This window comes from Agelaius phoeniceus, chromosome 19 (assembly GCF_051311805.1).
Source record: "Agelaius phoeniceus isolate bAgePho1 chromosome 19, bAgePho1.hap1, whole genome shotgun sequence".
Classification (NCBI taxonomy): Eukaryota; Metazoa; Chordata; class Aves; order Passeriformes; family Icteridae; genus Agelaius; species Agelaius phoeniceus.
This window is the reverse complement of record NC_135283.1, coordinates 495,035-562,401: the sequence shown is the minus strand read 5'-3', so window position 1 is coordinate 562,401 and position 67,367 is coordinate 495,035. Positions and strand designations below refer to the sequence as shown.

Genomic DNA, 67,367 nt, shown 5'->3' with positions numbered 1-67,367 from the left:
CGTGCTCCATGTCGGGCGAGGGCATGGAGCTGTAGTTGGCGTTGTGGTTCACGTGCAGGGGGCTGCCGTAGTTGCCCGTCACGTTGAACTCGATCTCTGGGGGCACAGAGGGTGGTGGGAGGGGTGCGCTCCGGGAGGGGAGGGACTGGGGGCGTTGGCGCTGCAGGGATGGGCTCAGTGCCGTGCTGAGCCTGGCCAGAGCCCTCCCTGAGCTGCAGCAGCAGGGGGGGCTGGCAAAAGCAAACCCGGGAGCTCTGAGACCCTCCCCAGGAGGTGCCAGCAAGGCCAGCTGTCCCCAGGCACGCCCTACCTCCCGGGAAGAACCAGTCTGCGTGCTGGATGAGCGGCTCGATGATGCCCACGATCTGCAGCGACAGCGTCGTCATCATCTCCGTCATGTTCCTGCAGGGGGCCGGCAGCTCAGCAACCCCCCAGGACAGCAGGGGCCCAGCAGGGTCCCAGCAGGGTCCCAGCAGTGTTCCCAGTGGGATTCCATCAGGATTCCCATCAGGATTCCCAGCACTGTTCCCAGCACTGTTCCCAGCAGTGTTCCCAGCAGGATTCCCAGCAGGGTTCCCAGCAGGATTCCCAGCAGTGTTCCCAGCAGTGTTCCCAGCAGTGTTCCCAGCAGGATTCCCAGCATTGTTCCCAGCAGGATCTGCCCCTCAGCCCCCACCCAGCACTCACCCCTCGGCCTGTGGCCACAGCAGGTTGGGGCCCAGCACGATGGCCACGTTGCTTGGGGTCATTTTGTTGATATCCTGGTACTCGGTCAGCTTGGCCAGGAATTTAATCACGTACCTGGAGAGTAGATCCCAAAGGGGTCAGGGCATGGGCCACACCCTCTGTGTCCCATGCCCGTGTCCTGCTGGCCCAGGCTCACCTGATGTTGTTGTAGTTGGCTTTGGGCAGCTTCTCGCAGGCGTTCCAGAGAGCCTGCAGCCGTTTCTCCTGATCTGGGATGCTGCAGGGGAGGGGAGAAGGTGTTAACCCCCATCCCCACCCTGCCCTGGGGCTGAGGACCCTGCCAGCCCCACCCCTGGGGACCCTGTGAGACCCCCAGGCTGCCACCAACATTATGGAAGTAAATTAAGTCCCAAAACCTGTCCCAAGGAGAAGGAAACCCTTTGGATTTCCTTTCAGCACTCCATGGCTCTCAGAGCCCAGAGGAAAGATCCCAAATGCTGTGAACCATGCCAGAAAAAGCCCAAAGCATCCCTGGGAACCCAGGCTGTCCCCACCCGTGCCACAGAGGAATGGGGGGACGTCCCAGACTCACTTGGAGGCCTGGATCCACTCCTCGTACAGCTCGAAGGTCATCAGGGGCTCGGGCAGCTCCCGCAGGTAGGACTTGAGGGCTCCTGTGGCACACAGGGGACACGGGCATTGGCACTGCAGGTGGCACTGGCTGCTGGGCACCGAGCTGTTCTGCTCCTGGGCACCTGGACCCACATCCCCCCAGCCTTCCCCCAGCCACGCCCTAAGCACCCGACCTGGAGCAGCCTGGGGCACCCCAAACCCAGCGCCCACCCGTGCCACCCCGCAGCCCCTCCAGCACCTTCCCTCTGCATGGCAGCGCCTCTCTGGGGCAGCCACTGTCCCAGTGTGTGTCACCTGCCCCCCCACTGAGGGGACACCCTGCCCCATTAGCCAGGCCATTAATTAATGACAAAATCAATTGAACAAAATCAGACCCAGCATCAACCCCCGGACTGCACCGCTGGCTCCTGGTCTCCAGCTGGACTTGGTGCCACTGATTCCCCTCTGGGTGCCCTTGGGGGCGCCTGGAGGGGCCGCCCCGCCCCGAGGAGCCCCACCTGCGATGGCATGGGGGTCAGCTGAGTACTCCTGCACGTCCACCACGCAGCAGTCCAGGGCAGCCTTGAGCTTCTTCAGCTTGGAGGCCGAGGGAGCCACTCGGAAGAGACCCTGGGCAGAGGACGGTGTTGGACAGGGCTTGGGGCTGGGCACGTCCCTGGAGCCCCCCAGGTCCTCACCCTGGTCCTGGGGACACCTGTGACCCCTTCCATCGTGCCCAGCAAGGGTTGGACATGGGACCAATTCCTCCTGTATGCCCCATCCCAGCAGGACCCACCTCCTCCTGCATCCCCAAATCCAGCAGGGACACACCTCATCCTATATCCCCAAATCCAGCAGGACCCACCTCCTCCTGCATTCCCAAATCCAGCAGGACCCACCTCCTCCTGCATCCCCAAATCCAGCAGGACCCACCTCCTCCTGCATCCCCAAATCCAGCAGGGACCCACCTCCTCCTGCATTCCCAAATCCAGCAGGACCCACCTCCTCCTGCATCCCCAAATCCAGCAGGGACACACCTCCTCCTGCATCCCCCATCCCAGCAGGACCCACCTCCTCCTGCATCCCCAAATCCAGCAGGACCCACCTCCTCCTGCATCCCCATCCCAGCAGGACCCACCTCCTCCTGCATCCCCCATCCCAGCAGGACCCACCTCATCCTGTATCCCCATCCCAGCAGGACCCACCTCCTCCTGCATCCCCATCCCAGCAGGACCCACCTCCTCCTGCATCCCCCATCCCAGCAGGACCCACCTCCTCCTGCATCCCCCAATCCAGCAGGACCCACCTCCTCCTGCATCCCCAAATCCAGCAGGGACCCACCTCCTCCTGCATCCCCCATCCCAGCAGGACCCACCTCCTCCTGCATGCCACATTCCAGCAGCATGGTGACACAGGCCTCCACGGGAAAGGCGATCTCCCTCCCGCTGACTGCCAGGTGCTCCTCCAGGGGCTTCCCAAAGGAGGGTTTCTCCATCCAGGCCTCTGTGATGGGCAGAGGGGGCAGAGGAGAAGGAGGGTGGTGCCAGATCCAGCAGCCCCTCCCCAAAAGGCCCTTGGGTGACATTTTGGCAGCAAATACTCTGCATGGGTGTTGTTAGGAGAACAGGACCCTGCAGCTCTGGCCTTTTCCAGCCATCACAGGATTTCAAAGGAGTTGGATAACATTTTCCACAGGGGTAACAACAGGCAAACATTTGCAATATTCTGCCCTCCTTCCATCATGGGATGGGATGGGATGGGATGGGATGGGATGGGATGGGATGGGATGGGATGGGATGGGATGGGATGGGGATGGGATGGGATAGATGGGGATGGGATGGAGATGGGATGGGATGGGATTGGGATGGGATGGGATAGATGGGGATGGGATGGAGATGGGATGGGATGGGATGGGATTGGGATGGGATGGGATGGGGATGGGATGGGATGGGATGGGGATGGGATGGGATGGGATGGGGATGGGATGGGATGGGATGGGATGGGATGGGGATGGGATGGGATGGGGATGGGATGGGATGGGATGGGATGGGATGGGATGGGATGGGATGGGATGGGATGGGGATGGGGATGGGATGGGATGGGATGGGGATGGGATGGGATGGGATGGGATCCACTGCCAGCTCTGGGACAGGCAGGATGCAGGCAGGACAAGCAAAGGGAGGGTGCTCAGCTGTCCCTGCAGGGTCACAGCGCCCGTCACAGCCCCTGGGTGCCACAGGCAGGGACAGACCTGCGGGCACTCACCTTGCTGGGCTTTGATCTGTGGCAGGAAGTTCTGCAGGAGCGCCAGGGACTTGCGGTGGTACTCGGCCTGCACCTCGATCAGCTGCGGGGACACAGCACCGGGGTCACTGCACTGCTGGGACGGGGACAAGGACAGCCCGGGGGGGTGGCACTCACAGTTTGAAAATAGTTTGCATAGTCGACTTCTTTGGCCACAAAATTGTACATGTCAGCCGAGAGCTGGTCCTGCGGGGACAGAGGTTATGTCACTGTCCCTGCCTGCTGCCCTGGGGCCACCAGCACGGCCCTTCCCCAGCCACCAGCAGGGAGCAGCTCAGTCCAACAGGAGCCAGGGTGGCACAGGGTTGAGGTTGGTGTCTCAGGGCACGTCTCTGCCAGTGCCAGGGCTGGATGTACCCAGGGCTGAGCTCTGCCAGGCTGGATGAACCCAGTGCTGAGCTCTGCCAGGGCTGGATGTACCCAGAGCTGAGCTCTGCCAGGGCTGGGTGAACACAGGGCTGGATGTACCCAGGGCTGAGCTCTGCCAGGAGGGTACCCAGGGAGTGGGAGCCCCTCCAGCTCCAGGGATGTGGAGGATGAGGATGGAGCAGCTGGGGATGTCCTGCCTGGCTGGGGAGCATCACCCCCAGCCCCTGAGCCGTGTTTGGGGCCCAGCCAGAGGAGGGGCAGCACAGGCAGGGGAAGGAGGGTGCAGAGTGGGCTGCAAGGAGAGGCTGCAGCCTTCCCCAGGGTCTGGGAGCCCCCAGACCCCTCGTCCAGGGGCAGCCCCCTACCCTGCAGATCTCCACTCTGTTGGCCGCCTCCTCCATCTCCTCCCTGAGAGCGTCGGCTTTGGCTCCCGAGGGCTGCAGGTTGCTGGCCAGACCCGAGGACTTCACCGACTGCTGCCACCTGCGGGAGGGACGGGGACAGTCGGGACCTGACCGCATCCCAGGGCCCTGCAGGGCCACCGCGGCCCCCAGGGCTGAGCAGCTCGAAGGTGATCGAGTCCAGCTGGGACTGAGCCCCACTCCCAACCCCAGCCCCACAGCGCTGCACGGAGCAGGGAAGGAATTCTGTTCAGCGGGATAAGGAGCTACATCCAGGTGGGAAGAGAGGGGAAGGGGATGGGAGAGCCTGGACATGATGCTGGGGACTGTGGACACCTGTCAGACCCCTCCCAGGACACTCTGGAGTGGGGGCTTGGATCACTCGGGAGTGCCATGGGACAATCCTGAGTCACCCCTGTTCCCCTCAGTGCCACTGCAGGGACAGCAGCACCCAGCTCTGCATCAGAACTCACCAAGACAGGGAAAAAAGCACAAAATAACCCTTTCTGACAGAAAAAAATACACTTCTGCTGCAGAGGACAGACAAGGAAAAGGAATCCATGGGTTCTGCAGACAGGAGCAGAAATGGTGGCTCATTGCAGAGCTGGACTCAAGCCCCCAGAGGCACAGCCAGGGCTCCCTGTCCCAGGGGAACTGCGGTCCCAGGGCCCAGGAGCTGCTCTCCTGGAGCCCCCCATGCCTTGGGAATGTTTGTTTCTTATAAAACCCTCGAAGGCACTTCCTACCTCGTCCTGGAGGAGTCCATGTCCAGCACGAGCTTGGCCAAGTGCTTCCTCTGCTTTTGGATATTTGGGATTTCCACCTGCGGCAGCACAGGGAACAGGAGGCGGTGACAGCCCTGGAGAGGTGTCCAGGGACACCCACACCCCGGGGCTTGGGGCTGGGTGGGCGAGGATGCAGCTCCCAGGGTGATCCCAGGGTGACAGGGCCCAGCTGATCCCTCTGTGTGTCCCACCTGGAATGAGCCCAGCTCAGCCCCAGCTCCAGAGGCCCAGAGGAGCAGCCCTGGGGCACCCAAACCTCCTGGGGAATGGGGAGGGCAGGAAGGGCTCTGGGCATGAAGGGCACCCTGGGGACCCCAGGCTCACCTCAGCCAGCAGGAAGGCACCCCGGGGACCCACAGCTCACCTCAGCCAGCACAAAGGGACCCCAGGGACCCCAGGCTCACCTCAGCCAGCACAAAGGGACCCCAGGGACCCCAGGCTCACCCCAGCCAGCCCAAAGGGGACCCTGGGGACCCATAGCTCACCTCAGCCAGCCCAAAGGGACCCCAGGGACCCCAGGCTCACCTCAGCCAGCACAAAGGGACCCCAGGGACCCCAGGCTCACCTCAGCCAGCACAAAGGGCACCCCAGGCTCACCTCAGCCAGCACAAAGGGACCCCAGGGACCCCAGGCTCACCTCAGCCAGCACGAAGGGACCCCAGGGACCCACGGCTCACCTCAGCCAGCACACAGGGCACCCCAGGCTCACCTCAGCCAGCACAAAGGACACCCCAGGGACCCCAGGCTCACCTCAGCCAGCACAAAGGGACCCCAGGGACCCATGGCTCACCTCAGCCACCACAAAGGGACCCCAGGGACCCCAGGCTCACCTCAGCCAGCACAAAGAGTGGCTCGATGACGTCCCGCTCCACCTGCAGCTCGAAGTGGATCAGCTCCTGTGCCAGCTTGTCCTCGGCCTCCCCGCACAGCCGCAGCATCTTCCTGCAGGGACAGGCACGGCTGGGGACAGCGGGGACTGCCCTGCACTGGGGGGACAGGGCAGCCACCCCCAGGACTCCAGGAGTGCCACAGGACAGCCCCTCCTGGGCACGGGGTAGAGGGGGGCAGCCAGGGAACCTGGGCATCCCGGGTGCCAGGAAAGCTCATTCCTCCAGTATTGCACTTATAATGGTATAATAGTAATTAAAGTGTTCTATTATTATATTATGACATATTTAGCTATGTTATTATGCTATATATTAGTGTTGTGTTGTATATTATCATATATTACATATAACATATAACATATAATATGATATATGATATATGATATATAACATATAATATATAATATACAATATACAATATATTATATATTATATATTATATATTATATATTATATATTATATATATTGTATTATATATATTGTATTATATACAATATATTATATATTATATACTAATTATTATTATTGTTGTTAGGCCAGTCTGAAATTGTATGGACTTTTAATATCTATATAAATAAATATAAATCTAAAATATATAAATAATAAATCACATATAAATATATGAATATGCATAAAATATGTAACTATATATATTATAGTACAGAAATATATAAAATGTACAAATATAAATATATGAATACTGATAAATTACGTATAAGTATATAAATAGTAGTAACTAAAATATAAATATATAACATACATTAAAATTGATATAAAAATAAATATAAATGTCTATATATGCAGATTAGATTGTATGATCACAGGAGCCCAGCCCATACAAGGAGGAGAGGAATTAATTACCATGATCCCCCCAGCCCCTCTGGCGTCAGAGGCAAGGAACAGCAGCATTCCCCATTCCCAGCACATTCCCAGACCATTCCCAGCACATTCCCAGCACACTCCCTGCACACTCCCAACACATCCCAGGGCAGTGCAGGACCCATTGCAGCCCCAGCCGCCTTACCCCAGCAGGGAGTCGTCCCCCAGCACCGCCGATCCCTCCATCAGACACTGCGCCAGCGTGGTCAGCGGCAGCTTCTTCTGCAGAGAGAGAGGGGGCTGCACTCCAGATCCCCAGATCCCCGCATCCCTCTGGATTCCCGGGTCCCCCAGACCCCCCAGCTCCCTGCATCCCCCTGGATTCCTGGGTCCCCCCAGATCCCCGCATCCCCCTGGATTCCCGGGTCCCCCAGACCCCCCAGACCCCTGGATCCCCCTGGATTCCCGGGTCCCCCAGACCCCTGGATCCCGGAGCCTCACCGAGCGCTTGTCGGCGTCCAGCCCCTGCTGGCCCTGCAGACAGGCTGTCAGCTTCTTGTGGGTGCTGTGGGACACCTGCTTCACCAGCTCCAGCCGCTTCTCCACCTGTGGGAGTGGCAGAGCCTATCACTGGGGATCCCAACACCCATCACTGGGGATCCCAACACCCATCACTGGGGATCCCAACACCCAGGGATCACCATCCCCCAGGGATTCCATCATCCAGGATCCCATCACCAGAGTATCCCATCACTCATCACTGGGGATCCCAACACCCAGGGATCCCATCACCCATCACTGGGGATCCCAACACCCATCACTGGGGATCCCAACACACATCACTGGGGATCCCAACACCCAGGGATCCCATCACCCATCACTGGGGATCCCAACACCCATCACTGGGGATCCCAACACCCATCACCGGGGATCCCAACACCCAGGGATCCCATCACCCATCACTGGGGATCTCATCACCGGGGATCCCAACACCCAGGGATCCCATCACCCACCACTGGGGATCCCATCACCCATCACTGGGGATCCCAACACCCAGCGATCCCATTACCCATCACTGGGGATCCCATAACCCCAGGATCCCATCACCTGGGATCCCATCCCTGGAGTGGCTGGGACGCTGTGGCACCACCAGGGAGCTGCTGAGGGCTTGCAGCCCCCCAGGAGGTGCCCAGGCACCCACGGGCACCCCGGGATGGCTCCGAGGGGCCTCACCTGCAGCAGATCCTCGCTCAACACCTCGGTCTTCTCGGCCCTGCAGGACAAGAGAGGAGAGGAGCCATTGGTGAGGGGTGTGGGACACGCAGCAGCACCCCCTGCACACCACGGAGCCCGGGATGTGCTTTTCCTTTGGATGCAGGGGGCATTTAGGGCTCTCTGCTCCCACCAGCCGTGCCTCATCCCCTGAGGAAGGAACTGATGGAGCATCTCCACGGTCACTGCCGGGCACCACGCCGGTCCAGGGCCTGCCTCCCATCTCTGCCTTGTTTTCCCGTTATTGCCAGGGAAGCAGGGATCCAGATTCCCGGAAGGAAGCGGGCAGCGCTCCGAGAGAGGCGCCGTGGCCGCGGCTCCGCAGCTCCGCTCCCCGCCGAGCCCGAGCGCACACGGCTGAGCCTCCTCACACGGGCCAGCCCCGGATGGGAGGCGGCAGCTGCTGCCCGGGGCCTCGCCAGAGCCCTTTGCTGCTCACTGCAGACGGACTGACCGCTCCGAGCCCGCGGCAGCCGCTGCCTTCCCGAGGGAGGAGCGCCGGGATGCAGGAGACACAAACCCGCAGCAACCAGAGCCCGGGCCCTGCACCACAGCTGCTCATTGAAACCATCACATCCGGATCATTTCTTCTTTTTCCCAGGGTTTTTAACAACTTCGGTGCATCCTTTCACTTGGAAAAACGAGCTCGGTCAGTTTGAGCTGGGGCAGAGCTGTCACTCAGCCAATCGGACCCCAAAGGTTCCTCAGGGACAGAGAGAGCTCGGTGCTGCCATCCTGCAAACAACACCTTAATTTCCTGAGCCTGGTCCCTTCCTGCCCTCTGAGCTGGATTCTCAGCTTGGAGACGGGGGGGGAAGTGTTGGAGCAGTGGAAATAAGGAGCAAACACAGAGAAGGCTCAGACAAGGAGCTGCTCATACACAAATCCATCTCACCCAAAGCCTTGCAGAAAGTGCAAATCACAGAATCACAGAAGGGTTTGGGTTGAAGGGACCTCAAAGCCCCTCCAGTGCCACCCCTGCCATGGCAGGGACACCTCCCACTGTCCCAGGGACACCTCCCACTGCCCCAGGTGCTCCAGCCCCAGTGTCCAGCCTGGCCTTGGGCACTGCCAGGGATCCAGGGGCAGCCCCAGCTGCTCTGGGCACCTGTGCCAGGGTCTGCCCAAACCAACTGCATTAAACCTGCTTTGGGCATGAAAGATGTCCCAGCACCCGATTTAAGGTGGTTTAAAAATAAATTAAATTAAATTGAATCCTGTTTATGTTAATTTTAAAAATGAGTTATTGAAATGAACAGATTAGATCCCCTCTAAGGAGCACTGCCCACCTGGGAGCAAGAGCTGAGCAGCATTCCTCCTCTGGGAATCACCTTCACTCTCATTTAGACAGGATTGGAAGTGACACAGAATTAGCACAAACAGGGAAAAAAGCAGCAGATATCCACAGGCACAGCCACACGGTCCGTCCCCAGCTCGGGATATTTTTAGCCTCCTGAAGGAGTGGGAGGTGGCAGGGAGTGAGGCACCGCTGGCACATCCCTGCTGCTCACTCCCCAGGAATCACTTCCTCACTCGAGCAGGGATTTTTTCCCGTGTTTTCTCCTCTCCCAGGCAGGAGGTGGGTGGGATCTGCACAGCCCGGGTCCCACGGGCAGCTCTGTCTCCCAGCAGCCACATCCCAACCCGTGCCATGCCCTCAGGCGTGTTTGGGCAGCAGAAAACAACATTTCAAAGAGAATAACAAAAACCTGGCCTTGATGTGTTGTAAAGCACATCCTGAGTGTGAGAAACCCCCGTGTTTTCACGGGAGAGCATCCCCTGGGCCAGCCCTGCACAGCCCCGCTCCCTGCCAGGGAGGAACTGGGCTTTGAGGAGAGGCAACAACCAGGCTGCAGCGTTTTATGGGTTGGGATAGCAAAGGGGCTCCAACCAATCCCACTTAAGGACGAGTGATGATCCCAAGCGAGGGGGACAGGGACCCCCCAGTTTCCCTGTCTGGTCCCTAATTCCCCAAAACTTCATTGCATGTGAGTTACACGCATCCCGAGGGAGCACCCCTTGGGGACACAGCCAGCATTCCCAGCTCCAACACTTTTCCTCTTTCCTTTTGGCAAATAAAATCCTGCTCCTCCCTCCAGCTTTCCACCCAAGCCATTTTTCCCAGCACAAACCCGGGCCCTGTCCCTGCAGGCAGCTGGGGAAAGGGACAGTGACCATGGGGAGCCAAAGCCAGCGGGTGGGGACACAGCCACAGCGTGCTCGGGCATTGCTGCTGCACAAGTTCACTGCTGCCAGCAGAAATCAACACCAATCAAGCAAATTATGTTGATTCCCAAATAAATACACGAGTTTCCAAAGCCTTGGCCCGGGGAGGTGCAGCAGAGCCAGTGCTTCCCTGGAGCATCTCCTGGTGCCAGCCACCTCTCCTGGCTGGAGCACCCAGCCCTGTCCCCTGCCACCGTCCCCTCTGGTGCCCCAGCCACCCACGACAGGGAGCTGCCAGCCTTGGATGTGACCCTGAGCTGCAAAACTCTGAGCACGGTGAGGATTTCATGGCAATCAATCCCTGAATGGGAAAGCATTGCACCAGTGTGGGGACAGCAGGAGCAGGGATGAATCTGAGCAGGAGCAGGGATGAACCATCTCCATTGCCAGAGCACGTCCATGGTGCCCCACACAGCCCCTCCTGCTCCATCTCTGCTCAAACACCCCTTGCCCCCAGCCCCAGCCACCCCTCGCTGCAGCCTGCCCAGAAATATTTAATCACTACTTAATTACCAATGCTGATTCCCTGATTTCTCCTTGCTCTAGCCTAAAAATAGCTCCACCGGTGGAGAGGAGGCACAAACACCCAGCCGAGGCCGTGCCGTGCTGATTCCTGGGGCCGGGTCTGTCCCACATCCCGCCCGGACACGGGGACAGGCCCAGCCCCATCCCCGGCTCCATCCCCGGCTCCATCCCCTCCTGCCCCACATCCCGGACACGGGGACAGGCCCGACCCCATCCCCGGCTCCATCCCCGGCCCCATCCCCTCCTGCCCCACATCCCGGACATGGGGACAGGCCCAGCTCCATCCCCGGCCCCATCCCCGGCTCCATCCCCTCCTGCCCCACATCCCGGACACGGGGACAGGCCCGGCCCCATCCCCGGCTCCATCCCCGGCCCCATCCCCGGCCCCATCCCCGGCTCCATCCCCGGCTCCATCCCCTCCTGCCCCACATCCCGGACATGGGGACAGGCCCGGCTCCATCCCCTCCTGCCCCATCTCCCTCCAGTGCCTGTGAGAAAATTCCAGGCGCTGGAGTCCCCAAAGCCCAGAGAGGAGTCTGGGAGTGAGGTTCATCCACAGCCCCTGGGGAAAGCACGGGGCACCCTCTGCGTTTGCCAGAGGGAGGAGGGAGCCCCTCGGTGTCAGCCCCAGCCCTGGAAGCGCCAGGCTCCTCATCCCGGCTGGATTCTGCCCCCACCTTCCGCCGCCACCTGAGCTCTTGCGGCCACCGCCTCCCGGGGACACCGATCCCGGCTCAAGCCGGCACCCGCCCAGCCCCAGCGGAGCCACGGGTTTTTCCCGGTGCCTTTTCAGCAGGCAAGAAGCAAAACATCAAATATTGATATCCTCAAATCGCTGCTCAGCTCCCGCGGGAAACGGCTCCGACTGCAACATTCAGCGCGACGCGGGGACACGGCCCCGCCGGCGCCTCCCGGCCGCGGTGACACGGTGCGACAGCCTGGGGACACAGCCTGGGGGGCACAGCCCGGGGACACGGTGCGACAGCCCTGGGACACAGCCTGGGGGGCACAGCCAAGGGGGACACAGCCCTGGGACACAGCCCTGGGACACGGTGCGACAGCCTGGGGACACAGCCCGGGGACACAGCCCGGGGGCACAGCCCGGGGAGCGCTGCCCACCCGGGGCCAGGGCCGGGCTCTGCCAGGCTGCAGCAGCAGGAGCAGCAGGCAGGGAGGGCTGCAGCCGCTTCCCTCCATCCTGCCCACAGCTGGGCAAAGCGAGGCAAGCAAAGCAAAATGGGAGACAGATTCTGCAAGGCAGACTCCTGTTCTCATCTCCCGCTGCCTGCCCGGCCAGCTCGGTGCTGGCATCGCTTTGGCACGGAATGCTCGGGGCTCTCTGCTCCCGGCGCTTCCCTCCCCGGGGTCGCATCCCCAGCTCGCTTCCATCCCGATTTAGCAGCCCTGGAGAAGCCCCTGCAGGGCGCAGAGCCCCGAGGCAGCTGGAGCAGGGACAGAACCCTCAGCCCGCTCGCTCCATGAATATTCCAGGCTGCCAGCGCTGTCTCTTTGCGAGGAGGATAAAAATATCCCCGGGGCTGCCGGGATCCGCCGGCTCCGGAGCAGAAACCCCGGGGGGCTGTGCTGGCAGCAGTCACCGGCACCCCGAGGTGCAGATGGGGAGCCCGGCTATTTACAGGGTGCTGTTCCCTCCTGCAAACCCCGCTGGGAAAATCCCAGGCGCTGCTTTTATTCCCTCTGCCCTTATTCCGTGCAAGCAGAAAATGTCCTTCCTTCTTGCCGGGCGTTCCTGCAGCACCAGGAATAAACCCGCGGTGTTTAAAGGCTTTGTCTGGAGGAGCGGCCGTCCTGGGGCTTGGAGAAGCATCTCCCTGCGAGCCAGCGAGGTGACATCCAGCCCCAAAGGCCACCACTGCCCCCGGGATGGGGGACACAGCGTGGGATGCTCAGAAAGGTCGAGGAGGAAAAACCCAACCCCGCCGAGCTTCCGCCACCATTCCCGGCGAGCTGCATCCCCTCGGTGCCGCTGGGGAGCCCAGCGCGCCACTGTGCAGCTGCTGATTTAATCCCCATGGGAAAAAATCCCCACGGAGCCCGTCCTGGGAAATTCCCAGGGCTGTTGGAGTGACTGAGGTGACATCCTGGAGCCACGGTCCCGACGGGACAGACAAACACAAATAGCGATAAAAGCACTTTGCAGGAAACATCCTCAGAACGCTCTACAGACACTCTTTGGCTTCTCTTCCCTTTTCCACCTCACAGAGATAAATATCCCTGCCCCTCACAGACTGGCACAGGAATTCCTCCCAAGGCTGGGCACCAGGTGTGGGGCTGGGCTGGGCTGAGCATCCCCAGTTCTTTCTATCAAGTGAAATGGCAAGGAAACACCAAACCCCAAGTAAATAAAATAAATAAACGCAAAGCAAACCAAAATACAATAAAATAAACGCCATGCTCAAGGCCCAGCAGAGGTTCCAGTCTCCCCCTCCAGCTCCTGTGGAGCTGCTGCTCTCCCCAGTGGGAGCACGGGCTCCGTGCTGGCTCCCAGCATCCAAGCGGAGCCAGGACACGGAACAGCCACCGGCGGCACTGCCGGGCTCCCGGTGCGCCTGCACCATGGTCCCAGTGCACGATCGCAGTGCCACGATCCCAGTGCCATGGTCCCAGTGCCACGATCCCAGTACCACGATCCCAGTGCCACGATCCCAGTGCCACGATCCCAGTGCACGATCCCTGTGCCATGGTCCCAGTGCACGATCGCAGTGCCACGATCCCAGTGCCATGATCCCAGTGCCACGATCCCAGTGCCACGATCCCAGTGCCACGATCCCAGTGCCATAGTCCCAGTGCCATGTCCCCTGTGCCACGATCCCAGTGCCATGCTCCCACTGCACGACCCCAGTGCCACGATCCCAGTGCCACGATCCCAGTGCCACAATCCCTGTGCCACGATCCCTGTGCCACGATCCCTGTGGCACATTCCCAGTGCCACGATCCCAGTGCCGCGATCCCAGTGCCACGATCCCTGTGCCATGTCCCCTGTGCCATGATCCCAGTGCCACGATCCCAGTGCCACGATCCCAGTGCCATGTCCCCTGTGCCATGATCCCAGTGCCACGATCCCAGTGCTATGATCCCAGTGCCATGATCCCAGTGCCACGATCCCAGTGCACGATCCCAGTGCCACGATCCCAGTGCCATGTCCCCTGTGCCATGTCCCCTGTGCCACGATCCCAGTGCCACGATCCCAGTGCTATGATCCCAGTGCCATGATCCCAGTGCCACGATCCCAGTGCCATGTCCCCTGTGCCATGATCCCTGTGCCACATTCCCAGTGCCACGATCCCAGTGCCACCTTCCCTGTGCCACCTTCCCTGTGCCACGCTCCTACAGCACCCTGGCACACACACCCTCCATGCTCACAGTCCTCATTCCCACTGCACATTCCCGCTCCACATTCCCACACTGTGCACCTGCCCGGCATTCCACACCACTCCCGTGCCGGATTCCCGCACCAAGCCCCGGAGCTCCCGAGCCGCACTCCCTGCCCGGCACTCCCGCACCTGCCCGGCACTTCCTGCCCGGCATTCTCGCACCTGCCCGGCGCTCCTGTCCCTGCCCGGCACTCCCGTACCTGCCCTCACTCCCGCACCTGCCCACATTCCCGCACCTCCCGTCATTCCCGCACCTCCCGGCGCTCCCACAGCCCCGGGCCGGAGCCGCTGCCAGCCGGGCCCGTGCCCGCTCCAGGCCGCGGGGCAGCGCCGCCGGTGCTGCGGGGCACACGGGGGCACGGGCGGTGCCAGGCGGGGCCCTGGCGATGCCGAGGGGCACACGGGGGCACGGGCGGTGCCAGGCGGGGCCCTGGCGATGCCGAGGGGATGCGGAGCCGCCGCTCCAGCTGTGCCACTGCCCCAGTGCCGCCACGGGAAGGGAGATAAATAAATCCTCTTCCCGCCCCCGCCCTCCGGTACAAAATCTCCAGGAATTACACAACAGCCACCGCCAAACCCAGGCCCGGCCGTGCATGGCACATACGGCATTCCCGAGGGCATCCCGGGGGCATTCCCGGGGGCATTCCCGGGGGCATTCCCGGGGTAATTCCCCCCCGCACGGCTCCGGCTCCAGAGCCCCACAGTGCCCCCAGCCCCACGGCCAGCAGGGCCGCCCTGGGGTGCTGGGGGGGCAGGGCAGTGGGACACCCCACAGCATCAGGGCCGTGTCCCCACAGCCCTAGGACAGAGGGGACGGCAGGACGGGGGGACAGGCAGGGAGCTGTGGGTAAAGGGGACACGGAGTGGGGCAGGGCAGGTGTAGGCGGGCAGGCAAGGGTTAACTGGCAGGGGGCAGGCAGGGAATGGGCAAGAAGGACGTAAGGGGTGGGTACGGGGGCAGTGGGGCAGGCAGAGAACGGGAGTGGGACAGACAGAGGGACAGGGAGCAGGGCCAGGGGTAGGGAGTGGGGCACAGTGAGGACAGAGGGTGCCAGACAGGGAGCAGGGCAAGGGGCACAAAGGGGGCAGGAAGGCCGTGGGGTAGGCAGGGAGCAGGCAGGGAGTGGGATTGGGGCCAGTGGGGCAAGCAGGGCTCAGGCACGGAGCAGCGGGGCAGGCAGTGTGGCAGTGGCACAGCTGCAGCATCAGGGCACTGGGGCAGGAAGGAAGGAGGGGCGGAGGGGCAGGCAGGGAGCGGGATGAGTGCGGGATGAGGACAGTGAGGCTGCCAGAGTGCGGGCAGGGAGCAGGAACAGTGGGGCCGGCAGGGAGGGGGCAGAATCAGGGCACTGGGGCAGGCAGGACACAGGGGATCAGGGTGGTGGGGCCGGCAGGGAGCGGGCAGGGAGCTGGGAACGGGCAGGTGCGGGTGCGGCGGGGCGGGCGGGAGCAGGCAGGGCGCGGGATGGGGCTGTGGGCAGGGCTGGGCTGGGTCCGTCCCCATCCCATCCCATCCCATCCATCCCATCCATCCCATCCCGTCCCGTCCCATCCCATCCATCCCGTCCCGTCCCGTCCCGTCCCGTCCCTACCTGCCCACGGTCTGGTTGGCGAGCTGGCGCATGCGGTTGAATTGCTTCTTCATGGTGGCGGCGGTGCGGGCGGTGCGGGCGGGCAGCGGGGCCGGGGGCAGGGGGCCGCCCCTCCCGCATCCCCGCCCGGCGCCGAGCCGGGCCGGGCCGAGCCGAGCCGAGCCGGGCCGAGCGGGCCCCGCCGCCCCTGCGCCTCTCCGCGCCTCCGCCTGCGCTCCGCGCCCCCCGCGCCGCCCCGCACCGCCCCCGGCCGCGGCGGACATGGGAAATGTAGTCCGGGGCCGCCCGCCCCGGCGGGCTCTCCCGGCCGGGGGGTGGTCTCGGAGCGAGCCTGGAGCCGGGCATCCCCCCCGGCGTCCCCCGACTTCCCCCCGGCATCCCTGGGCGTGGCCCCGCATCCCCCCGGCTTCCCTCAGCCTCCCTCGACATGGCCTCGGCCTCACCTGGCGTGGCCCCGGCATCCCCCTGGCACGCCCAGCGTCACCTGGCATCCCCTCGGGTCCCGTGACCCGGCCCCAGCGCCGCTCCAGCATCCCCGGCATCCGCCCGACATCGCCCCGGCATCCCTCGGCACGGCCCCGCATGCCCCGGCACCTCCCGGGCAGCTCCCCGAGCTCCCGCGGCCCCAGCCCCGCTCCCGCGGCCCTTGCGGCCCCCGGAATCTCCGGGCATCCCCGGGCAGCCCTTGCGGCCCCCGCTCCCACCCGGGCATCCCCATCCCCGCTGTCCCAGCCCCGCAGCCTCGGCGCTGGGGCGGGTTTGGGGAGCCCGGGGCAGAGCAGCCCAGGAGCCCCGGGCAGGAGAGCAGGGGCCCGTCACAGCCGGGGGACCCCTCTGCAGAGGGAGCGATGGGGCTGGGGGGCCCGGGCTCCTGCTGCAGGAACCCAAAGCCTCTGCTGATGCCCAGTGTGGGCCCTTCCCTCCCCGGGATGCTGCTGCCCCGCACGCCTCTCTCAGGATCTGGGGATGGTTTAGAGCCAGGCAGCTCCTGGCATCTCCCCTGGCAGCAGCTGCTGCAGGCTCATCACTTCCTCTCCCCGATTTTCCACTCTAAATTGCACCATGACTGCGGGATGGGAAAGGCAGATATTTCATGGTGTCCGGGGGTGGGAAGGGAGTTCTGGCTGCTTTGAAGAGGGACGGGGAGCAGCGCGGCTCGGAGCCGCGGTTCCCAGCACGGTGCCACCGAGTTGTTCCTTCCACGGGCACAGGGAGGGTGACGCTCACGGACAGCACCGAGCAAATAAATCCCTGTAGGACGCAGTAACGCTGCCCAGATGCCCCTGGCCCAGAGGCAGCTCCAAATCCCCGTCAGGGCGGATCCTCCCCGCCCTCAGCAGCGCCGAGCTGCCAATAAGGTCAGTCCGAGCGCCTCTGGCTCCAGCCCTCCCTCCCGCACACGGTGACAGGGCTGTCCCCTCCCGTCCATCCCAGCGTCTCGGGGCCGCTGAACCTCCGAGATGCGATCGCGGCGGCCCAGATGGGTCAAAGCCAATTAACGTCAGGGCAGCGAATTTCAGCGCAAAGCGTGTGACAGAGCAGCGCCGGCAGGAGCGGCGCTGGCCCCAGCGGCGGGGGCAGCACAGGCTCCTCCTGCCCTGCCCGCACCGTCCCTGCTGCCCCTCCTGCTCCCGGACACGCCACCAGCAGCTGTCCCAGCCCACCGGCCTCTCCTGGGGCCCTGCCGGGCACCGGGGGTGCGGGCAGCAGGAGCCACAGCCCGGCCGTGCTGCTGACACCCCGGCAGCCCAGGGCTGCTCTCCCGGCACAAGGGAGCTCATGGCCTTCCCACAGGCTGATAAGCTCCCTGAGAGAGGCTTTAATCACATTTCCCTGTTTGCTGCTCCAGGAGACAGAGATAATGAAGGGTGGGATGGAAGTGGTGTCTGTGCAATCCCTGCAGCAGGAAAACAGGGAAAGGGAGGAGGGGAGCAGGGGGAACAGCCCGGGAGCTGCTCCTACCCCTTATCCCTGGGCTGGTGGGGACAAGAGACCACCACCAAACCCCTGCTCTGTCCTGGCTGAGCTGTGCTGGAGTATGAGCCTTCAACCTCTGCAGGATCCCCATCCCCATCCCATCCCCATCCCCATCCCCATCCCCATCCCATCCCCATCCCCATCCCCATCCCATCCCATCCCATCCCATCCCATCCCATCCCATCCCATCCCATCCCATCCCATCCCATCCCATCCCATCCCATCCCATGGATCCCAGCCCAGGAGGCACCAGGCTGTGTGCTCCGTGTTTCAGTCCCTGTGCACTGTGAGTTACCCTGCCCCGGGCAGGAGTGCATTCCGGGCAGCAGGGCTCTCTGCCCGAGCCTGCAGCATCCCCGTGCTCGCCTCTCCCGGCTGGATCTGCCCGCTGTGCCTGGCTCGGGCTGTGCCTGGCTCGGGCCGTGCCTGGCTCGGGCTGTGCCTGGCTCGGGCTGTGCCTGGCTCGGGCTGTGCCGCCCGCAGGAGCAGCCCCGCTCCTCCCGCTCCTCCCGCTCCTCCTGCCATCTGCCACCTGGCCCGGCCGTGCCCGTGGCACCAGTGACAGATGGCACCGGAGCTGCCCCGCTCGGCCGGGGCTGTGCCCGCTCCTGCCCTGCCCCAGGGCTCCATCCTCCGGGAGGGCGGGCCTGGCCCGTGAGAGGAGCGGCAGAGCCGGCGGAGCCTCCCGTCCCCCGAAGTCCTGCGGGTGGTTTGTGGGGCCGCACAGGGCGCATCGAGCCCCGCCCTGCCCGCCGGGGCTCCCGGCCCAGCCCCCGGAGCTGGCACCGGGCACGGAGATGCGGAGGAAGGTTCTGGCACTTCCCGGCCCTGGAGCAGCTCCCGGTGCCACCGGCAGGGACGCGGGGCCGTGCCCGGTGCCAGCCCGGCTGCCCCGAGCATCACCCCCTGTGGGAGTGCTGATTTCTCTCCATTGAATGAACGCATTTCAATGAGGTTTGTGGATGTGATAAATACACAAACGGGGAGCAGAGGAGCCTCGCGGCCCGGGTGAGGACCTGGGGTGGTGGCCAGGCAGCAGAGGGGAAGGGGGGATTTCTCCTCTCTGTAATTATTGCAGGAAGGTGAGCAGCAGGACGGGAAGGTTTCAGGGCAGTGCAGCTGCTCTAAGGAATCCCCTGTATTCCATCCACACCCTGGGGTGATTTCCCCAGCAGCTCCCTGGCATCTGGCTGGGATCCATCTCACCACCAGGGACACGGGAGCGTGGCAAGGCTCGGCTCATTTTCCACGAGCACAGGGCAAGATTTGCCCTCTCCAAACATGGTTTAGGAATAGAGCCATGTTTATGGAGAAGTGGGAGCAGGCCCCGGGTCCTGTGAGGAGCGAGGGCTCAGGGAGAGCTGCAGGCTCCTTTCCTGGAATTGCACCCATGATCCAGACCCACCAAAGGCCCCTGCTGCAGCCAGCCTCACTCTCCGGGGAATTACAGCAGGGATAAATGGATGGATGCTGGCTAATTAAGCAATTAATTCCTGCAGGCTCTATGGGCAGTGCCTGGTGCAGCTGCAAACCTCCCAGAGCCGCCCTTCCGTCCTCACACCTGTCACCCCTCGGATGGGCAGCAGGGGAAGCGGGCGGGGATCGGAAATTAAAATGCTATTGGAAAGTTTAATTATCTCTTCATCCTTTGTCATCCCGGGCACGGTGACGGGGATGGATCCAGCTGCCCGGGCTGTGCCACGGGCACGACCCGCTCCAGCGGGGCATTCCCTGATGGGAGGGCATCCCTGGCATCCACCGGCCACACACGGGCTCAGCGACCCCGGGCATCCTGCCTTGATGGGCTTGGCTCTGCAGGGGAGGGATCCTGCAGGCACTGGGGTGGGATCCTACAGGAACTGGGGTGGGATCCCGCAGGCACTGGGATGGGATCCTGCAGGCACTGGGGAGGGATCCTGCAGGCACTGGGGTGGGATCCTGCAGGAACTGGGGTGGGATCCCGCAGGCACTGGGGAGGGATCCTGCAGGAACCAGGGAGGGATCCCGCAGGCACTGGGATGGGATCCTACAGGAACTGGGGTGGGATCCCGCAGGCACTGGGGTGGGATCCTGCAGGCACTGGGATGGGATCCCACGGGAACTGGGGTGGGATCCCGCAGGCACTGGGATGGGATCCCACAGGCACTGGGATGGGATCCCACAGGCACTGGGGAGGGATCCTGCAGGCACTGGGGTGGGGAGGGATCCCACAGGCACTGGGATGGGATCCCGCAGGCACTGGGGTGGGATCCTGCAGGCACTGGGGAGGGATCCTGCAGGCACTGGGATGGGATCCTACAGGAACCGGGGAGGGATCCCGCAGGCACTGGGGTGGGATCCCACGGGAACTGGGGAGGGATCCCGCAGGAACGGGGGAGGGATCCTGCAGGAACTGGGATGGGATCCTGCAGGCACTGGGGAGGGATCCTGCAGGCACTGGGATGGGATCCCACAGGCACTGGGATGGGATCCTGCAGGCACTGGGGAGGGATCCCACAGGCACTGGGGAGGGATCCTGCAGGCACTGGGGAGGGATCCTGCAGGCACTGGGATGGGATCCTGCAGGCACTGGGATGGGATCCCACAGGCACTGGGGAGGGATCCTGCAGGAACTGGGGTAGGGAGAGATCCCACGGGAACTGGGGAGGGATCCTGCAGACACTGTGCACAGAGTGGCTCCTCTGCCCCTGTGCAGACCCTGATCAGGCAGAGCCTCTCGCTCTCATGTTTCAAACCACGGCAGGATCCAAGTGAAGGCTGCCTGTCCCTGATTAACCATTACCCTTCCCACGCCTGTTCCCAATGCTAGGACTGTGCTCTGCTGTGCTGTGCCACCCCTGTACACATCACTGCTGCTGCTGCTCCATCACAATTGAAACCAGCAGCAGGTGTTTGATGATATTTATTGAGGGAAAGTGAGGATTGCTTCATCTTCCTCTTGAATGATGTCTTCCTGCTTGGGAAGGGCAGACACAGAACCACCTGGCTGCCTCACACCCACAGCAGGGCCCAGCCCTGGTGTCCCACAGGGCTCCCAGAGACCTTTGAGATGTTTCATGAACCAGGAGAACTGTGCTGCTTTAGCTGAGCGTGGAGATGGAGGAGGGAAGGGACAGTGCTGCTGTGCTGAGCCCCCAGAGGGTGCAGGGCTGGACCTGCAGGTACCAGAGCCCTGCTCAGTGCCCAGGGCTGTCACCAGAGCTGGGACAGCAAGAGGATGACAGCCCCAGGGCTGTGACACGCTGGCATCACCCTGGCAGCCAGCAGGGCGACACTGATGACAAATGACACTGGCCCTGTAATTACAGCCAGGCTCTGCTCAGCCAGTGCTGCTGCATTATTGAGAGCAGCCAGAAATACTCCCAGCTCAGTCATTAAGGGGTCTGTGCCTCATGGTGAGCGGCTGCCAGGGCTGCCTCAGCCTGGGCTGGCAGAGGGCACAGCCTGGAATGTGCTGCAGAGGCGTTCACAGATCCTGCACCCCACAGGGGTGAGGCCCGGGGGAGCAGAGCACCCCAGAGGGTTTGGGATGCCCCTGGGAAAGTGGCACAACATCCCTTGCCTTGGTGTCAGTGCCACCGCTGAGCCTGGCTGCTCCAGGGCAGTGCAGCAGCTCTGGCTCCACTCTGCCAGCACCACAGAACTCCCCCTGCTGAGGGCTCCTTCCATGGATCTGAACCTCCTCCATCCTCTCCTGGGAGCTGCCTGTGCCCAGCCCGCTCAGCCCAGAGGTGTGGGATGTGCCAGATGTGCTCATGTGCAGCCAGATGTGCAGGTGCTCAGAGCAAGATGCACATTGCAGGAGCAATGCACAGGGAGGAGTTAACCCACGCCTCCGACAACCACACCACCTTGGGCTGATGCTCCTCCAAAGCTCAAGAGGAGCCCCAAGAGATATCAGAAAAAAGAGTTTTTTCTATTTTCTGATCCATTTTGCACCAGGAAGGAGTCTGGTGGAACATTGTAACCCCACAGGCACAGTGACCCTTCTGCCACTCTGTTTACCAGAAGGGCCTCTCCTGGGTCATTGCCCCAGTGAGCAGGGCAGTGACCCACGGGGCAGCCGCTGCGGGGACATGAAAAGCTCGGCCAGGACAGTGACAGTGACATCTTCTCGTGCCGCGTGCCGCAACACGGGAGCACCGAGCAGAGGTGACTCAGCAGCACGGGCAGGGACAGCCGCTGCCTCCCCGCGGGGTCAGGGAGCTGCCGGGACGGCTCCGAGCCTCTGTCGCAGCCCGGCGGGGACAGAGCAGCGCCTGGGTCCCCGAGCCGCCCGGAGCCCCTGGAGCTCGGCACGGGCCGAGCAGGGAGGGCACACACAGCAGCCCCTGCTCGGCTCCCTCTGCGCTCTCCTCCCCGGAATTGCCTCGTTTCTCTCCCTGCTCGGCAGCACGGTGAGGATGGACGCCGGGCTGCTCCTCACTCTGCTGCTCCTCCTGCTCCTGCTCCCCGTCCTGGGGCTCCTGGTCTGCAGGCGTGACCCCAAGAGGAGCCGGCTGCCTCCTGGCCCTGCTCCGTGGCCCATCCTGGGCAACCTGTGGCAGAAGGATGTGATGCCCCTCTACAGGCACTACGAGAAGGTAAGGGACAAGGGACAAGGGACAAGTGGCCGTGCTGGACCCATCTGCAGGACAGCAGGACAGACAGCGGGACAGTCCCGTGCCAAAATAAAAGGGGAATCCCACGGGTGACTCTTCCTACCTTTCTTTTCTCTTCTTCCACCCTCATCTCTTGCTCTACCAGAACTGCCTAAATCCCTTCTGCTGGGAGCAGAACCAGCCCTGTTATCAAAGCCTTTCTCCTGTAAGGCACCCACGTGGTGACAATGCCCCTCAAGGGCCACAGTGCTGCTCCTGCCCAGAGCTGCTCCTGGACATGATGCTTTGAACCCCCAAAGGGGAACTGGGAGAAACCCACAGGGACAGGACAGGGACAGGGCTGGGACAGGGCTGGGACAGGGACAGGGCTGGGACAGGGACAGGGACAGGGCTGGGACAGGGACAGGGACAGGACAGGGACAGGTCTGGGACAGGGACAGGGCTGGGACAGGGACAGGGCTGGGACAGGGACAGGACAGGGACAGGGCTGGGACAGGGCTGGGACAGGGACAGGGCTGGGACAGGGACAGGGACAGGGCTGGGACAGGGACAGGACAGGGACAGGGCTGGGACAGGGACAGGGCTGGGAATGGGGTAAGGTCACACCTTTGAGGGAGGCATTTCCCCTCCTGCTGGGCATTCACCAGTGCTGTGGGCTCAATCCCAGTTTGAAATGAAGTGAATGAACTGGTGTGGGACCCTGGCTGACAGAGCTGCCCACCCCCAGCTCAGCAGCACCTACGGCCCCATCTTCACCGTGTGGCTGGGGCTGAAGCCGGTGGTGGTGCTCTGCGGGTATGAGGCGGTGAAGGACGCCCTGGTGGGACACTCCGAGGAGTTTGGGGGCAGACCCACCATCCCCCTCCTGATGCAGCTCTCCAAAAACTACGGTGAGTGCCTGGGCCTCTCCCGGATCCATCTGGGTGAGCAGATGGCCACACCCCTAGCCCAGGGAAGGGCTCAGCCCCCAAGAGCTGAGACACCCATTTCCTGCTCCACAAGACCCTTCAGGTCCTGTGACAAGGACAAGGACAGTATTAACTCCAGCTAGGCAGTTCCAGCTTTGTTTTGAGCCACTGCAGAGATCCTCATCCTTTCATGGACACTCTGCACACCTGCATTGTCCCCTGGCTTACTGCTCTGCTGCTCCTCAGAGCAGGGTTCCCACTCCTGGGGAGCAGCGGGGTGGGTGGGGGCTGATCTCCTCTGTGTCCCCCCAGGATTTGTCTCCGACAATGAGAAGAAGTGGCGGGAGCTGCGGAGGTTCACGCTCAGCACCCTGCGGGACTTTGGCATGGGGAAGAGCTCCATGTCCCAGAAGGTGCAGCAGGAGGCTCAGCACCTGGTGGAGCTGCTGGCAAAGCTCAAAGGTGACGTGGCTCCTGTCCCTGCTGGCCCTCTGGCGGGCAGAGGACACACGGGACATGTGGGGCCCCAAAGCTGTTTGCAGGGCCCGGTGTGGGTGATCCCTGCAGGGAAGGGCTGAGATCCAGCCCCATCCCACACAGGAGCTGCAGGGATGGGCTACAGGCACAGCTGAAGGGCCAGGAGGGAGATCCTGCTCTGAACTGGTGCAGGGATGGACACAACCAAGGAGCATTCCCTGCTGGAAGAACAGGAATAGGGAACAGAACTGTGTGGGCCTGGGAATGATCAGCGAGGACACTGCCCCAGTGACTCGGGCACATCAGGGTGATTTCCTCCTCTCCAGCAATACCCAGCTCCTGCCAACACATCTCCTGGGGCTTCCTGCAGGTGCCTGTGCTGCCCTCAGTCCGAGCTGTGGCAGGGAGGTGATGGAGGAGCCTCCAGCTCAGGAGGGCTCTTTGCTGCGGCTGCCAGGCCCCACAGATCAGGCAGGGTCCAAAACCAGGGGCTTGGAGTGCAGGGAAGAGGTGTTTTCTGTCTTGAAGCAGATGAATAACTGGTGGCTTTTCTCACTGCTGCTGGCTGCAGGCAATGCCTTTGAGCCCATGACCATGTTCAGACACGCCGTGTCCAACGTGATCTGCTCCGTGGTCTTCGGGAGCCGCTACAGCTACAGCGACGCCGCGTTCCTGGAGCTGCTCAACGCCGTTGGGAACTACGTCAGCTTCTTCCTGTCCCCCGTGGCCAAGGTGGGAGCCTGCTGTGCTCAGCACCCTCTGCCTGCTGCCCCAGGGGGCTGAGGAGGCTCCTGAGGAGGCTCCCTGCCCTTGGGGGACAGCGTGGCTGCGAGGGACGGGTGAGCCATGCCCTCTCCCTGTGCCCGCAGGTGTACAGCACCTTCCCCAGCATCAGGGACCTTTGGGGGGACAGTGTGGCTGTCAGGGGGCTCTGCCCAGGAGCCTGAGCCCCCTCCCTGTGCCCGCAGGTGTACAACACCTTCCCCAGCATCATGGACCTTTGGGGGGACAGTGTGGCTGTCAGGGGGCTCTGCCCAGGAACCTGAGCCCCGTCCCTGTGCCCACAGGTGTACAGCACCTTGGCCAGCATCATGGACCTTTGGGGGGACAGTTTGGCTGTCGGGGGGCTCTGCCCAGGAGCCTGAGCCCCCTCCCTGTGCCCGCAGGTGTACAACACCTTCCCCAGCATCATGGACCGGCTCCCGGGGCCACACAAGAAGGTTCTGGCCGACTGCCAGAAGCTGAAGGACCACATCCAGGAGAAGGTGCAGTTCCACCAGCTGACTCTGGACTCCAGCTGCCCCCGGGACTACATCGACTGTTTCCTGATCAGAGCAGAGAAGGTAGAGGGGGGGCTGCCCTCCAGCCTGGCTGCAGCCCGCAGGATCACCCAGACAACTCTGAGCCCCTCCCCACCACACCTTCTTGCAGGAGAAGGGCAGCCCAGAGACCATGTACAGCCATGAAGACCTGATCATGTCAGTGTTCAACCTCTTTGGGGCCGGGACTGTGACAACCAGCAACACCCTGGTGTTCTTCCTGCTGATGCTGGCAAAGCACCCCCACATCCAAGGTACAGCAGCAAAACACAGCTGCTCCTGTGCCCGGGATGCTCATGGGGCAGAGGGTCCCAGCCCTGGGAGGTCCTGCTTGGGGGCAGACCCAAATCATCCTGTGGGTCACCCGAGGGTGGGAGCTGATTCCCACAGGCCAGGGGGATCCGGGTGCTCCTCCCTGTGCTCCATCCCTGCCCGTGCAGATGGCCCTGGACTGGCTGTGGGAGATGCTCTGAGCTTGCCTGGTGCAGGGCGGGATGAGGGCAGAGACTGTTCTGGGCTTTCCAAGGGATTAGGGCAGGCTGCTCCCCCTCCAGCCCACCCCTGGGTTTAGGATAAGTGCCCGTGGAGGCCACTAAGAAACCCTGGGGAGGCTGCAGAGCAGGCACCCAGCCCCACTGCTGTCCCCAGCCAAGGTCCAGGAGGAGATCGATGCCGTGGTGGGCGCTGGCCGTGCCCCCAGCACGGAGGACAAGCTGCGGATGCCCTACACCAACGCCGTGATCCACGAGCTGCAGCGCTTCCACAAGAGCCGCATCGAGAACTTCCCGCGCATGACGACGCAGGACGTCCTGTTCAGGGGCTACACCATCCCCAAGGTACGGGGGTACCTGCAGAGAGGGGGCAGCGGGGCTTCAGGGCTATTTGCGTTTGTCCTTTGACTGTTTGCTCACGTCTGAAGGCCCCAGGTGTTTCCCAATCCTCGGTAGCGATGACCTTGCAGAGGGGAGCAGAGGCACGTGAGTGTCTGCCTGTCCTGCCCCCAGCCCGGGGCCCTTCCTTGCCCATCCTGGAAAACTGCTCTTCCCCTCATGGAGCTGTGCAGGGCTGCGGGGCAGGAGCAGGAGCCCAGCCTGGGCTGGGGCCAGGCCAAACTCCCAGCCCTTGGCAGATGTGGGGACAGATGTGGGGACAGCCACCCCTGCTGCCTGACCACGAGCACAGTGCGCAAAACCCACCCTGAGGGAACATCTCCTGCCTTGGGTTTGGGGCAGTGAGAGGGGCTTTAACAGCAATCCACAGGAGTAACTCGGCAATTTGTGTCCCATGAGCTGCACAGAGGCTGGCAGGACCATGGGGACACCAGAGCCCCGGGTCCTTTGTCCCAGTGGCACAGAGCCACCAATCCAGGCTGCCTCCCCATGGGAACCTGCCTGGGTACTGGGGTGCACACCCAGCCTCCCCCCCTGCCTAACCCACCCCAGCAGAGCCCAGGTGTGCACGATGTCCCTCCTCCATCCCTGCCCCATCCCTCTCCCACAGGGCACTCCTGTCATTCCGGTCCTTTCCTCTGTGCATTCCGATCCAACCCAGTGGGAGAACCCCAAAAAAGTGGACCCCGCACACTTCCTGGATGAGAAGGGCGAGTTCAGGAAGCGCGAGGCCTTCATGGCATTCTCAGCAGGTCAGCGGTGCCCCGCCCTGCCAGCTCCGTGCCCAGGAGTGCCAGCACGGGCACCCAGGGGCAGCACAGCGCCACCGCCCCATGGGCTGCGCGCCCTCCCTGCTGTCCCCCGGGGTCACCCCTCTCTCGTGCCCAGGGAAGCGGATGTGCCCGGGGGAGGCGCTGGCCCGCATCGAGCTCTTCCTGTTCCTCACCACGCTGCTGCAGAGCTTCACCTTCCAGCTGGCCACGGAGCACAGGGAGCTGGACTTGTTCTCCCTGTGGCTCGAGATCGAGAGGAGGGCGATCCCGGGCAAGTTCTTCGCTCTCCCACGCCTGGTGTCCTCCTAAGCTGGGAGAGCAGGACAAGGAAAGGCTCTCCAGGTGCCTCCACCCCTGCCCTGTGGCCACGAGGGTACAGCCACCACAGCAGGGACACTTTGGGCTTGGGGCTTCTCCTGTGAGACCTGTCAGGCACCTGTGCCACCAGCTCCATGAGCAGCCTGCTCCCAGCCCTTCCCTCCCCATGCCAGGAACACGAGGAAGGTGGCAGTGCTTCTCCTCCCCATCCCCATCCCATCCCATCCCATCCCATCCCATCCCATCCCATCCCATCCCATCCCATCCCATCCCATCCCATCCCATCCCATCCCATCCCCATCCCATCCCATCCCCATCCCCATCCCATCCCATCCCATCCCCATCCCCATCCCATCCCCATCCCCATCCCCATCCCCATCCCATCCCAACCCATCCCCATCCCCATCCCCATCCCCATCCCCATCCCATCCCCATCCCATCCCATCCCATCGCCATCCCCATCCCATCCCATCCCCATCCCCATCCCCATCCCCATCCCATCCCAACCCATCCCCATCCCCATCCCCATCCCCATCCCCATCCCCATCCCATCCCATCCCATCCCATCCCCATCCCATCCCCATCCCATCCCCATCCCATCCCCATCCCATCCCATCCCATCCCCATCCCCATCCCCATCTCCATCCCCATCCCATCCCATCCCAATCCCATCCCATCCCATCCCATCCCATCCCATCCCCATCCCCATCCCCATCTCCATCCCCATCCCATCCCATCCCATCCCATCCCATCCCAATCCCATCCCATCCCATCCCATCCCATCCCATCCCATCCCATCCCATCCCATCCCATCCCAATCCCAATCCCATCCCATCCCATCCCCATGTCCCTGCTCGAGCTCCTCGTGCCAGGGCTGCCTGGGGCTCCTGGCTGGGCAGGGGCTCTCTCAGTTTGGTGAAGGATTCAGAACAATAAAAATAACCATCACAACAGGATGCTGGTGTTTACAAGAACATTTGTGGTGCCTCTTGCATCCATTTCTTCCCAGTGCAAGCCTCCCAGACACAGGATTTCAGCTCCATGGCTCTTCCTGGGGTGCCTTCACCTTTCCCAGAACAGCTCGAGCCAGGAAATCACCCAGGCATCAATCCAGTGCCACCCCTGCCACGGCAGGGACACCTCCCACTGTCCCAGGGACACCTCCCACTGTCCCAGGCTGCTGCCAGCCCCAGTGTCCAGCCTGGCCTTGGGCACTGCCAGGGATCCAGGGGCAGCCCCAGCTGCTCTGGGCACCCTCACAGACAGGAATTTCTGCCCAGTGTCCCATCTAACCCTGCCCTGCAGCAGTTGGAAGTCACTCCCTTTGACCTGTCACTTCCCTTCCTTGTCCCAAGTCCCTCTCAGCTCTCTTGGAGCCCCTTCAGGTTCTGGAGAGGGCTCTGAGGTCTCCCTGGAGTCTCTTCTCCAGGCTGAACAATTCCAATTGTCTCACCTTCCAAAAACACACACTTGCTATCTCATCGCTGGGCTGTGCTTCTGTGATTCCTTCACAGCAATACTGAACTCCAGGAACCCTCAGGAGCCCGTCCAGCCCTGTGTGCAGCTGCTGGAGTCTCCCTGGGGGGAGCAGGCAGGGTGGGCCGTGCTCCCAGCCCTCCCGTTCCCCCTGCCCGGGGTGAGGGTGCTGCAGAGCTGTTGTGTCAGCACTGGGGCTTGGGGACCCTGCAGAGCCTGGGATTTCAGGCTATGGGGGAAATTTGGGCTCTCCAGGGGTCTCAGAGCTGGTTTTGGTGGGGTTTGCCTTGCTGGGGTGCTCCTGCAAGCATGGACAGGGGCACAGCAGGGACTCTGCCCTGGGGGAGGTGAGATCAGGACCCGGTGAGTCCTGGGGTGCCTTGTCCCAAACGATGCTCAAACCAGCCTTTACTCTGGCTCTGAGCACATTTGTGACCTTTAGATGACTAAATCAGCTCTTTTCTTAATTTGGGGACGCTCAGGCAGGCAGAGCCACCTGCCAAAAACGTGTGTGACCGCAGCCTTTGCTCAGCCTCTGCTGAAGCCCTGGCTCAGCACTGTGCCTGTGAACTGCGTGACCTCTGGGCTCCCGCGTGTAAAACCAAACACGGCTTTGGGCCCAAACAGGTGTCTGAAGGCCACCTGTGCTCTGCTTCCCGGGGTGCTCCATGCCATCTGTGTCACTGCCCAGCCCAGCTGCGCTCGGGGCTGCCATGGTGCCCTGCCCTGGCTGCGGGTGCCCATCCTGGGGGAGCTGCTGGCATCCCCAGCTCCCTGACATCCCCCAACATTTCCCAACATCCCCAACATCCCCCGACATCCCCAAATATCCCCCAACATCCCCCAACATCCCCCAATGTCCCCCAACATCCCCGACATCCCCCAACATCCCCCGACATCCCCCAATGTCCCTCGACATCCCCCAACATCCCCTGGCACCCCGACATCCCCTGGCACATGCCTTCACCCTGACATCCCCCCTCACCCCGACATCCCCCGTCCCCACCCCTCGACATCTCCCGTCCCCGCGCGTCCCCGGCGCCGCCTGCTCCGCTGCGGGGCTGTGTCCGCGGGCTCCGGCAGCAGCCCGGGGCGGTTGCAGGTTTCGGTAACTGCCGCGGCCGTGCCGGTGCCGGTGCCGGGGAGCCCCGGGCAGGTGAGAGGCTCCCTCCCTTTGCTTGTGAATGTCCCGGCTCCAGCCGTACCCGTGCTGATGGAAATGCGGCGGCTGAAGGCAGAGGCTTTCCCCTGCTCCCAGCAAACCGGTGCCATGGCCTTGGCACGAGGGGCCCTGCTGTGCCCCTTGGAGCCCGGGGCTGTCCCCTCCCGTGCTGATCCTGGGGCTGTCATCTCCCGTCCCCATCCTGGGGCTGTCACCTCCTGTGCCCATCCTGGGGCTGTCCCCTCCCGTGCCCATCCCTGGGGCTGTCACCTCCCGTGCTGATCCCTGGGGCTGTCCCCTCCCGTGCCCATCCCTGGGGCTGTCCCCTCCCGTCCTGTTCCCTGGGGCTGTCCCATCCCTGGGGCTGTCCCCTCCCGTGCCCATTCTGGGGCTGTCACCTCCCGTGCCCATCCCTGGGGCTGTCCCCTCCCGTGCCCATCCTGGTGCTGTCCCATCCCTGGGGCTGTCCCCTCCCGTGCCCATCCTGGGGCTGTCCCCTCCCGTGCCCATCCCTGGGGCTGTCCCCTCCCGTGCCCATCCCTGGGGCTGTCCCCTCCCCTGTTGTTCCCTTGGGGCTGTCCCCTCCCGTGCCCATCCCTGGGGCTGTCCCCTCCTGTGCCCATCCCTGGGGGCTGTCCCCTCCTGTGCCCATCCCTGGGGGCTGTCTCTGTGCTGTCCCAGAGAACAGGAGTGCTCCCAGCGCTTTCCTGTGATTTGCACAGAGCCAAAGTGACGAGTTAAAAACCACCCAGCCCTTCCAGGGCACTGCTGGCAGTGCTGCTGTCCGTGGCACCAGATCTCGAGCACTTCCAGGACTGTACATTCCCTGTTTTCCAGCTGGCCAAGCTCCAGAACGTGCCTTTGGCCCCAGTGCACTGAGTGCCCTGCCAGGAAGGCCCCGATGCAGGGGACAGCTCACCTTTGTCCCCAGCTGGTGCAGATGCCACCATGGCTCCTGTGTCACTCCCGTCAGGCTCTGATGGCAGCCAGCCCAAGGACTTTACTCGTGCCCTGCCATTCCAGCTGTCCATGGCCATCCTGGGTAAAGCTGCTCTGATTTTCCAGGGCTTTCCCCTGAGGGGAAGGGAAGGTTTGCAGAGGGGATCAGCCAACCTGTCCCTTGAACTTCCCAGGGCTTTTGGATCAGAAATCCCTGGACGCCTGCTCTGCTGTGAATGGTCACTGGGAGCTCCTGGTGCGGCGGGTCCGGGAGGACAGGGAGTGTCAGAGCACAGTCCAGAGGAGCCTCCTGCAGCTGCAGGTGGGACACCTGGGCTCCTGCCATTATCATGCACCTGAAAAAGAGGGGTTTGCTGCTGCCCAAGCTGTTAAATGGGAATTCCTGTACCAGAGGCTGCCCCCCAACTCTGCCGTGGCCCTTCCACCTCCAGAGCAAAGCCAGGTGACATTTCACACTGTCACAGGAACAGCTTTTAGTCTCCTTTAGAGAGCCCGAGACTCTAGAAATGCATCCAAACATTCTTCAGGAAAGCCGATTTTGGTCACAATGAACATTTCCAGAGGTGCTGGAGGTTGGGCAGAGCTTCAGCAGCTCCCAAGGCAGCTCAGGAATGAGCTCCACTTGCTCCACACAGGGCAAGGGAAATGCACGGGCTCAGTGAGGAGCTGGGGGCTATGGCTGGAGCACGGGAATGCAGAACTGCTGGGACAGGCCTGGCCTGGCCAGCAGGACCTGCCACAGGGCGAGGTGGGAAGGAGCCTCCCCCAGGAGACAGTCTGGACTCAGCTCTGTGCTGGCCTTCAGAAATGCTTCAGGGAAGATTTCACAGGCTAAAAATGAATCTTGAGTCTTGACTGAGGTGTTTTGAGAGCCTCCCATCTCAGTGGGTTTGGATTCTGAATCAACTGAGTGCCTGCCAAAGATGAGATGAGCTCAAAATTTTGCTGCTTATTAAAAGCTTAAGATTAGAGTTTGGGGAAAAAAAAAAACAACAAAAAGCAATTATTTTTCACCAGAAGTTAAACCTGAGGTAGATAGAGTGGTAACTGCAAGCCAGGTCTCAAGGAGAAGGCAGAGTGGGCAGCTCAGCTCTGCAGGGAGCCCCAGCAGCTGAGGAGAGGAGCAGCATGCCCTGCCAGCGTGGGCTCTGCAGTGACTCCTGCCTCTGTTGGGTTATTCCAGGAGTTGTGTCCTAGAAAAACCATGCCAAACTATGCTAAAAGAGTCGATGTGCAAATTCCCCAGTTAAACGATGAGGGTGAGGTCACTGAAGTGAAGGACAAGGAGCAGAAGAAGAGGCGCAAATCCAAGGTTTGTTGGATGCTGCATGTCAGTGTTTGGGGAGGAGAGAGGACAGCTCATGGGAGACAGCACAGTGAATTTGGAATTGCTTCATTCTTTCCCACTCCTGCCTTTGGATTGCCCCATCCTGAGCAGCTCATAGGGACCAGGGATTGCTCAGCACCTTCCTACATGGGAGGGAGTTTGGGAGGCATTCCCAGACTTCAGCCTCACTCCCGTGTGTCCCCAGTCATGGCACAATCCTAGGGCCAGGGGCCTTCTTCCCTCAGAATAAAGGGTGCAGCTCTCAGGGCTTCCATTTATGCCACAGAACACGGCCTGGGAACAGCCCTCGACTAAGCAGGGCCTTGCTGCACTCTGGTATTCCTTACTCTGGGCTCCTCCCTAGAGCTGCTAGGTTCAATAATATAGAATAATCTCCATTCCTGCCTCTCTGAGTTACTTTTCCTTATTTCTCTTGTCATCAGACAGAGGATTTGGGTCTGCACGAAGCCTATCGGGAACTGAAAACTGACAAGATCGAGCTGGAAGAGAGGAATGTCTTCTGTGGCCCCTACAAGACCTGTGTCCTCTTGGAGCAGTGAGTAGAGTGCCCAGCTCTGGGGCCAAGAGCAGCTCTAGGAAAGCTGTTCCATTCCCTGTGATCCTCCTGGATGGCTGGAGAAGGGTCCCTCAGTGTCAGTGTTAAGAAATCTCCATTTTTAAAATAAAGATGCCAAGATAAGCTGTTTTTAAAGGAATAAGGGTTGGTGATCCATGGTGTATCCCGAGGGATATGGGGCTGGGAGGAGCCCTCGCCCCTCTGCCCACCCTGATACCAAGGGGGAAGTGCAGATTTAGGGGCTGTGGTGGTGCCCTGCAAAGGATTCACCTCTGCCCACCGTGCCCAGCTGAAGGAGGGCAGTGCTGAGCCAGGCCTGCTAAAGCTCAGCCAGGCACTGTTCCTGGCAGGTCTGACAGGGCAAGGAGAGCCCATTTCAGCGGTGGGGACTGGGTGGCTGCTGGCAGCAGGAGGCTGAGACTGCTCCGTGTGCCAGGAGGGAAGGAGGAGCTGCGGCTGCACGGCCACGCCGGGCCTGTCAGAGCCCTGTGCCTGCGTGAGGACAGAGGGATCCTGCTCAGCAGCACCAGCCTGGAGCCCAGCATCAGGTGAGGTGAGGGATCCTGCTCAGCAGCACCAGCCTGGAGCCCAGCATCAGGTGAGCTGGGGCTGTGCCAGGACACCCAGCCTGGAGCCCAGCATCAGGTGAGCTGAGGGTTCCTGCTCAGCAGCACCAGCCTGGAGCCCAGCATCAGGTGAGCTGAGGGATCCTGCTCAGCAGCACCAGCCTGGAGCCCAGCATCAGGTGAGCTGAGAGCTCAGCAGCACCAGCCTGGAGCCCAGCATCAGGTGAGCTGAGGGATCCTGCTCAGCAGCACCAGCCTGGAGCCCAGCATCAGGTGAGCTGGGGGATCCTGCTCAGCAGCACCAGCCTGGAGCCCAGCATCAGGTGAGGTGAGAGTTCCTGCTCAGCAGCACCAGCCTGGAGCCCAGCATCAGGTGAGCTGGGGGATCCTGCTCAGCAGCACCAGCCTGGAGCCCAGCATCAGGTGAGCTGAGAGCTCAGCAGCACCAGCCTGGAGCCCAGCATCAGGTGAGGTGAGAGTTCCTGCTCAGCAGCACCAGCCTGGAGCCCAGCATCAGGTGAGCTGAGGGTTCCTGATCAGCAGCACCAGCCTGGAGCCCAGCATCAGGTGAGCCGGGGCTGTGCCAGGTTCACCCAGCCTGGAGCTCAGCATCAGGTGAGCTGGGGCTGTGCCAGGTTCACCCAGCCTGGAGCCCAGCATCAGGTGAGCTGGGGCTGTGCCAGGACACCCAGCCTGGAGCTCAGATCAGGTGAGCTGGGGCTGTGCCAGGACACCCAGCCTGCCACAGTGAGGGGAGAGGGAGGGACAGGGGCAAACGTTAATGCTGAGCCTGACCTGCCGCTGCAACTGCTGTGACACCTCAGCAGAACAGCTCCTGATTTTAACCTGTGTGTGGGAGCACAGCTGGGCACGTTAAATAAGAAATAATAATGGAACCACATGGAAGGAATCCTAAAGTTCTCCTCTCTGCAGGTGCTGGAATATTCACAGTGGGGCCTGTGTGAGAACCTTCACGGGTCACTATGCGACCATCACCTGCCTGCATTCCCACCAGGAGCACCTGGTGTCAGGAGCTGGGGATGGCATGGTGAAAGGTGAGGGCACTGGGAGCTGGGGATGGCATGGTGAAAGGTGAGGGACAGGAGCACTGGGAGCTGGGGATGGCATGGTGAAAGGTGAGAGCACTGGGAGCTGGGGATGGCATGGTGAAAGGTGAGAGGTGAGGGCACTGGGAGCTGGGGATGGCATGGTGAAAGGTGAAAGGTGAGAGGTGAAAGGTGAGGGACAGGAGCACTGGGAGCCCCCAGCCAGAGGGAACCACTGCAGAACCATGGGCAGGCGGCTGTGGGGAGTGAGCTGTGAGTCACAGCTGGGGACACGTGCACACACAGTCTCTGATTATGTCAGGGACTAAATTCTCATTATTTCTGCTTTTATTCAGAATTAGTGGCTTTGTGGCTGTAATGCCATCCCAACTCTTGGGCAAGTGGCATCAACTATCAGCTTTGCCAGATGTTTCCTTACAGAATCAAGGTGAAAAAGATGTGCTTTTTCTGGACTTCACATTTAAATTGTTTGCCATGCAATTATGCTTTTTAAGCCAGCACTCAGCTCCTCACAGCTGCAGGTACAAGGTGTGACTGTAATCCAATAGTATTTTTTAAGGCATGTTGTACTCCCAAAACTCATCACTGGGGCAGATGCATTTTTAATTCTCCTCCTTGCTGCCCCAGCAGTGTGGAGCCTGAGGAGTGGGGAATGCCTCAGGACTCTGATGCACAGCAGCCCTGTGGGGGCAGTGAGGATGGATGGGACCCACGTGGTCAGTGGGGGTCACCGAGGGCTGGTGAAGATCTGGAGTGCAGAGACAGGGGCTCTGATCAAGGTGAGTTTCCTCTGGGGTGGATAATTCTGTGCTAAATGGTCACCATTCTCTGCTAGTTTATGACAGTTTTTTTGCGTTTGCCAAAGACTTTCTCAAAAAGAAAATAATCCCATGTAATAAAGATGGAAAAGGGATGTAATTCCATGCCAGGAGCTCAGCAGCAGCACCAAGCCCAGAACATTTCAGTGACTATAAAACAATCACAGTTATCCATGGGGGGCACTGGTACCATACCACTATAAAACCATGTTAGGTTGGTGTCCTGAAAGCCATGGGACACCTCAGACAGATTTACATCCCCATTACTGATTGTGTTGCACCTTCTTCTTTTACTTTGCAGACATTAGAGAGGCACCAAGGCCCAGTTCTCTGCTTGGCCTTTGACCAGTGGCACCTCGTCACAGGGGGCGGTGATGGATATGCCCTGGGATGGAGCATGTTGGGAAAATTTAGGAGATGCCTGATAGCTTTCTTCCATCCCAAGTAGGAATCAGATGTGTTTCAAGTTGTATTCAACAGTGGACTGAAACTGTACAGAAAAAGTGCCCCTTACAGGACCAGAAAATGCCTTAATTACCAGTCTGAGGATTTGAAATATCCCACTTGCACCAATCTTTATTTCAAAGGCTCTGTCAGACACCCCACGGTCACAAGAAGCATTTTCAGTTAAGAGCTGGAACAATCTGAAATGCAAACCCACAACCCTTTCTCACAACCAGGGGTGACCAAAGGCAGACAGCACAGCCCAGTATTGCAAGGATCCCCCGCTGTGTGCCACAGGGTGTCACATCACCTGGGCAGGAATAGAGGTGGCCCAGTTTCATGCTGACCAACTGTGAGTTACGCCATCCTCTCAGACTTAAATTGTATCTAGAGCTGTGAAAACTGGAGGATCGTATGGCTTTCATTGATTTTCCTGGACATAAAACTGAAATTTCAAATGCAGCAGATGGCCACGACCATATGGTTGCTATGGGGAGCATGGAATCACAGAATCCCGGGATGGTTTGGGTTGGAAGGGACCCTAAAGATCACCTCATTCCACCCCCCTGCCACGGGCAGGGACACCTTCCAGTGGAAGGATGCACGGGGCTGTTGGTTTGGACATGACCTGAGAGGTCTCTGTCAGACCTGTGCAATGCCCTGATCAGCTCCTCAGTGCAGGCTGCTGCTGCAGCCAGAGCTCTGCTGCTCCTGCGGGCTGAAGGAGCTCGCTGACCATTTCCCCCTGTGTGAGCACCATGGAACACCAACTGGCCTGGTGTGTTTGCAGGGAAGTGCTGTCCCTGGAGTTCCTGTACCTCAGAGTCGTCAGTGGCTGTGCTGATGGATGCATTCGGATATTCAGCTTCCTGACTGGCACCTGCCTCAAAGTGCTGGAGCCCAGCGGCAGCGGGGACCCCGTGTCTGCTCTCTGTGTCGCAGGCAACAGGTGGGTGACAGCAGCTGCCAGCAGCCTCTGGCCCAGGTTTGGTGGATTGCACTGAAATTCAAGGAACTGTGCGTTTTTCCTTCTCACAAATAACTTTTAAAGGACTCCACTATTTATTAGCTGCTTCAATGATCTGGTTTAGTTCACAGTGTCTGAAAAGATTTCTTCAGTCTCTTCAGCAATGTACAATCTCCTGTTTCTCTACAGCTGAAGATACAGACCCAGCTGTAAAGCTGAATTCAGAAATTCTTAGGAGGTTGGAGAATCAAGCCAATACCTGACAGTCTCTGCCTGTTCCCTGACCTACAGCCTCTTTGTAAAGGCCAATAATGAGAAATCCTTCAGGTTCATTCACTTTTGCACCTCTAACTAAAGGTGGCTCCCAGCTTCTGTGGAAGCAAAGGGTAAAACATTGCTGTGGTTTGAGGGCTGGGTTGGCCACACTCTAAAACACAGCAATAAATGGGCAGCTATGAAGGAATTGACACCAGCCCAACCAGACCAGCACAGCCCTTCAATCCACACTTAGATGTCCCTGACAATATGGTATTTGTACCCAGGTACTCGCATCCTTTAGCACTACTCTGATCTAGCTCTGTCCACTGCTGGAAATTTTCACCTTAATTATTTTTAAATTAATTTTGCCATGGAGCTGAATGAAAAGAACACCAGAGACTCTCACAGAGCACAAGTTAAAATGTGCAGTGTCTGATTGATGGGGTCAATCACTGCTGCTCCTTCCCGGAGAGACGATGATCTCAGATCTATTGGAGGCCGTGGGGTTTGCGTTGCACAGGAGCCCCTCAGGCAGGACCTGCTGTGTCTGTGATCCCTGTGCTTTTATGGCTCTCCCCTCCCTCCTGCAGGGTGCTGACCAACTCCCCCAGCAGGCTGCTGCTGCTCCAGTTCGAGGAGGTGGCGTGGGACTATTCCCTCCCTGCCGACAGAGAGGTGCCCAAGGAGGACAGGAGGTCCCAGAAGGGGAAGCGCCAGGGCACTGGTGCAGAGCAGCAGCGAGCTCCAGACAAGTCCCCAAAATCTCGCCAGAGACCAAAGAGCCGTGGAAGACCCAAAAGTATCACACTGAGCCTCTTCTTTTCTGGCTTTTCTAAACTGAGCTACAAACCAAGCAGGCACTGCCCCCAGCCCAGCCAATATTCAGACTCTGCTGTTGTCAAGAGCAGATGTGCTGTTCCATTTCAATGGTTCTGTCATTTTCTAGGCTTCTGTGAAACCCTTCTGCCTTTTTACAAGGGTTTGGTGTAACTTCAACACATTTTTCAAGACAGGCACTGTCATTTTCCAACTGAGTAAGACAGAAATCAGTAGTAGTATTCATATTCGCACAGCTGGTGGGCTTGGAAACACGCTGCTGATTCAGGGCTTGAATTATTCATTGCAAACACCCGAGAAAGTGAGAGAACACCTACATTCAGGATCTGCCATCACTGGGAAAGGCAACTGCCCAGAAACAGGCACCTTTTCAATTGTAACACAGTGATGTTATTTTGTTTTTAGTCAGAGCTATTCAATGCAGTGTGATGACAAATCCTTCAGCTCTACAAACTGAGTATTGCAGATAAAGTGATGGGCTGGGAAAAGGTTCCTGCTGTCCAGGCCAGCAGATGCCAGCTGATGCTCTGCTTGGTAAAAGACAGGACCCAGGGAACAGCAGGAGCTGGGCCAGGGCAGTTTAGGCTGGAGACCAGGGGAAGGTTCTTCCCCCAGAGGGTGCTGGCACTGCCCAGGCTCCCCAGGGAATGGGCACGGCCCCGAGGCTGCCAGAGCTCCAGGAGCCTTTGGGCAGCGCTGCCAGGGATGCCCAGGCTGGGGTTGTTGGGGTCTGGGCAGGGCCAGGGGCTGGGCTGGGTGATCCCTGGGGGTCCCTCCCAACTCAGCTCATTCTGTGATTCTCTGACTCTGTGCTCTGCAGTGTGTGGGAAAGCCTCTCAACCCCAAATGTGTTGCTTTGGTTTTGGCTACAGGTGATGAAGCTGAACCGGGCTCTGCTTCCCCTGCAGCTGAGGAGGCAGAGGCCACTTTGGAGTGTGAGCTGCCCCAGAGAGACCCAAGGAGTCCCATGTCCCCTGACAAGTTCCTCCTGACGATCGGCACGCTGCAGAGCTCCTGCAGGGCCGGCGCAGGCAGCCGCAGCCCCAGCCTGCTCTCTGCAAGGGCCAGGGCAGCCCAGCAGCAGCGCCCCGGGCAGCGGCCGGTGCCCAGGGCGGCCCTGCAGCACCAGGAGCAGCGGTGCCGGCTCCAGCGCGCCAGGCTGCACAGCCGTTCGCTGGCCGTGGCAAAAATCTCAACTCCCTTTGAAACCAAAATGCTGCGGCTCAGGCTGGAGAGCTCTTTGCACAGCCCCGCTGTGAAATCCTCCATTCCTGCTCCCTGTGTTGTACGTCCCAAGCTCCGTGGCTCCCTGGGAGAAAGGAAAGCTCCCAGTGGCCGTGGGAAAGAAACTCCTGGTTCCAAAGACGGGCATCAGCTCATCGATCTCTGCACAGCTTCTTCAGAGCTGATCCAACCAATGCCTGGCAGGGCTGCAGAGATGAGGAACAGAGCTGCCAGGAGAATAAAGCCCTCCTGTGCCTCTGCTTCCCGCAGGGACAGTGGGTTCAGGCTCCTGACTGCAGAGCAGGAGCTGCGTGAGGCAGCTGTGGCAGCTCAGCACCAGGCACAGCAGGCAAAGCCCATGGAAGACAAAGACAGAGCCAGAAGGAAAGCCTGGCTGAGGAAAATGAAAGGCCTACCTGTGGATTCTTTTACTGGGGAGAGGAAAACACCTGCTCCAGAACTTGGGCATAACACATTTATCTGAGGTGATCCCCAGGTCTAGACAGCAGCCATGACCTGGGATTCTGGTGTCCAGCTGAGTCTGCCATGTGGCTTTAAGTATAAAATACAGATATATTCATTTATATATATTTAAGTATGTTTAGTTTATTTAAGTATACTCCCTGTGTTGTAAGTGTAAAACACTGCCCCACTGTAAGTTCTCCTAAGAAATACTGTTGGTATATTCAGCTATTTGTCAAGGCAGGGAATGGACTGAGCTCTCTCCAGGATTTAACTCCCTAAACCTGCTGTTGTTTCCAACATGGCACTGTCTGACACCAACACAGCTCAGGATGGGCTCAGTCCTGGGAGAATAATAATAAAAACTTCTTATCAGAGCTTCTGTGGATTGATTAGGGTGTAGAAGATGAAGATGTGTGGACTGAAAGCTGATGGATCGGTGACACAAAGTCTGCTTGGAGGCTGGTAACTGGGGGTTGATGCTGGGTCTGATTTTAACATCACCATTAATTAATGCCCCAGAGCATGGGCAGGGTGCCCCAGAGAGGTGCTGCCATCCCGAGGGAGCCAGCCAGGCTGGACAGAGCTGAGGGAACCCTGGGGAGGTCCAGCAGGGAGGCTGCAGTGCTGCCCTGGGGAGGAGCTGCCCCAGCCCCTGGGGAAAGCAGCTTAGGCTTCATTTCTATGAAATGCAAAACAGGGTAAGGGGTTCAATCTCCTCATTTCTGTGGATAAATGCCTACTTGCACTTGACTGCGGAAGGTTTCCTGTCCATGGCAGGGGGATGGAACTGGATGGTCTTTAAGGTTTCTTCCAATCCCAACTACTCTGTCATTTTGTGGTTTCCAATAATGCTGAGAACTTAACAAGGTGACAAAAGCCTTTCTAGTATTTGAAAAACGCTATTTATCTAGCTTTGAGTGTCTGGGCTGGCGTACCAAAAATCTGTTTTATCAGAGGTTTGAGAGAGGCCACTTCTGCCCATGGTGATGCCAAGGGGCTTTCAGCAGCTGTTCTGGTTTGAAATTAGAGTCTCTGAAACTCTCCCCACGTTGGGGCTGTGATTAGTGTGGGTTTGTTTAATTCAATGCCATCTTCGACTCGCACACGCTGGGACGAAGCCAGCGAGTGTGTCCGCGGGGAGGCTGGCAGCTGGCACGGCACAGGAACCGAGCGGCGGGGCGGATGATGGCAGCTCCGCCACACGATGGCAGCTGCTCCCAAGGAACGAGGACAAACCCGCCCGGCTGCGGCCAAGGAACCGCGCCACAACCCGCGTCTCTCAATAAAGCCTGGTAGAAAAACAGCACGGAAGGGCTGGTTCCTTTTTGGCCATGACGAAGTGAGGAGGATCACAGGGTTGTGTTCAACTTGGGAGTCCGTAAATCAGCAGCTCCCTCAAGCTGTGGGCGTTCAGGGGCCAGCACCCCGGATCCCCCCGCTCCCTTCAGGCTGTGCCGGTTCCCGGGACCCCCTCAGGGTCCCCCCGCTCCCCTCAAGCGGTGCCGGTCCCTCAGGATCCCTCCCGCTCCCCTCAGGCGGTGCCGGTGCCGGTTTCCCGGGATCCCCCCGCTCCCCTCAGGCGGTGCCGGTTTCCCGGCCCCCCCCGCTCCCCTCAGGCGGTGCCGGTGCCGGTTTCCCGGGATCCCCCCGCTCCCTTCAGGCGGTGCCGGTCCCCCCGGGCCCCCCCGGGCCCCCCCGGGCCCCCCCGCTCCCCTCAGGGCCGTTGGCGGGAGCGGCCCCGGCCACGTCTCGCGCCCGGCTCCCGCTAGCGCGCACGCGCAGGGAGCGGAGCGGCGGAGCGGGGTCACGGGACGCGCCACGATTGGTCCGCGGCCGTGACGCGAGCGGCGAGGCGGAAGTGGCGGCTCCGACCATGGTACGGGACCGGGACCGGGGGATTGGGCATGGGACACGGGACACGAGACCGGGACCGGCATTGGCATTCGGGACCGGCGTTGGCATTCGGGACCGGCATTCGGGACCGGGATCAGGGGCTTGGGCATGGGACACGGGACCCGGGACCGGGATCTCGAGACCGGGGCCGGAGCAGGGGCCTGGGCACGGATCATAGGATCCCGGAGCGGGACCCCCTTCCCACAGGCCCCGGGCGAGCTGCGGGGCGCGGAGGCCCTTCCTGCCGTGACAGGCCCGCCCGTCCGTACCAAGGGCCCCGCGGGGCTCCACGGCCGGTGCCCGGCGCTGCGTGACACGGCCGGAGCGGTGTGTGACACGGACGGTGCCGTGTGTGACACGGCCGTGCCCGGTGCTGTGTGACACGGCGGGAGCGGTGTGTGACACGGCCGGAGCGGTGTGTGACACGGCCGTGCCCGGTGCTGTGTGACATGGCCGGAGCGGTGTGTGACACGGCCGTGCCCGGTGCTGTGTGACATGGACGGTTACCTGGCAGTGTGTGACACGGACGGAGCCTGGCAGTGTGTGACACGGACGGAGCCTGGCAGTGTGTGACACGGACGGTGCCTGGCAGTGTGTGACACGGGCAGAGCTGCTGGCACCCACAGCTCGGGGCTCACTTGGCACCACTGGGGCTCACAGCAGAGCAGCTTCTCTCAGTTCTCCGTCCTGGCCGCAGTCCCGGGCAGTGACTGTCCTGGAAGGCTCAGGAACAAAAACACTGCCCCAGCTGGAGTCACCGGGCAAGGAGGGCACGCGTTGGAGGCTGTGTGCCAGAGCCAGGTGTGCCAGAGCCAGGTGTGCTCTTTCCACACCTGGAAGCAGTGGGGTTTGTGATCAGCCCAGCTGCAGCTCACCAATCTGAGCCCCGATGATCCTTTCTGAGATCACACTGTAGGCTTGTGTGTGGTTAAATCTTCACCTTCTTCCCAAATGAATTCTGATCCTGAGGTGCCTCCGTGGTTTTCTGAGTGATGAGCACTGTCCCAGGCTGATGTTGAAAACATCAGGTTTCATTTTTCTCCTGTAACCCTTTGCCTCTGCTCCCCCCCTCAGGACAGCAGTGATGACATTGAAGATGTGTCTCTCTTTGATGCAGATGATGATGCATCCAGGAGATCCAAAAAGTCAAAAATAAGGTTGGTGGGGACAGAGGGAGTTTCTGGAGTGTCTCTTCCTTGTGTCACCTCCCAGGCAGTTATTTCCCATGTTTCAAGAACACTGGGTTCATGTTACAATGCTGACCCTTACCCCTGGCAGTGTCACTTGTCTGCAGGAGCTGTGACTGTCCTGTCCTTCATTCCAGGCACCCAGTGGCATCATTTTTCCACTTATTCTTCCGAGTCAGTGCCATCGTTGTTTATCTGCTCTGTGAGCTCTTAACCAACAGCTTCATTGCCTGCATGGTGACCATCATCCTCCTCCTGTCCTGTGACTTCTGGGCTGTAAAGGTGAGTTCCTCTTGTGCTTTTTGTTGTCTTTGTCTTGTTGTGTAAAAATAATCGACAGTGATGCTCATGTCTCAGAAAAGTCATTTCTTTGTGCCTCTCCCACAAAATGGTACCCCCAAAACACCCTCAAGTGCTGGAGGGGATTGCAGAGCTTTATGAAATAAACTCTGACATCTCTGTGCACTTGGTTCCTTTGGGAAACCAAGGGGAGAGCATTTGTTAGGCTCCCTTTTGAGGCAGCCCAGGCTTTGTTACCTGCTCAGAAGCACCACAGACCTGCTGGATCTCTGAGGAAATGGCTTGTTGTGGCTCTCATTCTCCCAGTGTGAGGCAGACAGGCGCTGTGGAAAGCAGCAGCCCGGCCCTGAGCTGTGGCAGGAGGGTTCTTTGGCACAGGACCCCAGAGCTCATGGGTTCTCCTCTCTTGCAGAACGTCACAGGGCGGCTCATGGTCGGCCTTCGCTGGTGGAACCAGGTGGATGATGATGGCAGGAGTCACTGGGTGTTTGAGGCCAGGAAGGTTGGTGATTTGGTTCTTGTACTGCTGTCTGCTTTAGGAACCCCTGGTGGTTGGTGGTGCTGCTGGAGAAGGGGCGGTTGCACAGGGAACGTTTGCTGGCAGCCACAGATCCGTGCAGGCTGCTGGATGAGCTTTCTGATTGTTGGGTTATGAAAAAGTTCTCACGATGTATTGATCTGGCTTAATATAAGTACTGTAAGTCTGTGGTTTTTGGAGGTAGGAAATGACTCCTTTGGCTGTTTCTGAGCTTTGTAACTGAACCTTGCAGGAAATGTCATTTTTCCCAAATTACCCTTCTAGCTCCAAGCATTCAAAGAGGTTTTGATGCTGCTGCCTCCAGTGATTCTGAGAGAAAACTGAAAAGGTTCCCTTAAGTGGAAACACTTCCTGTTGCAGAGATGTCTTTGTGTGATGTGGAAATTAATCCTGGAAGCACCCAGTGCTGTTGTGTGGAGGGAAATCCCAGGGAGTGTGGGGATTCTGCCCTGGTTTTAAGGATGTGGGATCTGTAGGATGGAGCAGCCTGGTCACTGCCATTTCCTTTCTGTTCCAGGTGTCAGCACAAGGGGGTAAGACCTCATCTGAAGCAGAGTCCCGAATTTTCTGGCTGGGCCTGATCACCTGCCCCATGATCTGGGTGATCTTTGCCTTCAGTGCTCTCTTCTCTTTCAAAGTGAAGTGGTTGGTGAGTGCCCCCCGGGCTGCTCTGGCCCTGCCCTGTCTGAGCCAGGAGCTGCCAGCTGCTGATGCTTTTCCCTGTCGCAGGCAGTGGTGGTGATGGGGGTGGTGCTGCAGGGAGCCAACCTCTACGGCTACATCAGGTGTAAAGTTGGCAGCAGGAAGAACCTGACCAGCATGGCAACCAGCTACCTGGGCAAGCAGTTCCTGCGGCAGGTGAGGCCCCCAGGGCAGCCCTGGGAAAGCCAGAGGGGCTCGTTGGGGTTCTGGGCTGTGCAGTGGGGCCCTGCCCACGCTGCTGCTGGGGAGCCTGAGCCCGTTAATTAAGGCTCAGAGCACTGCTAATTGCTGTCACCCAGGGCTGTGGTGTTGGCTGGTGCCGTGGGAATTACTGGGATGTGACTGCTGTGCTGGGAGTAACACCTGGCTGAAAGGGCTGCCACTGCCCTCTGTGTTCTCCCCCACCTCCACCCAGCTCTTCCAGCAGCTCCTGTTCTCCCCCAGCTCTGGGTCTGCTCCTTGCAGGAAAGGGAACAAATGTTGCAGCAGGAGCAGCCACCCCATTTCCACCCCACTGCTGCCTTTCCTGGCGGTAATGATGACCCTGGCAGAGGTGTTTTGGCTGCCCCAGGTTCACAGATATCTGCTGTAATTGCTGCCATTGCTGTGAGCAGAAGCTCAAACACTGATGACCTTTCTGGCACTCTGTGCTGGGCCCATCCCCTCCTTGGTTTGCTCCTGAATTCTTGTACCCTGCCAGGGCTTACCCAGGTGCCCAGGCCAGTCTCAGGCTCTGGCAGAAATGAATGGTTTTGCCCCAAAATCCCAGCAGTGACTCACAGAGTTCTCCTGCCCTCTTTGATCTTGCCTCCTGCAGACCATGGCTACAGAGGAGCAAGCAGCATCCTGAGTGTGGTGGGAGCCTCCAGCCAGGCTGCATTCCCAGCAGTGACCAACAGAGAAGTTGCTCTGAGCAATCTGGGAGCTGCACACAAGGTGTGAATCAAAAGAAGTAAATAAATTGTGCAAGACTTGAGGTTAACACTCCTGGCAACTTATATTCCATTTTCCACTAGCAGTTTGTGTTTAAGTCTTCTCTTTAGTTTGATTAACAAGAATTAATTTGCTTAAACTTTAAATTAAAAGATAGCCTGAGTGGGTTTCATAGAGGTTTAGAGCTACTGGATGAGTTAAAAAAAATTTGCTGGAGATTCTTCAGAAAAGCCATGTACAAGCCAAGCCTTGGGAACTCTCCTCCTCCTTCAGCACTTGGTGCCTGGGTGCTTTCAGCTGTGGGCTTTCAGGTTTGGCTCTTGGAGGTTGTTGCTACAGTTTAAGGAGTGATTTTTTGGCCCTGCATCCCTGACTGTGTGACTGGAATGGCTCTGAGTGGCTGCAGTGAGGGGCATCTGAAGGAAATGGAGCTGCTGGGAGATCCCTGAGGTCCCATGGCAGCTGCAGAAGGTGACCTGTGAGCTGGCCCTGGTTTCTGAAGCCTTCACAGACCCTTAGGAGAGCGTCCTAAAGCCCTGGATCTGTGGGATCCCTGCAGGCCTGGGCCTGTCTGGAGAGTAGAAGAGCAGCAGAGTTTCCAGGGAAGGCTGCAGCCCTGTGTGCCTGGCCTGTCACCCTGAGGCCCCGGCGTGTCCTGGAGGGGACCCTGGGGCCTGGGGCTGCTCCTCAGGGCAGCAGGGTGTGGGGATGGCAGCTCCTGGCCCAGGGGTGGCACTGGCAGGGTGTCACCCTCCTGCAGAGCCGCTCTGTGCTGTCCCTGAGCTGGGGAGAGCCCTGCCTGGGGGCAGTGCTGTGTCTGAGCTCATCCCTGCAGAGGGACCAGCCCAGCTCCTCCTCTGGAGCCTGTGCTTCCACAGCAGCAGGTGCTGAACGTTCTGGGCCAGGACTGGGAATGAAGGATTTACATGATGGTTTCTTTCTGACTCCTGTGTGCTGTGAATTGTGGGGTTGCATTGCCCTGGTTCCTGTCCCTGTGCTCTGCAGTTCTGGCAGCTGTACGTTTGTTTAACTCTGATTGATACCTTCCTTTTGTAAATACGTATTTATAAAATCTTGAAATTAAAATGCTGCTTTGTTTAACCAGCCCAGACATCCCTTCTGTGGTTCGTGGCTCAGCTTCATTTCCGCCCCGTGTCCTTGTCAGGCACCTTTAGCAGGAGTTCATTGTCCATTCAAACTGTTCCTCAGCTCTGGCACAGTTCTGTCAGCCAGGGCTCTGCAGTTTCCCCTGGGCAGACTCTGCCCCGGCTGCTGGAGCTGTCACCACACTGAGCTGAAGTCGTTGTGTCCCCAGGGCTCCTCTCCTCTGGAGGGCACTCAGAGGTGCCCTTGCTCCGTCCCACACACACCAGAGGAACTTTAGGGCCCATTTCCATCCAAGGGATCAGGCATTTTTAGGGAATCAGTGTTAGGAGGCCAAATTCAGTCAAACCCCCAAGTGGAGACCCTTCAGCAGCCACAAGGCGCGTGCAGGTCCTGCAGGGAGGAGTGGGAATCCTCCCTGCTCCAGCCCAGCCAGCCCCTGTTTGCTGCTGGCACAGCTCCAGCCACGAGCTGCTGCTTCTAAAATGTGTTAAAAGCTTTGGAGCCAGTGTTTATTCACCTGCTGCCAAAGCTCCCCCCAGACTCCTGGAAAACAGGGCTGTTCTGGAAGTTGCAGTTTATTTAACCAAGGACAGAGGCATTTCTTAGTAGGTGCCTTTAAATAGAGCCTTCTTTGGGTTATTTTTAGCTCTTGGCAAACATTCAGGCTTTTGGCTTCTGAGAAACTGGCAGTTTATTGCATTCCTGTCATGGATCAGAACCAAATTTCTTATCTCTGCTGCAGCTGGGTGTAAGTCTGGTTTGATTCTCACTTGCAGTGTGCTGGGGTTTCCTGCAGAGCAGGAAGTGGGAGTTGCCTCAGAGCAGAGAAATTCTCTGAATGTGCTTTTTTCCACAAGCCCAGGACTCCACACGGAGCCAGCTTCTTCAGCATCAGCTGGGCAATTAATGCTGGCCCCACCTCAGACCTGGGTGGGGCTGAGCTGGAGGCTTTAGAGAGCAGAAATACTCCTGTAGTAGTTGTAGTAGTAGTAATAATAATAATAATAATGATGATGATGATGATGTACTCTTTGCTCTGAAATAGTGAAATCTGGCTGGGGCTGGGATGGTGCAAGCACAGCTGGAAGCTGTGATATTCCCCAGAATATTTGCCAAAGCCGTGCTAAGGTTCTTCAGCTGACTGTTCTCTCCCTGAACCCTACTCTGTCCAAATCCCAACAAGTTTGCTCACATGGGAGCTGCACTTTCTACTCCGTTGTTCCTCACATTCCTCCAAGAATCCTCAAAAACCACCAGGACCACACTCGCCTGGTCCCACCCATCTGGCACCGGCAGAACCATCAGTCTGGGGATTCATTCTCCCTAAGTTCAGCCCCGAGAGCCCCAGGGCCCGTGGAGTCGTTGCTCTGAGTTATCCCTCTCTGTGTCACCAAGCTCCTTCCCTTAGTTCCCTTTGGGTGAGCTCTGTAGCGTTTTCTCCTCCTTTTCTCCTCAGTCCAGCAGTGTGTAAACAGCTCCATGGTGACCCCGAGCCCTGAGTCACCCAGCTGTTCTGTGTGATCCAGAGCAGGGAGGGCCCAGCGCTGACTCACCCATCCCTCCCGAGGCAGCCCTGCTGGCCCTGCCCTGTTTTATGGCTGCTGTCACTTCTGTGGATGTTCTATGGCTTGTGACCTTCTGTGTGTGTCACCTGTCCCCTCTCCTCCAAGGCTTAAACTCACCTCAGCTTCTTCCACCAGTACCTGGATTATGTTTTGTTCTTGTTGGAGCCCTCCCTCACACCCAGACCTGCTGTGGAAGGAATTTGTGTCACCTCTGCTCTTGGGCACTTCCACACCTCCTTCCCAGCACAGGAGAGCCCTCTGGTCCAGCTGTGGGCAGGGGTCCCAACCCAAACCCTCACCTAAAATCTCCTTGGATGAGGAGAAAACGATTCCCTGGCCTTTTGTGGGCCCTTCATTTCTCGTGTTTTAAGTTGCAGGGCTGTGCCCAAAGGTGTGGTTCTGTTAGGACTGGACTGGATGGAGATGGGGACAGGGACTTGGCTTGGGTCCTGCTCCATCCTGGCGGGGCTCAGCCGGGAGCTGGGGCAGGGCTGGGTGCAGGTGGGGTTCTGGGGTGGGGAGCCTCACCAGGCACCCCCAGGCACTTGTGGGGATCAGCCCGACCTCCCCCTGCCCCTGGGCAGCTGCCTGAGCCGGGACAGCCCCAATCCCCAGCGCGGTGAGAAAAGGCAGGATCGGGAACGCCCTGGGGGATTTTCCTTGGGGTTTGCAGCAGGATGGGGAGGGCAGCACCCCCTGGGCCGTGACCAGGCTGGGCAGCCTCAGGGGACATCAGGGCCATTTGGGGGACATCAGGGCCATTTGGGGACATCAGGGACATCAGGGCCCTGCTGTCAGGGCAGCAGCAGCAGCAGCAGGGAACATCTGGAGCCGCACAGCGAACATCTGGAGCCCCCTGGTCTCGGACCCTTCTCTCCCCCAGCCCTCTCCTCTCCGGGCCTGCACGGCAGCAGAGGGAGCCCTTAGGCTTTGCTTTCAAGAACAATTAAATAAATAATCATTTAAAACCGAGCCGAGAACGTTTCCAGGTCGGGCTTGTTGGGAACGAGTCCCGGGATCAATCCTGAGCCCTGAGCGGCGCCAGAGCCACCTGCGGGCGTGGCAGTGCCCTGGGCACGGTGCCACCTCCCCGCTCCTCCCGTGACAAACAGGGGTGACAAAGAGGGGCACGGGCACCAGGGCCGGGCAGGGACAGAGCGGGATGTGAGGGATATAACGGGAACATGATTCACTGCTCTGCTTGCAGGGGTGGGAGCAGCCTTGCAGCTGGAAAAAGGCAGCAGAAAGTGAATTTGCTGCCAGCTCTGTGTGTGTGGGACCGGCTGCCTGGGCTGGCTGCTCAAACAGCCCTCGGGCCCACCCCGATTTGGGGGAATAAGCTGTGATTTAATAAATGCTCCCTGGGAAAGGATTCGGCCCACGGCCTCAGGTGGAAATTAAAAATCACAGTCCAAATGGCCAAAGGAAGATTTTCCATCTGCATCCAAGTCTGCAAGCAAATACAGGCATTTGCAGGAAGAGCTGTCATCCTGCAAGGATTTCTGAAAAAAAAGAGAAAGTCCAGGCAGGGAATGACAAATGGGAGTGGGTGGGAATGGACTGATCCATGGGCTGATCCATGAGCTGATCCATGGGCTGATCCATGGGCTGATCCCTGGGCTGATCCATGAGCTGTTCCCTGGGCTGATCCATGGGCTGATCCATGGGCTGATCCCTGGGCTGATCCATGGGCTGATCCATTAACTGTTTCCTGGGCTGATCCATGGGCTGATCCCTGGGCTGATCCATTAACTGTTTCCTGGGCTGATCCATGGGCTGATCCATGGGCTGATCCATGAGCTGATCCATGGGCTGATCCATGGGCTGATCCCTGGGCTGATCCATTAACTGTTTCCTGGGCTGATCCCTGGGCTGATCCCTGGGCTGATCCATTAACTGTTTCCTGGGCTGATCCATGGGCTGATCCATGGGCTGATCCATGAGCTGTTCCCTGGGCTGATCCATGGGCTGATCCCTGGGCTGATCCATGGGAGGATCCATGGGCTGATCCATGAGCTGTTCCCTGGGCTGATCCATGGGCTGATCCCTGGGCTGATCCATGGGCTGATCCCTGGGCTGATTTGGGATGGATTACATGCATTTTTGAACTTCAGTGCCTGCTTAACTTAGGCTCAACACCACCCAGGGTGTGGAAGCAGCAGGAGCCTTGCAATTCCCATAGGGAATAACTCCCATTTCTGCCCCCTGAGCATCCTCCTCTGGCCAGGAGCATCCACAGCCCCAGATGTGAACCCACAGCTCAGGTCTCTCCTGCTCTAAATATGTACCAGGAGGAAATTCCAGCCCTGGCCCCTCTTGGCAGAGCTCTGGGCTCTGCTCTCGTGGTTTGAGCCGCAGGACGTCTGACTTCCAGCTGCAAAAATCCTGTAGTTACACAAGAGGAAGCAGCGCAGCTCATGTGCACGGGAACCATCCCGTGTGCCGGGGCTGGACGCCATCTGTGTGACCCTTCCCGGGCTCGGAGGGGAGACATTCCGTCTTTCCTGTGTCATTCCCAGTAAAAAGCCAAACTCTGGCTGCTGCTCACAGCCCTGGCAGGCGCTGGGCCCGCGGGGGATGCTCTGAGCTGTTTTCCTAAAATGTGATTGAGCAACGCCCAACGCGTCCAGCCCGGAGCCGCCGGATGCCGGGGATGAGCCGGGGCCTTCAAGGAAAGGGAATAAAAAATGAGCCCAGCTCGAGGGCTGTGACCTTGGAAGTGTGCAGGAGTCACAGCTGTGAGGGGAAATGGTGACAGTCCCACAGTCTGGAGGGAATTGGAAGCGTGGACACGGATCCAAGCTGTGGGAGCACTGCCTGGACACTGCAGGATGTACAATTCATGGAAATTCATTGCCATTCCTGGCCTGTATCTGCTGGGAGCTGAAGAGTGCCACTCACCGACCTTCTGGGAGGGACACACAGGGAAATGCCTGTGGAGCCACCTCCGAGTCCTCCCTTCCCCGGCATCACATCCAAGAGGTCTCACCAGAGTCCCAGCAATTCCCATTCCTCCTCCTGTGCCTGGTGAAGGGACCCTCAGGGCTGGGCTGAGCTCTGGGGGTTTCACAGGGTTCTTGGGTGGGATTGCTCAGCCATGCCCAGCTCCACGTGACCTTTCCTTGTCACCCTGAGTTTTTAAGATTTTCTAAGCCTTCTTATGTCGACATTCTTGTAGCGAACTTTTTCACACACTTTCTGTAAATAACTCATTGTTTTGCATTCTTTTATGGAGGAGGAGAGAGCTGATGGACTGTTGGTTTGTGCAGTGTCATTGGAGAGGTGGCACTGCCACCCTCCAATCCACTGTCACTTTTGGAGAACTATAAATGTTGGAGTCAGAAATTAAACTTCCTTTTTTTCTTCACCTTGAGAGCAGCGGTGTGTGCTTGTGTTCCTTCGTGTCCTACAGTGACATTTCCTCACAGGAGAGCTGAGCTGGGGGCACAGCCCTGCCCCAGCCCTCCCTGGGCTGTCCCGGCTCCGTGGGATGCACAGGGCAGCCCAGCACGCTGGGGATGGGCAGAGGGCAGGAGGAGATAAGGAGATAAGGAGATAAGAGCATCTCCGGGAAATCTGAGTCACCTCGGAGCGGTGGGAGCTGTCCCGGGGCTCCACTCTCCCTCACATCCCAAAGGCACCTGGAAAGGAGCCCAGCCCCGGGGAGGCCGTGCTGAGTGCCCAGCTCTGCAGGGACAGGGCTTTGGTGGAAGTGACACAGAGCTTGGCCCAGCCGGATTCCTGTCACACCAGGAGTGCCCTTGGCTCCCTGTCCTGCAAGGCTCTTCCCAGGGACAGGGGGCTCCCAGAGGAAGGGATTACTCATTTCCAGGAATGTTTGATGCAGTGGGAGCTCCTGGAATGCTCCTCAGTGCTGGATGTGTTTCCCTTTGGGGCTGCTGGAGCCAGGGCTGTTTCCGTGAGTGCAGGTACCTCATCCCCATGGAAATCTCCTCCCCGAGCTCCCTGACAAGCACAGGAGCTGTGCCCCAGCCTGTCACAGAGAAACCACAAACCAAACCCCTCCTTTTGCTTGTTCTGAACCTGCACCCCCTGCTCTCGTCAGCACAGCCTTGGGGGCTCTTTGGGACCTTGGGAGCTGCTCCCCTCAGCCCCTGCTGCTCTCATCCCCCTGGGCTGGCCCAGCAGCATCCCGAGCAGGAAACTGCACTTTTCCAGGGGGAATAACCTCATGCTCAGCTCTGATCCCTTTTCTGCCCTCGTCCCTGGGCTGGGGGAGCTGCCTGCACCCTCAGCCCTCGTGCCCAGCTCCAGCTCCGGGCGGGGACACGCTGGGGCTGGGGCTGGGACAGGAGAGAGCTCAGCCGGAGCTGCTGGTGCGGCAGGACCGGCCCTGGAGGGGCTCTGCTCATCCAGGGGGCTCTGTGCAGGCTGTCACTGTCACTGTCACCGCACCGGGGCTCTGTGCAGGCTGTCACTGTCACTGTCACTGCACCGGGGCTCTGTGCAGGCTGTGACCGCACCGGGGCTCTGTGCAGGCTGTCAGTGTCACTGTCACTGCACCGGGGCTCTGTGCAGGCTGTCACTGTCACTGTCACTGCACCGGGGCTCTGTGCAGGCTGTGACCGCACCGGGGCTCTGTGCAGGCTGTCACTGTCACTGTCACTGCACCGGGGCTCTGTGCAGGCTGTCACTGTCACTGTCACTGCACCGGGGCTCTGTGCAGGCTGTGACCGTACCGGGGCTCTGTGCAGGCTGTCACTGTCACTGCACCGGGGCTCTGTGCAGGCTGTGACCGCACCGGGGCTCTGTGCGGGCTGTGACCGCACCGGGGCTCTGTGCAGGCTGTCACAGTCACTGTCACTGCACCGGGGCTCTGTGCAGGCTGTGACCGCACCGGGGCTCTGTGCAGGCTGTCACTGTCACTGTCACTGCACCGGGGCTCGGTGCAGGAGCATCCCCGGAAAGAGGGATGGAGGTGCCAGGGGCTGCCAGCGGTGGGGATGGCGATGGTGGCAGCTCGTGTGACCCCCCCAGCTCTGCCCACCCATGCGCGGGTCAGCCCCGCTCCCGGCGCTGCTTCGGGTGGAGTTCTTGGGCTCGATTGCAGCTGTTGGCTTCTCCCGCTGCCTTTTTGGGAGCATCCTCCCGTGTTGTCCCGCCTCGGCCCATTCCAGCTCCACCCTCTGCCCCTGCCGGCCCCTCCTGCTCTCTGACTGCAGCGCTCAGGATTGCGATTGTGGAAATCCGCCCCAAAATCCGATAAAGATGCGCTGTGCCTCCTCCGTGTGCGGGTCCGCCTCCCCTCCTGAGGACACGGCGGGGTCACAGCCTGTCCCCGCGGGGTGACACCGCTCTGGGCACTGCCAGCGCTGTCCCCGGGGCAAGCAGTGACACCGCTTCGGGCAGTGACACTGCTCCGGGCACTGCCAGCGCCGTGCCCCGGGTTCGGGGTCACCGCCTGTCCCCGGGGTGAGCAGTGACACCGCTTCGGGCACGGCCAGCGCCCGGAGGTCACCTCCTGTCCCCAGGGGTGAGCAGTGACCCTGCTTTGGGCAGTGACACCGCTCTGAGCACTGCCAGTGCTGTCCGCGGGCTCGGAGGTCACCGCCTGTCCCCGGCTCTGGGCAGTGACACCGCTCTGGGCACTGCCAGCGCTGTCCCCGGGCTCGGAGGTCACCGCCTGTCCCCGGCTCTGGGCAGTGACGCTGCTTTGGCACTGCCAGCGCTGTCCGCGGGCTCGGAGGTCACCGCCTGTCCCCGGCTCTGGGCAGTGACGCTGCTTTGGCACTGCCAGCGCTGTCCGTGGGCTCGGAGGTCACCGCCTGTCCCCGGCTCTGGGCAGTGACGCTGCTTTGGCACTGCCAGCGCTGTCCCCGGGCTCGGAGGTCACCGCCTGTCCCCGACTTTGGGCAGTGACGCTGCTTTGGCACTGCCAGCGCTGTCCGCGGGCTCGGAGGTCACTGTCTGTCCCCGGCTCTGGGCAGTGACACCGCTCTGAGCAGTGACATCGCTTCGGGCACTGCCAGCGCTCGGAGGTCACCGCCTGTCCCCGGCTCTGGGCAGTGACGCTGCTTTGGCACTGCCAGCGCTGTCCCCGGGCTGGCAGCGGCGCGGGCAGTGCCTGTGTGGTCCGGCCGTCCCTCCCTGCCCCAGGGAGGCACAGAGGCTCCATTACACACTTCCCAGGCTCGCTGCTCGCTGCCAGGGACGTTACTCAACGCAGACACCGCCAGCGGCCAAATCCCATCCGAGAGAGCGCGGCCGGCAGGAATTTCAGCCGGGCCCCGCGGGGAGCCCTCGGCACCTGCTGCAGGTGAAAATCTGCTCTTGCCACGAGGCTTTCAGCGGAATAAACCCTGTCCTGTGCCTGCAGGGACGGCACCGACGGGGCTGCAGGGAGAGCTGGTCCCCTCCTGTCCCCTGCTGGTCCCCTCCTGTCCCCTCGTGTGCCCCGCACGGGCACCAGGAGGGCGAGCGCGGCAGCCTGGGCAGAGCACACTGAGCCCAGCACACTGAGCCCTGCACACTGAGCAGCCCGGGCAGAGCACACTGAGCCCCGCACACTGAGCCCTGCACACTGAGCAGCCCGGGCAGAGCACACTGAGCCCCGCACACTGAGCCCTGCACACTGAGCAGCCTGGGCAGAGCACACTGAGCCCTGCACACTGAGCCCTGCACACTGAGCAGCCCGGGCAGAGCACACTGAGCCCAGCACACTGAGCCCCTCACACTGAGCAGCCCGGGCAGAGCACATGAGCCCTGAACACTGAGCCCAGCACACTGAGCCCTGCACACTGAGCCCAGCACTGCAGCATGCAAGGAGCATCAGGGACAGGATGAAATCCCTGGAATCCCCTGGTGACCGGGCTCCTCCTGCCATTCCTCCAAAGGAGCAAACGGGATGCTCTGGAAGGGATCACAAGCTCCAGTTTTTGTTGTAAAAAGCAAACTGGAAGCTCTGGGAGGGATCAGAAGCTCTCCAAGGCTTTGCGCCGAAAGCCTCCATGAGGTCACCCCAATCCTGCTCTTGCAAAACCTCTCCCCCTGTGGATCTGCTGTGCAGGCTGGAATCTGCCCTGAATCCAGCTGCAGCTCCTGGGGCTGGGCTGGAGGTTTTTGCAACATGTGGAGATAAAGGCAGAATGTTCAGAAGGGTCTGTGAGGTGACACACGAGCAGCACTGACCAGGGCTGTGCCCCGTGGCTGTGCCAGGGCTGCTCTGCCCCGGGTGCGGGCTCAGAGCCAGGCTAACAGCAGCACTTGGGCTGTTATTTCATGGTTAGGACACGGTACCCGCACTGGGGATTCCTGTAGGGTTTGTGTCAGCAGCACATGCTGGTGGAAAGGGACAGAAACACTTGGACAGGCAGATGAGGCTGTACCAGGGCCGCGCACAGGACAACAGAGACAGCCAGGCTGATCTGCGGCTGGTTTCCTAAGGAAATGAGCTGGGGGCAGAGAGTGCCCGTGCCCTGGGAGCCCCCAGAGCACCTGGCTGACCCAGCTGGAGCCCAGCAAAGGAGAGAAAACCTTAAAAACCCCTTTTAGGGAGTGTGGGTATGGCTGGGGTCACAGCTGGTGGTGCTGATTGAGGGCGGGGTGGCTCTGGGCGATAAAAGCGGCTGGGCTGGGCATCCCCTCCCCCTGTAACGGGGCTGGGGGCGCTTTGTGCTGTCACCGGTGCCCGGCAGCGGCCGCGTTCCTGCGCGTGTCCCGGCCCCTGGTTCCAGAGCCGCTGCCCTGCCCCGTGCTCGGCTGCCGCACCCGGGTACGGCGGGGAAACGGGCCTGGCACGGGCCGGGGGGGGGCTGGCACGGGCTGGGGGGGCTGGCACGGGCTGGGGGAGCCTGGCACGGGCCGGGGGGGCCTGACACGGGCGGGCAGCCGAGCCCGGGCAGACACAGAGAGGCCGTGGGGACGGAGCCGCACGGAGCGGCCGCAGCCCGGCCCGGGGCCCTGCCCGGCTCCCAGCCCAGCCGTGCCCGTGCCCAGCCGCATCCCGCAGCCGCTGCAGCCAGGCTGGCTGGGACCGTGGCTCACTGCACGGCTCCTGCCTGCACAGAGAACTTCCCTTCATCGCCTGGGTTGAAGGAGCACACAGCGAAGGAGGATGGGGCTGAAATATCCGTCACCACCTCCAGCCCTGCCTTTTCTTTAGAGAGGTGACTTTGCCACCTGGCTGTGCTTTCCAGAGCCCTGAGCTCCGTGCGCAGCATCCAATACCCACGGGAGGCTCCAGGGCTTTCCTCGGGCTCAGCTGCACTCCCGGCCAGCCAGGCAGCGAGTGCCAGAACGCGTGTGGTGCTGGTTCTTTACTGCTCCAGGGGTCCTTGGGAGAAATGGACCCTGGTGTCCCTGGGACGGGTCCCTGGTGTCCCTGCTGGCCTCACTGCCAGGGCTGGCCACAGACCCAGCGAGTTTGACCCTCTGAACTCCAGGGGAAGGAGCAAAGGGGTCAGTGCAGAGGCGCTGCACAGCCTGGGCTGTCCAGATTTGGGGGAGCTGCCCAGATTTGGGGGAGCTGTCCACACGTGTCCAACGGGGATGTGGGGTGGGGTGGGCGGCTCGGGAGGGCTGCACCTTCCCGATGCCGAGAGGAAAGGAATAGGGCAACACACGGCTGGGAACTGGGGATAAAAGGAGGCTGCAGCCCCAAAACCTCACGAAGTGGGGCCCCGTGGACTCTCCCTTTATTCCAGTAAAGCTGTGGACTCCGTCTCCTCTGTGGACATTGGCCTTTCACGGCGCGATTTTTCACACACTGCTGACCTGTCCCTGAGGGAGAGCAAAGGGAAAAACCTCGTGGCCACACAGCCGAACACTGACTCGTCTATTCTGTGCCCCACTGCAGACTCGGTGAGACGCATGGCGAGTTTCTTAAAGAAAATCCTGGAGCCATCCGAGGAGGACGCATTTGACCACTTGACGTGGTTGGAAAAGCCTCGGATCAGCATCTTCGAGGGGCTGAACCCAGGTGAGGGCAGCGATGGGCACGGGAGATGGGCAGGGTGACAGCAGAGCCTCCCGCAGCCTGGGCATTCCCCTCGCGCTGCTTCCCTGCTCAACTTTGGGACGTTTTTAACTGATAATCCTGAATCTCCCCCGGCTGAATCTCCGCTCCTGGCCGCAGCTGGAGATGGTTTTACCGATAATCCTGAATCTCCGCTCCTGGCCGCAGCTGGAGATGGTCTGCGCCGTGCCAGGGTGAGGGGCCAGTGTTTCTCCTTGGTTCTGCTGCCCTGCGTGTCTCCAGCACCGCGGGAAGCTCTCGGGCCGTCGGGAATTCCGCAGCTCCCAGGGCAGTCGGGATTTTGGTGAATGGGGGACGCGTTCCCTGAAATAATCGGGAAACACTCGGATTTCGTTTCAGGCAGCGCACCACTAAAGCAATCCTCACTCTTAAGTTCCTGTAGCAGTTCGCTGCCCCAGGTGTAACTTTCTCCTCCTAATTGCGGGTAATTGATGTTAATTAGTGGCTAATTGCAGCCGTTAACACCTCGTTTTTCTCGGCTGCTGGGGCAGGGAGTTTGTGTTCGCACCGGGTGAACCCGAAATGATTTCTAGGGTGTTTCAATGGCGAACATTGAATTTTGCGTGCGGAACGTTCTCTGCAGAGCCGTCGGACCGGCCCGTGGGTGCGCGGCGCCTTCCCTCGCGTGGGAAGCGAGTCCGTGGCACAGTGAAGTGATCACGGAATCTGTAATTTAATTCTGGGCAGTTTGAATTTCCCTGCGGGTGGATGTGCCTCGGCCCGGCTCTGCGCACCCCGTCCCAGAAACTGCGGGGTGCAGCCCTGCCCGGACACCCCAAAGTCACCCCAAAGTCACCCCAAAGTGTGCCTTGGGTCCCCGTGCAGCCGCGGCTCCCCCGGCCCGTCCGTGCCCCGTGCAAGGGCCTGTGCCTGAGGGGTTTGAGCTGTTCCCAGCCCTGTGTGACCCTGCTGGGCTGTGCCTGTGGGGTTCGGGCTGTGCCTGTGGGGTCTGAGCTGTTCCCAGCCTTGCATGGCCCTGCTGGGCCGTGCCCGTGGGGTTTGGGCCGTGCCCGTGGGGCTGAGCTGTTCCCAGTCCCATGGCAGGGGTCCCTCCCGCTCACAGCAGCTGTTCTGTCCCCTCAGGTGTCCCAGGGGACGAGGGTGTGTGTCCCTCAGGGTGTCTGTCCCTCTGTGCCCCCTCCCGTGTTTGTGGATCCGTGGGCAGCGGCGCTGGAGCAGACAGAGGGCCCTGCTGTGTACAGACAGACAGACAGCAGCGTGCTGTGCGCAGCTGGAGCGCTGCCAGGGGAACATGGAAAGCAGATGTTGGGCTGGGACCTGCTGGAGAAGCCCCAGGCCCTCGCTTCCCCCCGTGCCTCTGTGGCCAGGGCTGGGGCTGGGAGCAGCCCTGGTGAGGGGAATGTGTTTCTCTCTGCTCTCGGTGCAGCCCTGGCCGAGGGCAATGCCTGCTCTCTGCTCTCATGGCACTCACAGAGCACAGGGACAGCACAGGACAGAAGCCCTGTGACACAGGGGCTGAGGCCAAGGGCAATGCCTGCTCTCTGCTCTCATGGCACTCACAGAGCACAGGGACAGCGAGGAGTCCTTTTACAAAGGGGCTCAGACTGAGGGCAATGCCTGCTCTCTGCTCTCATGGAACTCACAGAGCACAGGAACAGCCAAGAGTCCCTTTACACAGGGGCTGAGGCAGGATCAGGAGCTGAGGTGCCCCCATGGCCATTCCCTGTTCCTAGGGCAGCCTGGATCCGCTCTGGGTTCCCCGGGGTGGCTCCTGCAGGCAGATGGGTGTGGGACACCGCCTCAGAGTCTGCCCTACCCACCCAGACCAGCCCTGCTCCTTCTTTGGGGGCAGCATTGGGGATCTGGGCCCTTCCCCACGGGTTTGGGCCAGAGCCTCGCATCCCCTGGACCTTCCCAAAGAAAGACCCCGATGGGCTCCACAAACTCCCCGATTCCAGCAGCCAGGGAGTGGGAATGCTCTCACTTCTCCTCTGCCCTTTGCTGTGTCACCTCGTGCTTGGTGTATCTGCACCATGGAAAGGGATCCCAGTTCAAGGCTCTGCAGGCATTCCCGTTCCTGCCAGCCCTGGCTCCTGCAGCTGGGATGTGGCAGAGGAGCAGCTCCTGCAGCACAGGAGGTGTCTGGGGGAGCTGGAAGCCTTTCTGCAGCTTGGGGTTTCTCTGCTCTCAGCAGTAAAAAAAAAAAAGAATATAAAAGAACATCAGGAATTTTATTCTGTCTCGCCCATAGGCCCTGCTTGAGGATTTCCAAAGGGTTTGGTGGTTCAGGGCTGAGAGAGCAGACAAAGGTTGCTGCAGGGAGGAGGGAGCAGTTCTGCTGAGCAGGAAAACTTCAGTGGGGTGATTTTGCTCTTGGAGTGAGGAGCAGCACTATTGGGAAATCCACGCTGGAGAGGATGTTCTGAGGGACTGGTGCCTCTCCTGCTCCAGGCCATGTGTGCAGCTGGAGCAGCCCCAGCCCTGGCTGACTTTCAGGGCAGATTGGGGAAACTAATTGGATCCAAATGCCCCGATCTGGCTCCTCTGGCTGGGGAGCATCTGGGCCCCGATGGGTGATTTGGGGTGTTGAATGGCTCTGTGTAGGGCTGGGTCCCCAGGTGAGGGCCTGGCTGTGCCTGATGGCTCGGGCAGGACTTTTCTCTGCAAAAGAAAACCAGCACTCAGGAGGGGATTAACCTTTTGCAGAGGAAACTCCTGCCAAGGGTGTGTCACTGTTGGCAGGAAAAATCTCTGGATGCTGTTGGACCTAGTGCTCTGTGCTTTCATTTGAGGGTGCCTCTGGTTTTGGGATTCTTTATGGAATCTTTATGGAGTGTTAATCCGAGACATCCCTTTCCTACAGCTCAGGGGAGGGCAGGGGGGCACTCAGTGTGACTGTGCTCGGGCTTTGCCTTCCTTGACCCCGGGAAGATCATCCTGATTCCCACTTCATGTGCTGTGCACTGGAGAAAAGGCTGAGCTGGGCAGAGGAGAGCTGAGCTGTTCTCCAGGCAGGGATTTCCTGGAGCACAGCTTGGGAAGGAAGGATGGTGCTGGGATTGTCCCATGGAGGACACTGGACAGTGTGACTGTCCCATGGGGGACACTGGACAGTGTGATTGTCCCAGGGAGGACACTGGACAGTGCTGGGATTGTCCCATGGAGGACACTGGACAGTGCTGTGAGGGCTGTGCTGCCCCTGGGACAGGGCTCTGCTGCCTTGGGACATTCCCAAAGCAATCCAGGCCCGTCCTTTCCTCTCCAAGATGAATGGATGGGTCTGGGGTGTGTGACACCCACAGGGACAGGGAGTAGGAAAGTGATGTCATCCCGACCTCGGATCACTCAGGTCATTCAGGGAGGCTCCCAAAAACACACAGCCCCCACCAGAACTCAGCAACCACAACTCCTGGAGGGAATTTCTTCCCTGGATGTGCAAATTTTATTTTTATCCTCATGTGCAGCTGCTGCACATAAGGATAAAAATAAATTTTTACAAAAAACTTATTGTAAATACTATTTTTACAAAAAAAAATTTGTAAATTTTATTTTTCTCCTCATTTAAGCTGCTGCTCTGGACACCCCAGGGCTGGGGGGAATCTGTGCTGGGGTACAGGAGGAAAACACAACAGAAAGGAGGGACTGGGCAGCTGAAGAACTCCAGAAGGGCATTTAATGAAAGCACGAATGTGACAGCCCCAGGGATAACCCATGTGCAGGCCAGGCTCGTGTGCTCCAGCCCTGCCTGGGTTATATTTGGTGGTGAGTCTGGGCAGGGTTTCCTTTCCTGCCCTGGAGTTTGCTGGGCAGGAATGAGGGACTGGGCAGGGGGAGGCTCCTGGCCAGGGAAGGGGAATTGCACAAACAGAGACGGAGCTGGTTGGACACTGAATGTTCCTGTCTCACATTTCTGGCATGGCACGGAGGTGTCCCAGCCCTGCAGCATCTCCCTGCTCAGAACAGCTGCTGTCCCAGCCCTGCCCGAGGTGTCCAGCACAGCTCAGGGCCAGAGGCCCCTCCCGGGAACGCGGGGTGGGGCAGGGCTGGGTGCTGGGCACGGGGCTGTCCCCATGTCCTGCCCTATGACCCAGGGCTGGGTGCTGGGCATGGCCCTGTCCCCCCTCTCTGTCCCATGAACAGGGGCTGGGTGCTGGGCACGGGGCTGGGTGCTGAGCACGGCCTTGTCCCCCCTCTCTGCCCCATGAACAGCCTGCCCAGGCCGGGTGCTGTCCCTATTCCTGGAGTTTAGAAGGCTTTGGGGCTGGCATGGCCTTGTCCCTCCTCTCTGCCCCAAGAACCAGGGCTGGGTGCTGGGCATGGCCCTGTCCCCCATCTCTGCCCCATGAACAGGCCAGCTGCTGTCCCCATCCCTCTGGTTTAGAAGGATTTGGGGCTGGCATGGCCTTGTCCCCCCTCTCTGCCCCATGAACAGCCTGCCCAGGCCAGCTGCTGTCCCCATTCCTGGAGTTTAGAAGGATTTGGGGCTGGCATGGCCTTGTCCCCCCTCTCTGCCCCATGAACAGCCTGCCCAGGCCGGGTGCTGTCCCCATTCCTGGAGTTTAGAAGGATTTGGGGCTGGCATGGCCCTGTCCCCCCTCTCTGCCCCATGAACAGCCTGCCCAGGCCGGGTGCTGTCCCTATTCCTGGAGTTTAGAAGGCTTTGGGGCTGGCATGGCCTTGTCCCTCCTCTCTGCCCCAAGAACCAGGGCTGGGTGCTGGGCATGGCCTTGTCCCCCCTCTCTGCCCCATGAACAGCCTGCCCAGGCCGGGTGCTGTCCCCATTTTCGGGTTTGGAAGCTGTGGATGTGACACTTGGGGACAGGGCGTGGGGGTGGCCTTGGCAGTGCTGCGGGAATGGCAGGACCCGGTGATCCTGGGGTTTTTCCGGCCTAGTTCCGTGAATCTTTGCTTTCAAAGGGCCGGGGCTGGGGTTTGGACGCTGAGCGCGGCAGTGCCGGGGGCCTGGGGCTGCCTGGAGCAGGGGATTCGGCCCCGGAGCGGCGCTGCTGGCCCGAGCCGGGACGTGCTTGGGCAGTGACATCTCCTGGCCGCAGCTGAGGGGCTCGGCCCAGCAGGGGCCGGTCTGGGAGCGTGTGAGGCCGGGATGAGCGGGAACAGCCCAGCCCGGGCCCGGAATGTCCCGGTGTCCCCTGTCCTGTCCCTGCTCCCTCAGCCCGCGTGCCGCTGGGGCTGCCTGGGAATGTTTCCCCGTGCCGAGGGGAATTTCATGGCAGGATGAAAACAAACAGGGCCAGTTTTCCATTTGGAGGGATTGTTTTCACTGAAAAGTGAGATTTTCTGTTCTCTCGCCTGAACACGTTTCTGATGCAGAGTGGATGTTTTCCAGTTTCTCATCTTGTCAAAAAGTCAGCAGCTCTCAGAAGCAGATTTATTCCAGCAAAATCCTTTCAGACTGGAGCTTTTTCTTCCCAGCTCCTTTTCAGCCAGCTCCACTCATTTCAGCTGTTGGGGTTGGATGTCTCCTCATCTGAGTGCCTTCACACAGAAATCCTTTTCCCACTTTAGAGAGCAGGATTTTCATGAAAGCAGGAAAAACCACAAAGCAGAAAAATCTCCATTTTGTTATTGAAAACCTGCAGGGCACTGCCCAGGCTCCCAGGGAATGGGCACAGCCCTGGGGCTGCCAGAGCTCCAGGAGCCTTTGGGGATGCCCAGGGTGGGATTGCTGGGGGGTCTGGGCAGGGCTGGGGTGGCACTGGGTGATCCTGGGGGTCCCTGGCTGTGGTTCCCAGCCTTTGGACATGCAGGGATGGACAGGGGGGATTGCTGGGGGTCTGTGCAGAACCAGGGTTTGTGCTGGGTGATCCTGGGGGTCCCTGGCTGTGGTTCCCAGCCTTTGGGTGCCCAGGGATGAGCAGAGGGGATTGTTGGGGGTCTGGGCAGGGCCGGGGGCTGTGCTGGGGCTCCCTGGCTGTGGCTCCCAGCACAGCCCCTGCCGTGGGTGGCCGAGGCTGCTCCCCCTGCCCCGGGAGCCCCGGCAGGCCGGGCCCGGCTGCTCTCTGGGAGTTTCCATCAGGTGGAGCTGTGCATGTGCTCTGGGCTCCCCGGCGAGCCACGGCTCTCATGGGGGAACAATCCCGCGCTGCCCTCGCTGGCCAGAGGTGCGGGTGGCAGGACATGCTCCGGGGGCACATGGGGGACAGTGGGGCTCTGTGTCCCCCCATTGTGCCCCTCTGTGTCCCCCCCTCTGTGTCCCGTGTCAGCAGCCCTGGCACCGGGGCTGGCCTGAGCCCTGGAGCGGGGCTGGGGCTCCAGGGGAAGGGAAACTTCAGGAAATTTCAGGAAAGGAAAGGAAATTTCAGGAAAGGAAAGGAAATTTCAGGAAAGGAAAGGAAATTTCAGGAAAGGAAAGGAAGGGAAATTTCAGGAAAGGAAGGGAAGGAAAATTTCAGGAAAGGTAAGGGGTAAGGTCAGGTAAGGTAAGGGTCAGGTAACCTAAGGTAAGGTGCTGTTTGTCCCCTGGTGCCGAGGAGGGGAATCCTCTGCACACAGCAGCAGCAACCCTGAGTCCTCTGACCTCATCCAGGAGGAATCCTGCCCTGGGGATGGGGTCCCTGGCAGTTTGCTGCCCTGCAGGGCTTGGAGCAGCCCAGAAACAGCAGCTGTGGGGGCAGAGCTGTGCTGTGGAATTGCCCCAGTGGAACCGGGGGTGTCCCCGGCCCTGCTGGAGCAGCAGCACAGCCTGGTCCGTGCTGACAGGGAGGGGCTGGGGCTGCTCTCACCCCTGGGCACCCCGGGGAGGGGCAGTGCCAGGCACTCAGCAGCACCAGCAGGGTCGGGTGCAGGCTGGGGCTCAGCCCAGCGGGAGCTGCTGACCCTGGGGCTCAGCACGGGCTCCCTGCAGCATCTGCAGCTCTGGGAGCCCTGGGGCACCTCCAGGCCCTGCCCTGAGCCTGCTGGGGCCCTGAGCCTTTGGGGGGCAGGAGGCGGATGTGGAGCTGCTTCTGAGCATCTTGCCCTTTGCATCCTGCCTCATCTGCATGGGAGTGCAGGGCACTGTGTCTCCCCGGGGGAAAAATGCCCAGAAATTCCACAGACCCTTCAATATGGTTTCTGTTTTACAGCCAGACAAAAAGGGGCCCTTTGTGTGAGGGCTGAAAGGAACAGCCCAGTCCCACAGCCTCCCCAAAAGCTTAATGTCAACTATTTGCCTCCTTGTGCTTTCACATAAACAAGCACTTTCTCCGGGGTTTCTGGGCTCTGGTGGCTCCCCCAGCCCGGGGCTCCCTGGTTGGTGGCTCCTGGGGGATGGACACGTCCCTGCTGCCCATGCCCAGCCAGGGAGTACAGGAGAGGCGACCAAAGCTGGGCTTGGGGAGCAATTCCAGGCCCTGCTGCTTGTCTGCCAGCAGGGACGAGCTCTTGCTCACAGACCTGGGCTGGCTGAAGCAGCAGAGCCTGGTGAGTGCCCCTGTCACACCAGCCTGGCCCAGAGGCTGCCCCTGCTCCAGCTGGGGCTCCCCCGTCCTGTTCTGTGCTCCCCTATCCTGCCCTGGGCCCTCCCTGCCCTGGGTGCCTGCCCAAGGAGCAGCAGCAGCAGCTGAGGGGCTGCCCCTGCCCTCCTGGGGGTGTTTGTGGGGCCACAGGAGTGTCTGGGGTGTAGCACCGGGGATCTGTGTCTGAGCCACCTGCCCTGGGTGTGTGTGTGTGTGTGTGTGTGTGTGTTCTCTGGCCCTTGGTGAAAGGAGCAGAGCCGGAGAGCAGGCAGGTCTATGGTGTGCAGAGAGCAGGCAGGGCCATGGTGTGCAGAGAGCAGGCAGGGCCATGGTGTGCAGGGAGCAGGCAGGGCTATGGTGTGCAGGGAGCAGGCAGGGCTATGGTGTGCAGGGAGCAGGCAGGGCCATGGTGTGCAGAGAGCAGGCAGGGCCATGGTGTGCAGAGAGCAGGCAGGGCCATGGTGTGCAGAGAGCAGGCAGGGCCATGGTGTGCAGGGAGCAGGCAGGGATCAGAGCGGAGGCAGCAGCGCTGCTGTGGGCACTGCTCAGGGTTATTGCATTGCTCAGGGTTACTGCACTGCTGTGGGCACTGCTCGGGGTTATTCCATTGCTCAGGGTTATTGCCCTGCTGTGGGCACTGCTCAGGGTCATTGCACTGCTGTGGGCACTGCTCAGGGTCATTGCACTGCTGTGGGCACTGCTCAGGGTCATTGCACTGCTGTGGGCACTGCTCAGGGTCATTGCACTGCTGTGGGCATTGCTCAGGGTTACTGCACTGCTGTGGGCACTGCTCAGGGTCATTGCCCTGCTGTGGGCACTGCTCAGGGTCATTGCATTGTTCAGGGTTACTGCACTGCTGTGGGCATTGCTCAGGGTCATTGCACTGCTGTGGGCACTGCTCAGGGTTATTGCCCTGCTGTGGGCATTGCTCAGGGTTACTGCACTGCTGTGGGCACTGCTCAGGGTCATTGCACTGCTGTGGGCACTGCTCAGGGTTACTGCACTGCTGTGGGCACTGCTCAGGGTTATTGCACTGCTGTGGGCACTGCTCAGGGTTATTGCATTGCTGTGGTTGTTGCTCAGGGTCCCAGCTGTGCCCTGGCTGCTGGCTGTGCCCAGGAGCCTGGCAGTGTCCCAGCAGTGTCCCAGGAGCCTGGCAGTGTCCCAGCAAGCCTGGGGGTGCTCTGCTGCCCCTTCTGCTGCTGGGGGGTCCCCCACGCTCGTTCCTCCTCTTCCCCCAGCCCTTCCCAGGCTTGGGGCTGTTTTTGAGGGAGGTCCCACAATCTGAACGTGGCTCCTGGGCTCGCTGAGGGCAGTGCTTGCCCTGGAGAGGTGAGGGGGATGAGTCCCCAGGGATTCATTCTCACCTCTTGGGAAGTGTTTGGGAGTGTGGTGCCCTGGCCTGGGCTGGGACTGTGGGCAATCATCCCCTGTGAGCCCCTGGCTCCGTGCCCAGTGGATCCAAAGCCCCCTGAGGGCCCTGCCTGGGCCCTTGTCCGCTCCCCTGATGCTGGATCAGGCCTGCCCTGGGATGAACAGGAACAGAATGCTTGTTGAGCCATTTGCTCCTCCTGTTGGCTTTTCACTGTAGCCCCAGCACCTAGACAAGGTTTTTCACCTTCCCTGGAATCTGTCACGGGATCCTGACTTCCCAAATCTGCCCTGCTGCCTCTTCTGTGGCTCTGTTCCTGCTCCTCCCCTTCCAGAGCCTGTGATCCTCTCTTTCCATCTCCCTCACACACACAGGGAGGAGCTTGGCTCGGAGCTGCTCGTGGACAGCTTCAAACGGTACAACCAGATGAATGAATAAAGGGGATTTTTGTTGCTCTTATCCTTTCATCAGCTTGATTTGGTTCCCAGCAGTTGATTTTGCAATTGCTGTTCCATCTTTGTGCTGAGGGTCAAATTAAAATCCTGCTGGAGAAGGGACCAAAGTGCTGTGGGGTTGTACAGGACAAGGAAGGGCTGAACTCTGCTCCTGGCACAGGAGCACTTGGTTCTGCTCACTTTGCTGTGCTCAGAGGCTGGAGAACCCTTGGCTGGAGCCTTGGGACAGGCAGTGTGTGCTGAGGCTCAGCAGGTGAAATGCAGTGAATTAGGATGTTCCCAAAGTGCCCTCCTGGCCCCCAGGCTTTGGGGCAGGGGGGCTTCAGCTGCTGCTCCTTCCCAGGGCGCTCCAGGATGTTCTGTGTTCTGCTTGCTTGTAGGGGAAGGAGATATTTCAGAGTGAGTGAAAACCCCGAGCCAGTGGGAGATTGTAGGGTCATTAATGCTGGAAAGGCCCTTGGGGCTGGCTCCAGCCATGGATCTCCCAGTGCCACCTCCACCCCAGGGCTCTGAGTGCTGTGGTCTGCACGCCAGGCAGGACCCTGGGCCTGGAGGGGCTGCAGGGACCTGTGAGTGCCCAGGCTGCTCCTGCCTCCCCTGGCCATGGGGAGCCCCAAGTGGGATCTCCTACCCAGCCCTGGATCTGTCAGCTCCTGCAGGCCAGGCCACCCCAGCCAGGAACATGGGAAGCTGAGGGGGCCCAGGGCCTGACAGCAGGGATTGCCCTAAAAACAAATGAAAGAACCGAGGGAGAAATATTTGTAATGATTGTGAACTTTAGGAACAGAAAAGAAAAGCCTATTCTTTGCAGAGGTCCCTCTGCAGGCTGTAATTTCATTTCCCCCATTTGCTTTTGCTGCTTGCCCTGGCCCTGTCAGAGCCCCCTGATTTACAGGCGCCAGCTCTGGCTGTTTGTCAGGCAGGGCTCTCTAAATAGAAGGGTGTGAAACCTGTCCTGCTGCCAGCAGCTCTGAGGGCTGAGCCCCTGGGCTGAGCAGGGCTGGCTGCTCTCAGCAGAGCCTCCCTCCCTCCCTCCTGCCCTGCCCAGAGCCCTGGGGCCGCTCTGCCTGATGGCAGCAGGGCAGGCGGGGGCTCTGTGCTCTCTGCAGCCCTGCTCAGCACCACCAGGCACGGCTTTACTGAGCCAGGCTTAGCCCAGGGCTTGGGCTCGGGTTTTGGTTTATTCCCATGGTGAGAAGGCAGAGCCAATGAGCCAAGGGGAGCCTGCACAGGGGCAGGGATGCAGCATGGCCTGCTGCTGGAGGGAATGGATAACTGTGTCTGGAAACTGGGGGAGCCCGAGCAGACCTCAGCGTGTGCTTTAAGCCCTGGCTGATGAGGAGGAGCTGTGCTCTGTGTGGTGATGTGTCCGTGTGTCTGTCCACTCCTGTCCTTGGTGCTGCCTTTTTGGATGGTGTTAAAATAATGGGGACTCTGCCTGTCCATGTCTTGTAGCAGCACCAATTTGGATTTGAAGTGGCCACGTGTGTCCCCACTCTCCCAGAAACCATAATTCCATCACGAGCTCTGAAACGCTGCGTTTGCCCATTTTCAGCATCACAAAAATCACAAAAGGGCCGTTGTTTGAGCAGGGGCTCCTCACACCCTGCCCTGCA

At 60.2% G+C, this 67,367-nt stretch overlaps 4 protein-coding genes across 5 annotated transcripts in view; 3 read left to right on the top strand and 1 right to left on the bottom strand.

Moving 5' to 3' along the window:
• Positions 1-16,229, bottom strand: part of ARHGAP44 (Rho GTPase activating protein 44) — a 23,579-nt gene extending 7,350 nt beyond the window's left edge. The window contains 16 exon segments of the mRNA XM_054645054.2: positions 1-96; positions 311-402; positions 688-801; positions 884-964; positions 1,280-1,361; positions 1,818-1,929; positions 2,675-2,802; positions 3,565-3,646; positions 3,721-3,789; positions 4,338-4,455; positions 5,120-5,196; positions 5,989-6,100; positions 7,071-7,147; positions 7,367-7,471; positions 8,099-8,138; positions 15,876-16,229. The exon segment at positions 1-96 is cut by the window's left edge and continues 85 nt beyond it. Of these exon segments, the coding sequence (XP_054501029.2) occupies positions 1-96; positions 311-402; positions 688-801; positions 884-964; positions 1,280-1,361; positions 1,818-1,929; positions 2,675-2,802; positions 3,565-3,646; positions 3,721-3,789; positions 4,338-4,455; positions 5,120-5,196; positions 5,989-6,100; positions 7,071-7,147; positions 7,367-7,471; positions 8,099-8,138; positions 15,876-16,138 (1,648 nt within the window). The 5' untranslated portion in view covers positions 16,139-16,229.
• A 5,699-nt stretch (positions 16,230-21,928) lies between these two features.
• On the top strand, positions 21,929-27,129 carry LOC129128001 (cytochrome P450 2C5-like). The gene is made up of 10 exons (XM_054645024.2): positions 21,929-22,002; positions 22,249-22,435; positions 23,181-23,343; positions 23,674-23,823; positions 24,410-24,570; positions 25,005-25,181; positions 25,270-25,411; positions 25,806-25,993; positions 26,658-26,799; positions 26,936-27,129. Exons 1-10 carry the CDS (start codon positions 21,929-21,931, stop codon positions 27,127-27,129), a joined length of 1,578 nt encoding a protein of 525 aa, XP_054500999.2.
• Positions 27,130-30,724: 3,595 nt separating this feature from the next.
• On the top strand, positions 30,725-39,305 carry LOC129128213 (F-box/WD repeat-containing protein 10-like). Its single transcript, XM_054645356.2, has 11 exons — positions 30,725-30,818; positions 30,910-31,037; positions 31,920-32,048; positions 32,507-32,619; positions 32,991-33,188; positions 34,140-34,261; positions 34,904-35,052; positions 35,393-35,535; positions 36,326-36,484; positions 37,351-37,541; positions 38,470-39,305. Exons 1-11 carry the CDS (start codon positions 30,725-30,727, stop codon positions 39,303-39,305), a joined length of 2,262 nt encoding a protein of 753 aa, XP_054501331.2.
• A 1,764-nt stretch (positions 39,306-41,069) lies between these two features.
• On the top strand, positions 41,070-45,943 carry TVP23C (trans-golgi network vesicle protein 23 homolog C). Of its 2 annotated transcripts, XM_054645216.2 has the most exons (7): positions 41,070-41,162; positions 42,254-42,336; positions 42,504-42,648; positions 43,079-43,168; positions 43,722-43,853; positions 43,934-44,062; positions 44,724-45,943. In XM_054645216.2, exons 1-7 carry the CDS (start codon positions 41,160-41,162, stop codon positions 44,754-44,756), a joined length of 615 nt encoding a protein of 204 aa, XP_054501191.1. In that variant the 5' UTR covers positions 41,070-41,159; the 3' UTR covers positions 44,757-45,943. The 2 variants fall into 2 exon arrangements, with proteins under 2 accessions (XP_054501191.1, XP_077044414.1); XM_077188299.1 differs by lacking the exon at positions 42,504-42,648 and having other exon boundaries at positions 41,144-41,162.
• Positions 45,944-67,367: the final 21,424 nt, after the last annotated feature.

What these genes read in the sequence shown, in the direction of transcription:
- TVP23C (XM_054645216.2), top strand. An exon ending in GGGTGTTTGAGGCCAGGAAG is followed by an intron (nt 43,169 to 43,721) that starts GTTGGTGATTTG and finishes TTTCTGTTCCAG; the next exon opens with GTGTCAGCACAAGGGGGTAA. An exon ending in CTTTCAAAGTGAAGTGGTTG is followed by an intron (nt 43,854 to 43,933) that starts GTGAGTGCCCCC and finishes TCCCTGTCGCAG; the next exon opens with GCAGTGGTGGTGATGGGGGT.
- LOC129128213 (XM_054645356.2), top strand. Translation starts at nt 30,725, where the DNA reads ATGGCTCCTGTGTCACTCCCGTCAGGCTCTGATGGCAGCCAGCCCAAG. An exon ending in ACCTGTGTCCTCTTGGAGCA is followed by an intron (nt 32,620 to 32,990) that starts GTGAGTAGAGTG and finishes TGTTCCTGGCAG; the next exon opens with GTCTGACAGGGCAAGGAGAG. An exon ending in TGGGGATGGCATGGTGAAAG is followed by an intron (nt 34,262 to 34,903) that starts GTGAGGGCACTG and finishes CTGCCCCAGCAG; the next exon opens with TGTGGAGCCTGAGGAGTGGG.
- LOC129128001 (XM_054645024.2), top strand. Translation starts at nt 21,929, where the DNA reads ATGAAAAGCTCGGCCAGGACAGTGACAGTGACATCTTCTCGTGCCGCG. An exon ending in AACACGGGAGCACCGAGCAG is followed by an intron (nt 22,003 to 22,248) that starts AGGTGACTCAGC and finishes GCTCGGCAGCAC; the next exon opens with GGTGAGGATGGACGCCGGGC. An exon ending in TCCTGATCAGAGCAGAGAAG is followed by an intron (nt 25,182 to 25,269) that starts GTAGAGGGGGGG and finishes ACCTTCTTGCAG; the next exon opens with GAGAAGGGCAGCCCAGAGAC.